General features: G+C 46.7%; 1 protein-coding gene across 1 annotated transcript; it reads right to left on the minus strand.

The window, feature by feature from the left end:
- Window positions 1-35,517: 35,517 nt before the first annotated feature.
- NDUFA12 (NADH:ubiquinone oxidoreductase subunit A12) lies at window positions 35,518-56,752 on the minus strand. Its single transcript, XM_075342444.1, has 4 exons — window positions 56,605-56,752; window positions 41,375-41,457; window positions 40,017-40,104; window positions 35,518-35,742 (listed from the first exon to the last, which is right to left on the minus strand). The coding sequence occupies exons 1-4, from the start codon at window positions 56,691-56,693 to the stop codon at window positions 35,562-35,564; spliced, it is 441 nt and encodes a 146-aa protein (XP_075198559.1). The 5' UTR covers window positions 56,694-56,752; the 3' UTR covers window positions 35,518-35,561.
- Window positions 56,753-72,089: the final 15,337 nt, after the last annotated feature.

Genomic DNA, 72,089 nt, shown 5'->3' on the forward strand with positions numbered 1-72,089 from the left:
TTCCATGTACTGTGTATACTCTATATACTATACACACTGCATACTGTATACTCTATACCTACAGATACGATATTTACACAAACCTGCCATATATACACCACATACAGATACACACAGACTTTATAGACGCCATACTTTACATATCTGCATATTCACACATCCACCTTATATTCACTGCACATATCTACAGTGGCTATATATAGATGAGTGCTACTGAATACATATGTATTTATATACAATGCACACATATTTACTCACTGTAAATACACAGTATAATCAAACACATCATATATCTAACTACATATATGCATGTTTACAGGGAATCTGTCACCAGGCTTTGGCCACCTAATCAGAGCAGCATAACATAGGGGCAGAGATCCTGATTCCAGCAATGTGTCAATTACTGGGCTGCTCAGTGTAGCTTTGATAAAATCACTGTTTAATCAGCAGAAGATTACCATTACAGGACTACTTGGCGTGCGCCAGATAGTCCAGCATATCCAGGAGCTCTGTATAACTGCTAGATCTGCAGCAGAGAAAGCAGTGATTTTATCAAAATGACAGTAAACAGCTCAGTAAGTGACACATCACTGCAATCAGGGTCTCTGTCTCTACATTATGCTGCTCTCAGTTGGGGGAGCAAAAACCTGGTCACAGATTCCTTTTAAAATACACACATTACACATACAAGCTACGATGAAAGTATATACAGTATACATACACCACACACACTATATATACATATTATATATATATATATATATATATATATATATATATATATATATATATACACACACACACACACACACACACACACACACACACACACACACACACAAATACTAACCCATGACTAAGTGATGAGCTGTTCTTGCAGAGTCTGAGATAATTAAATCCCAACCTTCATCTCTGGCATGGAGGAAATGCTGGTCTTGTTCGGCATCTAAGGGGTCACAACTGCTGGGAAGAAGACTGCGCTGCTCAAGTGATCGCCTGCAGCTGGTGCGAGTGGAGGATCCAGCTGTGTCATCAGAGAGAAGACATTGATGCCACTGGGATGTGACAGCAATATCTCCTACATTTCATTATTTTCAGTACAGTATCTTTTTTGTAAGGCTAGTTTCACGGTATCCGTTGCATTGCGTTGTGTGACGGATGCAACGGATGTGTTGCATATAGTGGCACAACGGTTGCAATGGATCGTACAAAACAACGGAATCAGCCTTTTTATTTTATTTTTTTTTTACACAGTTTCACCGGTGGCAGACTATGGTGAACGATCAGCAGATCGCTCCCAGCGCCGGGTGATCAGCTGGTCGCTCGGCCGCCGAGAATGTGTGCGGGGGGCGGAGTGCTGAGTGGGTGGAGCCGAGCGGGGCCATGGCACTGAGTACAGGTGAGTGTGTGTGTAATATATACATACACACACGTGGAGTAGAGTGCGGGAAGGGGCGGGGAAGTGTCGGGCTCCCTGCACACGTGGCCAGGGTAAATATCGGCAAAGCACTTTGCTTGGTTACCCGATATTTACCCTGGTTACGGGTGCAGGGAGCCAGAGAGAGCATGCGCAGTGAAATCTTAAGGATTCCGCTGCTCAAAAAAAGTTACATGCTGCGTTCCTCCCGCTGGGCGGAAGCAACGGAGCGTCGCCCAGCGGGAGCAATGCAGGTCCTTTTGGCACAATCCGTCATCCATACAAGTCTAAGGGAAACAGCGGAATCCGTTAACGGATTCCGCTGTTTTCCAAAAGGGCGGATTGTGACGGAAGGAAAACGCAAGTGTGAAAGTACCCTAATCTGAAATATTTATTTAGGTTTCTCTCTATAACCACCGCCCCTCCCCCCAGCTCACACAAAACAGTATTTACCCCTGAATCTCTACTATTGTGCCTATGATAAATTCCATAAATATGACCATCCTGATACAAACATGGAGCCTAATTTTGGCCAGTTTTAGCCTGAAGCCATGAACGCTCTATTTGTTGCACATATCTGCAGCACACAGGTGGAATATTCGGGGCTCTGTCATTTCTTTATACCGGGTGACTTAGCTCAGAGCTGTGAATCGTCTCTAGATGATGACACGACACTACCTGCAGCCGCCAGCAGAGGGAGCACGGGAGCTGACTGCACAAGGCCATCCACTCCATGCACCGTGTGACTGCTGCGCCCCCGCGGGCTCCTCCTTCCGGCCTCGGTCACGGCTCTATTCCTGCTCCCGGCTGTCGTCCTTCTCTAGTGCTCCGGCCGCCGGGGACAGGAGCGGAGGAGCGGTATGAGATCCTGGGACCTCCGGTTACTGCAGCAGGACCGTTGGGGACTCGCACCATGCAGAGGACGTCGCACAGCGTGATGACATCACTACGCGCGGCCCTGCGTCTACATCGCGCGACCTTGCGACCACTGTGAGACGTGATATAGAGGAGGAGATGGAGACTGCGGTGGACAGGGAGCCTGGATTATTGTGAGTGTAAGCTTTTTATATTGTTTGGCCACGGAATGGGGGGCTGTAGGGGAGACTTCATAGCTATGGGGACATTATACTGGGGGCTCCCCTTTCTGTGAGCCTCCCCCTGCAGTGATCCTCTTCCTGCTGTGACCCCACCCCCACCTGCTGTGACCCCACCCCCACCTGCTGTGACCCCACCCCCACCTGCTGTGACCCCCCCCACCTGCTGTGACCCCCCCACCTGCTGTGAGACTCCCCCACCTGCTGTTAGACCCCCTACCTGCTGTGACCCCACCCCCACCTGCTGTGAGACTCCCCCCCACCTGCTGTGAGACCCCCCCACCTGCTGTGAGACCCCCTACCTGCTGTGACCCCACCCCCACCTGCTGTGAGACTCCCCCCCACCTGCTGTGAGACTCCCCCCCCACCTGCTGTGAGACCCCCTACCTGCTGTGAGACCCCCCCACCTGCTGTGAGACCCCCCCCTCCTGCTGTGAGACCCCCCACACCTGCTGTGAGACCCCCCTACCTGCTGTGAGACACCCCCACCTGCTGTGAGACCCCCCCACCTGCTGTGAGACCCCCCCACCTGCTGTGAGACCCACCCACCGTCCATCCGTCCATCTGTCCCTCCGTCCCTCCGTCCCTCCGTCCCTCCGTCCCTCTGTCCCTCCGTCCCTCCGTCCCTCTGTCCCTCCGTCCCTCTGTCCCTCTGTCCCTCCGTCCCTCTGTCCCTCCTTCCCTCTGTCCCTCCGTCCCTCTGTCACGTCCATTGTGACCGTCACAGGAACACTAGGGGGACTACTAAAATAAAAAAAAAGTCAAAAAAAAAGTTTTAAAAAAATAAAAAAAAACAAAAAAAAACTAAAAGTTCAAATTAGCCCCCATTCGCCCCATTGAAAATTAAAGGGTTAAAAAAATAAAAAATATACACACATTTGGTATCGCCGCGTTCAGAAACGCCCGATCTATCAAAATATAAAATCAATTAACCTGATCAGTATACGGCGTAGCGGCAAAAAAATTCCAAACGCCAAAACGACGGTTTTTTGTCGCCACAACTTTTGCGCAAAATGCAATAAGAGGCGATCAAAACGTAGCATCTGCGCAAAAATGGTACCGTTAAAAACGTCAGCTCGAGACGCAAAAACTAAGCCATCACTGACCATAGATCCCGAAAAATGAGAACACCACGGGTCACGGAATATGGCGTAAAACGTGCGCCACTTTTTTCGGACAAACGTTTGATTTTTTTAACCCCTTATATAAAAGTAAACCTATACATGTTTGGTGTCTACGAACTCGCACCGACCTCAGGCATCACACCCACACATCAGTTTTACCATATAGTGAACACAGTGAATAAAATATCTCAAAAACCATAGTGCTATCGCACTTTTTTTGCAATTTTTCTGGATTTGGAATTTTTTTGCCATTTTCCAGTACACTATATGGTAACACTGATGGTTTCATTTAAAAGTACAGCTCGTTCCGCAAAAAATGAGCCCTCACATGACCATATTGACTGAAAAATAAAAAAGTTACATCTCTCAGAAAAAGAATGGCGAGAAAAAAAAACGGAAAGCGGAAAATCGGCCGGTCGTGAAGGGGTTAATTAGTTCTCTCCCAAAACACTTTACTACTAGGCTCAGGAAACTGGTTAGGTCCTCCTTAATAAAGAGGCATTCAGATCTGATAATGAGCACAAGCAGGGAGGAATGGATATCTTAGATTTTACATGGTTTTATTTATTTTACTCATTTCTATAGCGCCATCATATTCCACTTTATAGATACCCTCACCAATGTCCCCATTTGGGCTCACATTGTAAATGCTCTTACAATGTCTTTTGTGTGGGGGACCACAGAGTGAACATACAAATTCTTTGCAGAGTTGTCCTTGGTGGGATTTAAAGGGAACCTGTCAGCAGAAATTTCGCAATAAACCTAAAAGATTCCCCTCTGCAGCTCCTGTGCTGCATTCTAGAAAGGTTCCTGTTGTTATTGTGCCCCCTTTGAGACCTACATAAAGACTTTATAAAGTCTTACCTTTTTGTATGCAAATGTTTTTTTTATGTTCACAGGGGCGGGCTGTCTTGCGTCCGTTATTCACCTCCTGCCGCTTTACGCCGTCCCTCATTGCTCATTTCCATACATGAGGATGCCGCCCAGTGCTCCCGAGGTCTCCTGCATGCCCAGTGGCACTATCGCGGGACAGCACTGTGTAAAGCGTGACCGCTGGTGAGGTGATTGCTCAGGCACGAGATTATGGGCAGCGCGGTGATTGTCATTAGCAGCATCATCCAAGTACCCGCCCATAATCTCGTGCCCGCGCTTTTACCTCTGCCTCCACCGTTATGCGCAAGCGCTGGCCATATGAACCTACGTCACCTATTACCGCAGGCGCGAGATTATGGGCGGGTACTTGGATGACGCTGATGATGACAATCACAGCGCCGCCCATAATCTCGCGCCTGCAGTAATAGGTGACGTGGGTTCATATGGCCAGCGCTTGCGCATAACGGTGGAGGCAGAGGTAAAAGCGCGGGCACGAGATTATGGGCGGGTACCTGGATGACGCTGCTGATGACAATCACAGCACCGCCCATAATCTCGTGCCTGAGCAATCACCTCACCAGCGGTCACGCTTTACACAGTGCTGTCCCGCGATAGTGCCACTGGCCATGCGCGAGACCTCGGGCGCACTGGGCGGCGTCCTCATGTATGGAAATGAGCAATGGCGGACGGCGTAAAGCGGCAGGAGGCGAATAACGGATGCAAGACAGACCGCCCCTGTGACCATAAAAAAACATTTGCATACAAAAAGGTAAGACTTTTATAAAGTATTTATTTAGGTCTCAAAGGGGGCACAATAACAACAGGAACCTTTCTAGAATGCAGCCCAGGAGCTGCAGAGGGGAATCTTTTAGGTTTATTGCGATATTTCTGCCGACAAGTTCCCTTTAACCCCAGGAATCCAGTGCTGCAAGGCTACAGTGCTAATCACTGCACCACCATGCTGACCATACTGTACGTGTAAGGCTAGTTTCACACTACGTCTTTTTAACATCCGTTGAAAACGTTATTTTAGCGGAAGTACGGATCCTGCTTTTACAGCAAATAACGTATGCAAACGCATATGTTATTTTGCAGGATCCTGCACTGGATGTTTAGGGGCGGGCATTGGAGTCATGTGATCGGGAGTGAGGGGAACTAGACTGGGAGGAGGCTTCTGACAGCTGCAGACGCTGGTAACCAAGGTAAACATCGGCCTTGGATACCCGATATTTATCTTGGTTACGAGTGTCTGCAGCTGCTAGGAGCCGGGCTGCCTGCACGCGTAACCAACGTAAACATCGGGTAACTAAGATAAGTGGTTACGCGATATTTACCTTGGTTACGAGTGTCCGCAGCTCTCAGGTGGGAGAGAGAGGGAGGGGAGGAAGGGGGAAAGACAGAGATAGAGAGAGAGAGGGTGAGGGAGGGAGTAGAGAGATAGACAGATCACGCGAGACTGGTTCTGGGCATGCTCAGTACTTTCTGGGCATGCTCAGTACAAAAGCAGGATCCTGTCTATCAGCACGCCAGCGTTCACCTGCGTTTGCGTGCGTTATAGTCAGGATCCAGCAATTTGCAGTATTTGGACGGAGCTCAAAAACGCTACAAGTAGCGTTTTTGAAACATGTTAAAAAACTGCAAGTCACTGGATCCTCACTATAACGCACGCAAACGCAGGTGAACGGATGTTAACGCGAGTCCATTGCAAATGCATTGAAATGAAAACGCATTTGCACTGGATCCGTACTTCCGCTAAAATAACGTTAAGGACGGATGTTAAAAAGACGTAGTGTGAAACCAGCCTAAGCAGGTGGTTGGATGCAACGACACAGACAATGAGGAGATAGTGGTGACTGAACCAACAAAGGTTTAACTATTAGTGATGAGCGAACTCTACCATGCTCAAGTGCTAGGCATTCGTTAAGAGCAGTTGGACGCTCGGATAAGTGCGACTTGAGCACCCGAGTATAATGGAAATCAATGGGGGACTCAAGCATATTTATGGGAAATCTTCCAGAAAAAAATGCTTGAGTCCTCCATTGACTTCCATCATGCTTGGGTGCTCAAGTCGTGCCCATCCCAGCATCCACTGCTCTTAACGAGCACCAAGCACCCAAGCATGATAGTGCCCACGCATTACTATTAACTATATACAAATAAAGGATTAACACTTTAAATGTGACATATTGGTCCTATATTGCATATAGTGCAATTAAAAGTAGTAAATCAGATTATTTCACAGTGGATTAATCAGCAGCACAAGTATACGGAATGCAATCAGACTATTCTTTACACAGTACTATCACACAGCATTATTCTTACCACTAACGGTCACCATCGCCATTATCATACTCTAGAACCCTCTAGCAGGGAAACATCAGTGTCATTCTACTCACTACTGTGGGTCAGAGACATTACTCACTTGGCTGCAGGTCCAAGTTGGGGGAACTCTGCACCCACTTTACCAGATTGCCAACTTTGTGCTTTCAAGCATGTCCTCAGCCCCCACTCAATACCGAATTTCTGCGCAGAAAGCAACGGCCCACGGAAGCAGTCGTTTTCAACAGCTGGGTCGTCTCTCGGGCCTACTTTGGATTAGGTCACAGTCTTTTACTGGCGCTGATCATGGTCTTCTACTGGCACAATTAGCGGTCTTCTATTGGTGCTGGTTATGTTCTTCTACTTAGCTTTGGTCACCGATCTTCCTCTCTGCTCAGGTCATTATGGACCTTCCCTGAGCTCAGGCCTTCATTGGGTTCTGATCACTCTAGTACCCTTTTGTGGCGATGGGGCTATAATCACTCTTCACTGCCACACGACCTTCCTGGAACAGGATTCTGGCGCCAACTCCTCTTCTCTTGGCCCGGCCAAGCCTTTTTATATGTAGAAATGAAGAAAAAAAGACATCCAGCGCAGTCCTCAAATTGTAGAGTAAAAAATCCAAGGTTTATTGTAGTAATTTCATAAAAATATATATAGCGATCAGCAGATTAAATAGGTATATATTAGGACCCAATCGAAATACGCGTTTCGACACATAGTCTTAGGGATACTTTGCACACTACGACATCGCAGATGCGATGTCGGTGGGGTCAAATTGAAAGTGACGCACATCCGGCGTCACTGTCGACATCGGAGTATGTGAATCCTTTTTACTACGATTAACGAGCGCAAAAGTGTCGAAATCGTAGGATCGATGTAGCGTCGGCCATTTCTATAATTTCGAAAGGACCGTTGTTACAATGTTGTTCCTCGTTCCTGCGGCAGCACACTTCACTGTGTGTAAAGCCGCAGGAGCGAGGAACATCGCCTTACCTGCGTCCCGGCTGCAATGAGGAAGGAAGGAGGTGGGCGGGATGTTTACGTCCTGCTCATCTCTACCCCCCTGCTTCTGTTGGCTGCCTGCCGTGTGACGTCGCTGTGACGCCGCGTGATCCGCCCCCTTAGGAAGAAGGCGGCTTGCCAGCCAGAGCGACGTCGCAGGGCAGGTAAGTGCATGTGAAGCTGCCGTAGCGATAATGTTCGCTACGGCAGCTATCACAGGATATCATAGCTGCGACGGGGGCGGGCACTATCGCGCTCGGCATCGCTACCATCGGCTAGCGATGTCGCAGCGTGCAAAGTACCCCTTAGTCATGACTAACCAATCACAGCCACCGGTGGGCGGGTCTATATCGTGCAGTACAATAAATAAATAAATAATTTAAAAAAACAGCGTGCGGTCCCCCCTAATCTTGATACCAGTCAAGGTAAAGTCACACGGCTGAAGGCTGGTATTCTCAGGATGGGGAGCCCCACATTATGGGGAGCCCCCCAGCCTAACAATATCAGCCAGCAGCCGCCCGGAATTGCCGCATCCATTAGATGCGACAGTCTCGAGACTCTACTCGGCTCATCCTGAATTTCCCTGGTGCGGTGGCAATCGAGGTAATAAGGAGTTAATGGCAGCAGCCCATAGCTGCCACTAAGTCCTAGGTTAATCATGGCAGGCGTCTATGAGATACCCACAATGATTAACCTGTAAGTGAAAGTAAATAAACAAATACACCCGAAAAAATACTTTATTTGGAACAAAAGATAAAAAAAACACCCTCTTTCACCACTTTATTAATCCCAAAATACCCCTCCAGGTCCGGCGTAATCCACACGAGGTCCCGCGACGCATCCAGCTCTGCTACATGAAGCTGACCGGAGCGGCCGTAGAACACGACTGCTGTCTGTCAGCTCCAGGCAGCAACTGAAGTGAGTCGCGCTGTCAGCGGGGACGTCACTGAGGTAGTGTGTGCAGTGATGATCGGTGCGGTAGTGCCGATGTGTATGCGGTGATGAGTGCGGTAGTGCCTGCGTGTGTGCGGTGATGATGAGTGCAGTAGTGCCTGCGCGTGTGTGGTGATGATGGGGGTGGTAGTGCCTGGGTTTGTGCAGTGATGATGATGAGTGCGGTAGTGCCGGGGTGTGTGCAGTGATGATGATCAGTGCGGTAGTACCTGCGTGTGTGCTGTGATGATAAGTGCGGTAGTGCCGGGGTGTGTGCGGTGATAATGATGAGTGCGGTAGTGCCGGAGTGTGTGCAGTAATGATGATGAGTGCAGTAGTGACTCGTGTGTGCGGTGATGATGATGAGTGCGGTAGTGCCGGGGTGTGTGCAGTGATGATGATGAGTGCGGTAGTGCCTGCGTGTGTGCGGTGATGATGGGAGCGGTAGTGTCAGGGTGTGTGCGGTGATGATAATGAGTGCGGTAGTGTCGGGGTGTGTGCAGTGATGATGATGAGTTCGGTAGTGCCGTGGTGTGTGCAGTGGTGATGATGAGTGCGGTAGTGTCGGGGTGTGTGCAGTGGTGATGATGAGTTCGGTAGTGCCGGGGTGTGTGCAGTGATGATGATGGGAGCGGTAGTGTCAGGGTGTGTGCGGTGATGATAATGAGTGCGGTAGTGCCGGGGTGTGTGAGGTGATGATGATGAGTGCGGTAGTGTCGGGGTGTGTGCAGTGATGATGATGAGTTCGGTAGTGCCGTGGTGTGTGCAGTGGTGATGATGAGTGCGGTAGTGTCGGGGTGTGTGCAGTGGTGATGATGAGTTCGGTAGTGCCGGGGTGTGTGCAGTGATGATGATGGGAGCAGTAGTGCCGGGGTGTGTGCAGTGATAATGATGAGTGTGGTAGTGCCAGGGTGTGTGCAGTGATGATGATGAGTGCGGTAGTGTCGGGGTGTGTGCAGTGATGATGATGAGTGCGGTAGTTGCGGGGTGTGTGCAGTGATGATAATGAGTGCGGTAGTGCCTGCGTGTGTGCAGTGATGATGATGAGTGCGGTAGTGCCGGGGTGTGTGCAGTGATGATAATGAGTGCGGTAGTGCCGGGGTGTGTGCAGTGATGATGATGAGTGCGGTAGTGTCAGGGTGTGTGCGGTGATGATAATGAGTGCGGTAGTGCCAGGGTGTGTGAGGTGATGATGATGAGTGCGGTAGTGTCGGGGTGTGTGCAGTGATGATGATGAGTTCGGTAGTGCCGTGATGTGTGCAGTGGTGATGATGAGTGCGGTAGTGTCGGGGTGTGTGCAGTGGTGATGATGAGTGTGGTAGTGCCGGGGTGTGTGCAGTGATGATGATGGGAGCAGTAGTGCCGGGGTGTGTGCAGTGATAATGATGAGTGTGGTAGTGCCAGGGTGTGTGCAGTGATGATGATGAGTGCGGTAGTTGCGGGGTGTGTGCAGTGATGATAATGAGTGCGGTAGTGCCGGGGTGTGTGCAGTGATGATGATGAGTGCGGTAGTGCCGGGGTGTGTGCAGTGATGATGATGAGTGCGGTAGTGCCGGGGTGTGTGCAGTGATGATGGGGGCTCTCTCTCTCGGCTTAACACAATGCGTTATTTCACAGGAATCCGTTGCCTTTATATCACACTATTTACAACGCATCCGTCACATGCGTTACACAACGCATTGTGACAGATGCCGTTCAACTCAAGTGTGAAAGTACCCGAATACAGTTTACACACACAAGAACAATGGGTTATTTTGGAATACATACATTCATCTTTATCATAGAATTCTTCCTTTGGGCAAGACCACTTCACAGAGGTAAGTATACATTACATCCAGAACCCATCTGACAAGGGGATGCTAGTAGTCATTTATCCTGCAATTCTGGTAGTCAATGTTTAATTGTTGTTGGAGAGCAATTAATCTTATGGCTCGTACACATGTTAAATCGGACAAGGCTATCCATGTTTTTGAAGGATCGCACTTGTACCAATGTTATTCTATGGGGTTGTGCACATGTCTGATTTTTGCCATGGATTGAGTGGCCTAAGAAAAAAAACAGTGACTTGTACGATTTTGATCAGAGTATCATATCAAAATTGGCAATGCAAGTCTATGGATCCTGGGAAAACATCACACCACACTTATGCGGGCGTCACATGGTACGATCTATCGTGCGATCGCACAAGCGATCGTACCCGCCCCCGTCTTTTGTGCGTCACGGGCAAATCGCTGCCCGTGGCGCACAAAGTCGTTAAACCGCCGTCACACATACTTACCTGCTGTGCGACCTCACTGTGGGCGGCGAAAATCCACTTCCTGAATGGGGTGGGACGTTCAGCGTCACAGCGACGTCACACAGCGGCCAGCCAATAGAAGCAGAGGGGCGGAGATGAGCGGGACGTAAACATCCCGCCCACCTCCTTCCTTCCGCATAGCCGGCGAGAGCCGCGGGACGCAGGTAAGCTGTGTTCATCGTTCCTGGGGTGTCACACGGAGCGATGTGTGCTGCCCCGGGTACAATGAACAACCGGTGCAAAGAAAAATAAACGACTTTTTAAAAATGAACGACGTGTCAACGATACACGATTTGCGAACATTCTGCGTCGGTCGTAGGTGTCACATGGGACAACGTCGTGAACGATGCCGGATGTGAGTCACGAAAACCGTGACCCCGACGACATATCGCACGATAGATCGTCTCGTGTGACGCCCGCATTAGATGATATTTAAATGACTGAATGGAGAAAGTATAGAATTTTTTTTCCACATCTGAGAAAAAAGTATCCCGCTCTCATCGGACTGATCAAACTTTGGCATAATCGGACTGTTTTTCTTGGATGTGGAGAAAATGGCCGTGTGCACCTATCCTTGCTGTGATATGTAGTGCTCTTAAGTTTATTACGTATGCGTGGGTTTATATGTCATACTATATTTAGTAATTGAAATTACTCAGTGTACATGCAGCCAAGGTTCAGTACGGTATATTCAGTACAAATTGTTTGATAGAAAACCTTCATAAATCTCTCAATACTTACTTTTATCAACTTGTTCTCTGGCAAAGATCTCTATGTCCATGGTTATCAGATTTCTGAAAGTACAAGAAGAAACATAAGAACCCTTGCAGGGAGGCCCATAAGTAGCTATGAAGCCATTTTTACTAAACAGCTAACAGCTGTGCATGAATATTAAATGCATAATTTTAACTAAGCAGTTAACCCTTTAATGGCTATTTAGTATACATGTTGGTAATGAGTTAGCTTTATCATGATTCTGTAAGCTCAGTACTCTAAAGACACATTTACAATGCAAGATAATCATTAATAAGTGATGTTATAAACACTCATTTCAGGATAATCTTGCCATGTAAACAGGTTGCCGATCACCCAATAAATGAGAAAAACACTTGTTCGTTAGATGAAATTAACTATTGTCTAGCACAAAAGATCTTTGTTCTTGGCTTTACAAGGTCAGGTGTAAAAAGGACTCCGATTGCTATGAACGTTAGGGTAGGGCAACCTGGACAATTGTCCAAGGCTCCCAGTTCCTTGGGGGGCCCAGCATATACAGCAGGCGATACACTGATAATGTTATAATCAGTTTAGTTCCGATAGGGAGACTGCTTGGGGACCTTTTGTAACATCACGATCGAGTGACTGGTCATGTGATCATGATGTTGTGAAGACACAGCCCTGTTCAATGTCTGTCAGGGGTTAATGTTCTTAATTTGGCCAGACATGACTCCCTACGGTGTGTTAACTCGTGTTTGTTAAGTCGTTGTTTTCCGCCGGACTCATCAGAGCCGTCCATTGTCTGAGGATGTGTATTGCTAAGTTAATAAAACTTCCTTCAGCCTCTCTATCTACCTCACTCAGAGGAGAATTATACAGGAGAATTAACTATGCAGCTTGGAATGCTGCCCAATAAGAGCAAAGCCTTATTCCACCAATCCTGTGAGACCACCATACCCTGGGATGAGTGCCCGGGAGATATAAAAAGAAACTGCTTGAGTGATCAGGGTGTTCTTTTGGTACATGGCTTCAGCCTAGGGGTTTTGATCCCGATTGGACATCCTTTACCCAGCCTAGGCACTTAGGCGCTGGTTAGGGGATCAAAAACTGGATTATATTGTGCATGAGCCCTGCCAAGGATTCTAGGATTCAGCTGGAAGAAACCTAGGTTGGGACAAATCGGTTACCTTGGTGCAAACTTTGCTGTGCTCATGAAACTTCCTACGCTTGTCTCTATCCTGTTCCCGGTGGGTGCCTGCCAAAAGCAGGGTGCTGCTGGTTTGAGGTATGTGGCCCTGGAAGCTCCGAAGGCATGAATATTCTAATCCCTGGTAAGCCAGTGGAAGGGTGAGACTCTGTTGCCTGTTACTTGTGATTTGCATGGTTTTGTGTTATATGCCTTTGACTGTTGGTGATCCAATAAATTCTAATTATTGTGGTTCCCGCACCCTGTGTTGTCTGAATAGTGTTCTGCCCACGGTTAAGGATAGCAGGCGTTCAGTTGGGATGAGCCCTGGTCCATGCGGTCTTTCTAAAGGCGGTCAGGCCAGCAGACGAGAGCACCCACTGATCATCGTGTCTCCATAGATGACAGCACAGGTCCTGGACTGTGCAGAAGAGCTGAAGAGGAGATGGACTGATAGTAAGTGTGTGTGTGTCTGTGGGCTCCTTGTAGTATACATTTGTGAGGACATCAGAATGCATTGGCTCCTGGGAGGTATATTCCCTACTTCCCCAAAAATAAGCCCTAGTAGGATTTTGGAAGAAAAGAAAAAGCCTCCAGCATCCTCCGGCGCTGAGTATGACCTCACCAGTGTCATCCTCATACCCGCCCATAATCTTGCGCCTGCGCAACCACATCACCGGCGCTCGCGCGAGGGAAATTTTATGTTTAGCCCTGCGATAGGAGCACAGCGAAATGCATCTGCGCAAGACTCCAGCAGCGTGCATGAAGACGGGGATGGCATCATCCATGTAAATCATGCCTGGGGGACGGCGTATAGCGGCAGGAGGGGGAGACAGGAGACGAATTAGAGCCCGCCCATCTGGCCAACCAAACTCATTTGCATAGGAAACGGTAAGAATTTATAAAGTTCTTTTACGGGTCTGCAAGGGGGGTCAGCAACAAGGTGCACCTTCCTAGAATGCAGCCCAGGAGCTGCAGAAGGTGATATTTTTGGTTTAATAGGGAAAAAACTGATGACAGGTTCCCTTTAAAGTCATTGGTGTGACAGTACCTGCAGGTTGCGAGTAATATGGGGGAACCACCGCTGATGAGTTGGTTACCCCTAGGGCTGGTGGTAATGGCAGCTATGGTGGTAGGCCCTCCGCAGGCAGGGCCGAGCCCAGGGAGATGTATGATGGAGACTTTCGCCGTTAATAAGGGAGGCCACACAATGGGTTGTAGTTAACAGTCTCTACTCACTCTTGACCCTCAGACAGCTGGTTCAGGTCCCTTTAGTTCCAGTGCCAGTTGATGACTCGGTTGCTCTGTCCCCGGCATCCTCAGTGTGATTGGGTCCCCGTAGCATGGAGCGGTTTGGGGGTCCGACTGTCCCTTTTTGTGGCAGTCTCGTTGTCCGTACGGCGGGCAGTGTGGACCCTGTAGGGCAGGTCTGTGTCCCGAACCTTGATCCCTGCTTTACTGCTGGTGCCCCTGGATCTGTGGGTCAGTGAGGCCCGTGAAGGTCCCATCACTGTGCATGTATTTGCCAGGCCATAAAAAAACTGTCGCCTAACCTAGGGCTCTGTGCCCCGTCGGTACTCGGGTGTACCTACCCTGGCGACCACTCTCCTGCGCCCCTGGGTCACCATTACACGACCCAGCTCTAGGCGCGTCTTTCCACTTTCACTCATTAGTACTGACTTCTCTTGACTGCTCGCTGTCTCCTCCCACCAGGTTGTCTAGTCCCCTGGTCTGGCTCCGCCCTCTAGGTGGCCATCCTCTTGTGTCCGACTAGTCAATTACCCCTGGTGTGGAGTGGAAACTGGGATTTTGGTGTGTCTATGTGTTGCTGGCTCTGGTGTTCCAGGGCCCTGGGGGTAGACCCTGCATCCTAGTGAGGATGCAGTACCTAGTAGTGCCCTGAGTGGCTCAGGGGCACTACACAATAAAAGAAAATTGCACTCACCAGACCCCAAACAATTACAGTTGGCAAGTGCGGATGATAGATGGGCTCTCACACAGAGATCTCCGTCCTTGTCCTTCACAGTTCCAGCAGCATTGCACTACAGGTCATACAAACAGATCAGGTACCAGTATCACTCAGCGCAATTGATACTGCTTCCAGTTACAAGGGGGAGCCAACCGCTGTAGAATGCAGGGAGACCTGACAGCGAAGCACATTTGTATGTGAGAGTCCATTCATTTGCCGACTCTAATTGTTAAGAACAGTGTCAGTGTAAGGCTATGGCCATGTGCACACAATGCGTTTTTTATTGCGTTTTGGTTGCGTTTTAAACTGCACCATGTCAATTACAAAATGCATGCCTTGTGCTTCCCCAGCAACGTCTATGAGAAGTCACAAAATTCCATGTGCACGTTGCTTTTTTATTGGAAGCGTTTTGTTTGACAAATATTTGTCAAAATCGTTGCCTAAAAAAAGCAGCATGTCACTTCATCATTGCGTTTTGATTGCATTTTCCACCCATTGACATGAATGAGGTGTCAAAATGCAACCAAAATGTTTAGCTGTGCGTTTGCACTGCATTTTGAATGCGTTCTTGTCAACAAAATGCAGGTCTCTCTGTCTCTCTCTTTCTCTGTCGGTATCGGTCTCTCTATCTGTGTTGGTCTCTCTCTCTCTATTGGTCTCTATCTATCTCTTTCTCTCTCTCTGACGGTGTCGGTCTCTCTCTCTCTCTCTCAGTCGGTCAGTCGATCGGTCTCTCCCTTTCTCCCCCTTTTACCCTCCTTCATAATCACCGATCACTGTGTACCGCCCCGCGGCCTCAGCTGTGGCCACCGAGCCGCTCGGGTCCGGGCTCGCGTGTCGGTGGCTCGAGCGCCTCCGGACCCCGGGGGTCACGTCGCTCTGGAAGGGTGTAGTGGCGGTGCATGCAGGGGTGGTGGGGTGGTTGTGTTGTACAGTGCGTGACACCACCCACAGGTTGTGGTGATGGTGGACACCACCGCTGCGGTGAAGGTACGGGGACTCCCGGGAGCAGTGTAGTGGCGCAGCTAGGTGTTGACCCCTCCATGGGTAGGGGATGTTCGTTCGTCCTGGGGCCCGTTTGGTGCGGGGCCGGGGTGCAGGGCGCAGTGTGGTGGTGCAGCGCGGTGCGGTGCCTGAGGGCACTGGTGTACTCACTCTGATACAAGACACTGGAGGCGCTAGTAAACCAAACTGGGTGACGAACGGGGCCCGCAGCCGGCTGCAGTTTCTCCAGATTGGTTGGTAATGTCCACCTTTCTCCTGCACCTGTATGTGATCTTGGCTACCGTGCCTGGGCACTGGTAGCCCGCTCCCCGGCGTATATGTGTCGTAGGAGCCCGTTTGCCCGCAGACGCTGACCCCTTGGATCTCTGGCCTCTGGCGGTGGCTGCTATCCGGACGGGTTGGGCTGTTGCCTTCAATCGGGACTTAGGTGGGAATGAACCCCTGAGGTCCAGACCGCAATCAGTTGATTTGACTATTGTGGTGGCTTATAGCCTAGTTCGGGGTCTGAGTACCCTGCCTGGTGCTCCGGTATCCAGTTGGCTCCCCGGTTCGGTTCCGGCAGGCCACTACCCTGTCCCGGTCCCTTACGGTTCCGCCGGTCGTATTCTCGGTCTCCTGTAGGCGGTCACTACCGTCTGCCTGCCTGACTGATCTGGGGTCCTAGGCTCCAACCCAGGCCCCAAGCAGAACGGTGCTCCTCTCACTCCTCTCTCCAAACTCTCTCTCCTTCCGTTTTTCCTGCCTCAGGCCAGCAGACTCCTCTGAGGGCGTGTCTATCCGCCTGACTCCGCCCACTTGGAGTGCATGTCTGACTCTGAGGGAGGCAATCAGGTCTTTTGGTTGACTGATGGTACCTTACTGGGGTGGGGGTGTATGTGTTGTGTGTAATGACCTGTGACCCCTGGGGTGTCCAGGGCGTCACAACTGGCATGGCGCTGCGTGGCTGTCACACTGTTCCTGTGGCTTCTGCTTCTGAAAGTGCAGGCCACTCATTAGGCTCATCTCATATTCACTGCTTCTCCCGCCCACCGGCGCCTATGATTGGTTGCAGTCAGACACACCCCCACGCTGAGTGACAGCTGTCAGACTGCAACCAATTACAGCCGCCAGTGGGCGGGTCTATATGGTGCAGTAAAATAAATAAATAATTTAAAAAAAAAAAACGACGTGCAGTCCCCCCCAATTGATACTTAGCCAAAATAAAGCCACACAGCTGAGTGCTGGTATTCTCAGACTGGGGAGGCCTATCATTTTTAGGCTGCCCCCAGCCTAAAAATACCAGCCAGCAGCCAACCGGCATTGCCTCATCCATTACATGCGACAGTCCCGGGACCTTACCCGGCTCATCCCAAATGCCTTGGAGCGGTGGCAATCGGGGTAATAATAGCTGCCACTAAGTCCTAGGTTAATTATGGCAGGCGTCTATGAAACACTCCCTATGATAAATCTGTCAAGTCAAGGTAAATAAACCCATACACCCAAAAAATACTTTATTTGGAATAAAAGACAAAAAAAAAAAACCTTTCACCACTTTATTAACCTCCAAAGACCCCTCCAGGTCCGACGTAATCCACGCGAGGTCCCACGACGCTTCTAGGTCTGCTACATCGGAAGCTGACAGCAAGCGGCCATAGAGTACGACCGCTATCTTTGAGCTCAATGCAGCAACTGAATTGAGTCGCTCTATCAGCGGTGACGTCACTCAGGTTACCCGCGGCCAGAGCTGGAATCCTCTACTTGTGACACTAAGTCAAACGCAGTATTTACATTTGTCAAGAGTGTGCCAGAGGTTGCATTTTTGTTGTCAAACCAGAACGCAGCGTGTAGACATAGCCTATGTGTGCACGTGTGCTTTTTTCTTGCTTTTTGGTTGCTTTTCAAACTGCACTGTGTCAATGACAAAATGCATGTGTTTTGCTTCCCCAGCAAAATCTATGATAATTCAGAAATTCCATGCGCACGTTGCTTTTTTTTTAGGCAGCATTTTGTTTGACAAATATTTGTCAAAATCGTTGACTAAAAAAAGCAGCTTGTCACTTCTGCATTTCATTTTGGTTGCATTTTCCTCCCATTGACTTCTCAGTCTCTAAACGCACTGTTTAAAATGCAGCAAAAGCGAATCAAAAACACAGGCGTTTTAGCGCGTTTTTTTTGTCAAATGTAGTGTTTACATCTGTCAAAATGCTGCAGTTTAGTTGTCAAGCCAGAATGCAGACGTGCGCACATAGCCTAAAACAGTGACAGGTCTGATGAATTGCAATACTGAAGCATTACAGTGCATAAAACCGGAAAAGAGTTAAATCCGAACACAACCAAAAATGTTGTGTACTGCAAAATAGCAACAGTAAAAAAACCTCCAAATCATCCTACAAAAATCAAACCATCACTCAGTTCTATTGACAGAAAAAATAATGATAAGTCTCAAAAAAGGCAACAAAAACCACAATATTTAAAAAAAAAAAAATACTTATTTCACCACTAAAATGATTGAATATGTCACCAATATTCTAAATAAATATATTATTAAAGGTGCTATTAACAGGAATTTCTTACCAGATGTCGGTAACAACCCACCCAATCCATATAGGCAAAGAAATCAATCCATACATGTCCATACATTATATGTAAAAATGAGAAATAACACAGTGTAAAAGTATTGAGCACGCTTACTTAAATTTGTTTAATATGTTGTACAAAAGCCTTAGTTGGTGATGACACCGTCAAGACAATTCCTGTGTAGAGAAACTAGTCACATACATTGCTCAGGTGTGATTTTGGACCAGTTCTCCAAACAAACACTTCAAATCCTGAGGCTTCCATGGGCTCCTTCTATGAACTCTAAGGTGTAGTTCCTTTCATAAATTTATACTAGATTCATTTCAGATGATTGGCTGGGCCAATCTAGTAGCTTTATTTTCATTCTCTGAAACTAATTGAGAGTTTTCTTAGCTGTGTGTTTGGATCATTGTCTTGATGAAATGTCCACCCTGGTTTTATCTTCATCATCCTATTAGATGGCAGCAGATTTTTATGAATGTCTCTGTACATGCTCACCGCTGGTGAGGGCTGCAAGTGGGCGTGGATCCACTGTACCACAGTGGGAACGCAGGCATATCGTTTCATGGGAGTGGCTTAATTAGGCACCCACTGCAAGGCAGTAAGCCAGGTGCCACTTCCAGGGCAGTAACTGGGACTGTGCGGAGCAGGGAGACAGCAGGACAGGGGACAGCACAGGCAGAACAGGCACTGGCGGGACAAACTGGGTACAAAAGGAACACAGTCTGGAATGGAACAGGTAGGTGTAGAACTTCCAGCACTGGTCATCAGACTCAGGTCATCATGCAAAGGACATCAGGCACAGGACATCAGACACAAGTGCAGCCGGGACAGGACATCTGGAGAAACTCCGGTCATCAGGGTCCAGGTCATCTGGGTCAGAAATCCGGTTATAAGGGTCCAAGTCATCAGGCATGGATCACCAGGCATGGGACAGCCGGTGCAGCCGGGATGGCTGAGGCAGACAGAATGACAGGTGCAGGCAGGTAGAGACACAGGTGCAAGATATAGCCTGGTATAGACACAGGTGCAGTGTACAGGCTGGTACGGACACAGGTGAAGGATACAGGCTGTTACCAGAGAAAAGACAACACAGGTCCAGGGAAGCAGATAGGACAAACACAGCAGAGCAATACTGGTTGCATGCAGGACTGGTGCTGGAGGCTGGGAGACCAGACAGGCAGGCAGGCCCAACACACAGGTTACGATGAGAATCAATGGTTGCGAAGAACAATGATGATGCATTGCTTTGGCCCCTCCCATTAGTGGGGAGGGAGCCTTAAGTACTTGGTGTCTCCCAGTGATATGTTGGAGACACCTTTCCAAGGCACAGGAAGCACTTGTGCACGCCCCCTAGGCTGAAGACCAGGAAATCACAGGGTCTGGGGCCTAGGCAGGAGCTGAGGACTGACACACACATGGGCATCCACAGGGAGGACGAGCCAGGGACCACACCACACGTGGACTGCAATGAAGGGATGCCGAGGACCATGTGACACATGGGTGGCCATGGGAGAGGAGCCGAGGACCATGCAACACGAGGATTGCCATGTGGGAGTGCAGAGGACCATGCTAGATGTGGACGGCCATACAGGTAAAAGGAAAAAGGAGTAGGCAGGGACATGGCGCTAGGATGCCGTGGTGTGCCGCTGCACTCAGGGAGCCGGCACTACAATTCATGTGTCCTTTCATCCTTCCTTCAATTACATGAAATTTGTCAGTGCCGAATTCTGAAAAACAGACCCACACCATGATAGTCACACTTACATAGTTACATAGTTACTTAGGTTGAAAAAAGACCTAGGTCCATCTAGTTCAACCTTCCTCCACCAGTTCTACATTTAGTCACTAAGTCATTTATAACCAACAATGTTTTGTGTACTGAGGAAATCATCCAGCCCTTTTTTAAAAGCTGTTATAGTATCTGCCATTACTACCTCTTGTGGTAGGGAATTCCACAGTCTGACCGCTCTAACTGTAAAGAACCCTTTCCTATTTAGCTGTCGGAATCGCTTTTCTTCCACTCGCAGTGAGTGCCCCCTAGTCCTTAGTACTGTCTTTGGAAGGAATAAGTCATGTGCCAGTCCTTTATATTGACCACACATGTATTTATACATATAAATGAGATCTCCTCTGAGACGTCTTTTTTCTAAGCTAAACATATCTAACTTTTTCAACCTGTCATCATATGGGAGGCCTTCCATTCCTTGTAATAGTCTAGTTGCCCGCCTTTGAACTGACTCTAACTTCTGAATGTCCTTTTTAAAATGTGGAGCCCAAAACTGGATCCCGTATTCCAGATGTGGCCTTACAAGTGATTTATAGAGGGGTAACAATACGTTGGGATCACGGGATCTAATCTTTTTATACACCCTAAAATCTTGTTTGCTTTTGCAGCTGCTGCTTGACATTGAGTGCTGCTGCTCAGCTTATTTGTAATGAGAATACCCAAGTCCTTCTCCTGTTCTGTAGTCCCGAGTTTACTTCCATTTAATGTATACGCAGTTATAGGATTACTCCGTCTTAGGTGCATTACTTTACATTTATCAACATTAAATCTCATTTGCCAAGTATCTGCCCATTCTGACATCTTATCCAGATCTTTTTGTAATATTGTACTATCCAGGTCAGTTTTTAATATCCTACATAGTTTGGTGTCATCGGCAAAGACTGACACTGTACTATCAATCCCATCCACAAGGTCATTAATAAAGAGAGTAAAAAGAATCGGTCCAAGCACAGATCCCTGCGGCACCCCACTGCTGACTACAGCCCATTTAGAGAATGTACCATTTATAACTACTCTTTGTTTCCTATCTTTTAGCCAATTCCTTACCCAGTTGCATATTGTGTCCCCTAGTCCTTGCTTCTGGAGCTTTAGTATAAGGCTATTATGTGGTACAGTATCAAATGCCTTTGCAAAGTCCAAATAAATCACATCAGCTGCATTACCAATATCCAGGTTTGAACTTACCCCCTCATAGAACCCCAACAGGTTGGTTAGACACGACTTATCTTTCATGAATCCATGCTGTTTGTCAGTTATCATATTATTTTCTGCAATATATTTTTGCATGTCATCCCTTAAAATGCCCTCAAAAGCTTTGCATACTACTGATGTCAGGCTTACTGGACGGTAGTTGCCTGGATCTACCCTCTTACCTTTCTTAAATATCGGTACCACATCAGCAATCCTCCAATCCTGAGGCACCAACCATGTTACAAGTGAGTCTAAAAAGATGAGATACAGCGGTCTGTCGATTACGGAGCTCAATTCCCTCAATATTCGTGGATGAATGCCATCTGGCCCTGGGGATTTGTCAATGTTTAATTTACTCAGACGTAGGCGTACTTCATCTTGTGTTAAATTAATTATATCGGGTGGTGGACTTTGATTTTTCACTTGTTGAATGATCCCTGGTACAGTCAGTTCCTTGGTGAATACAGATGAGAAATGCCTATTTAATATCTCAGTCTTTTGTTTGTCCTCTATAACTAACTTGTTATTATATTTTAAGGGGCCGATACTATCCTTTGTTTTCCTTTTGGCATTAATGTATTTATAAAAGATTTTGGGATTTATTTTAATGTCATTGGCGATTTTTGTTTCAGTAGCTAATTTTGCTTGTTTGATTTCTTTTTTACATTTCCTATTGATATCTTTATACTCCTGCAATGCTATTTCTGTATTCTCAGCTTTTAAGATTTTAAATGCCCTTTGTTTTTGTTTTATTATACTTTGTACAGTCTTATTTATCCATAGTGGTTTCTTTTTATTCCTGGACATTTTATTACCACTGGGTATACGTTTTTTACAGGACTCTAGTAGTATATCCTTAAACTTACCCCATTTATGTTCGGTATCCCCAGTTACCATGACTTTGTCCCAATCTACACATTTAAGCTCTTCCCTTAATTTGTTGAAATCAGCTTTCCTAAAATTCCAGGTTTTAGCATTCCCCCTTTGAAATGTTCTATTGAATATTATGTTGAAGCTTACCATATTATGATCGCTGGTGCCCAAGTGCTCCCGGACCTGTAGATCTGAAATTGTATCCGGTCTATTTGACAGGACCAGATCTAGCAAATTATCTCCCCTCGTCGGTTCATCTACCATCTGAGAGAGGAAATGGTCTTGAATGGTAGATAAGAACTTACAGCTTTTAGCAGAACCAGAAGATTCTATGTCCCACTGTATGTCTGGATAGTTGAAATCCCCCATAATAAGAACCCGATCATTATTATTAGCTGCCTTTTCAATTTGTTCCAGCATTTCACCCTCTATTTGTTCAGGTATGTTAGGAGGCTTATAGCAAACTCCAATTAGCATTTTTCCATTATTCCCCTCCCCATGTACATTTACCCATACTGACTCTACATTGTTGCTGTTCCCCTCAATGTCCTCATACAACACAGGTTTTAGGTTAGATTTAATAAATATACACACCCCACCACCTTTTTGGCCTTTCCTGTCCTTCCTAAATGTACTATAACCCTGTATGTTTGTCACCCAGTCATGGCTTTCATCCAGCCAGGTTTCCGTAATGCCCACCACATCATAATCCATGGTTAACATAAGAGTCTCCAATTCATTCATTTTGTTTGCAAGACTTCTTGCATTTGCCACTTCCAAACTTCACTGTTGGTATGGTGTTTTATGCAGTGCATTTTGGCCTCAAAACAAGGTATGTATTATGGCATCCAAAGAGTTCAGTTTTGGTCTCATCTGACCAGACTATATTCTCCCAATATCTCACAGGCTTGGCTAAATGTTGTTGAGCAATCTTTAAATGTGGTTGAACATACTTTTTGTTCAGCAATGGAAGGTGAACGTACATACAGGCCATGGATGTTGAGTGCATTACTTATTGGATTTTTTTTTAAACAATTGTACCTGGTGATTCCAGGTCTTTCTGTAGAACTCCATAGGTTCTTGGCTCTTGGACAACACTTCTCACATTCCGGTCTGAAATCTTGCTGGGAACACCTGGTTGTGGTCAGTTTATGGTGAAATTATGGTCTTTCTACCTCTGAATTATGGCCCTAAAAGTTCTCACTGGAACCTTCAGTAGTTTAGAAATCCTTCTGTAACCTATGCCATTTGCTACAATTAGGTTGTGAAGATCTTGAAAAAGCTCACTGGTTTTACCTATCATAAGATGTTTCTTGTGTGACACTTGGAAATGAGACACCTTTTTAAAAGCCATGAATCGAACCAGCTATTATTTTTCAGTAAGTAGCAGTATTGCTTTCTAATTACTGTTGATTTTCAGCTGGTGTAATGACTTTCCACGGTTTTTGCTCTTTCTTTGTGTTCAATACTTTTTTCACTGTGCCATTTCTCATTACACATAATTTATGGGCATCTATGGTTTGATTTTCTTTGCCTGTGTGGATTGGATGGGTTGTTACTGGCATTGGGTACAAAATTCTTGTCAATAGCACCTGTAGAAAAATAATTACTTAGCAATGAATGAAATGTTTAATGCTTCTTTCATCTGCTGTATAAATCTGGTAGTGAACCCAACTGAAACCCCTGTTAAGAAATTCTGAATGGAAAAGTTGAACATCACTCACCATCCCGCATCTAGGCTCGAAAAGATGTTGCTCTTGAAAAATGGAAAAACCTGTTGCAACATGTCACCCACTTGTTCCTTACATATCTAGACAGCTTGGTGCGGTCCTTAAAATTCATGTAGGCCATACATATATTAATTAAGGTAGTTTCTGATTTGGGAGTGTATTCATTTTTGCATCAAATAATTTGGGTAAAATTGAAGATTTTGTAATGAAAGTTGCATTATTAACCTTTAATGTTATGGGTTAAAAAAAAATGTTCTATGAAACTCAGTTTCATCAAATTTTGAAAATTATTCTTGTGTTAAGTGAGATATTAGCAAAAATCTTACTTTTCAAAGAGGTGTACTTAAAAAGTACAAAAATGATTTTAAAAATATCTATTTTACAAAATTAAAAAAAAGACTATATTACGTACCGGTAATGGGATTTTCCTGAGTCGACGACAGCACCCACGAGAGAGGGATCCGCCCCCTTCAGGACAGGAAACCTACAGATAAAAAGGGGCGGTCCCCCTCCCTCATCAGTTGGTTGCAGAGACCGGGAGAGGAACCGCCAAAGAATTAGGAAATAACACAGATGAAGCCCAGGACATCCGAAGCGTGAGAAAAAACAAACAAAGAAAGGGCAGGGGTGTAAAGGGTGCTGTCGTCGACTCAGGAAAATCCCATTACCGGTACGTAATATAGTCTTTTCCTTTCGTCACGACAGCACCCACGAGAGACTTAGAGAGAAGACACACTGAGGGCGGGATAACCACGTGAAGAGCCAAGCTGCCAAATGGAAGGTCAGTGGAAGAACCAAAGGCCAGCCGGCAGAGCCCGGAAAAGTGGAAGGAGAAGACCAGGCCACAGGCTTACAAAACCGTCGAGGAGACATACGCCACAGCCACCACGGAGGAGGCCACCTCCCAGGAGAACGATCCGTCACCGAGGAGGACAGGAGAACAGGCTGCACCACAGATGCGAGGTAAACAGTAGCCCACAGCCATCGGGGCAAGAGACGGCACGACACCAGAGGAGCACAGCCAGAACCCTGAAAGACAAAAAACAAAAGACCCATCCAGCCGCCAAGGGGCCGCCGAGCGACCCAGGGGGGGGGACAGCGCCCCCCCAATCAAGGACGCGAAAGGAAGGAAGGGAGAAGAGCACACGACAGAGAGGGGCTCGAAGGGCGCAAAGGGCAGGGCGCCCAACCCTAGAGCAAGACCCCAGGGAGGAGAGCCGGTATACGGACCGGCTGGCAGCGGCCCCCAGCCAGAAGGAAGCGCACACCCCCTCAGAACCCGCAAGACGGGATTCAAACAGGGCGCCCCGGGCAGAAACAGGCACCCAGAGGGGACCGACCGAGAGACCCATAACCCTACCCGACAGGAGAACAGCAGAACAGAGGACAACGGAATACAGCAGATGAGGAGGGAGGAAGGGAGGGCAGGAAGAGCATCCACAGCCGACCACAAGGTTGGGTGCGGACTGGCTGCCTACAGCGCAGCAAGGACGGGAAGGCAGCAACGCCCCGACAAAAAACACACCGGCAAGGGGAGTTCCGCGACGTGGGGGGAAGGAAGGGACTCCGTGACAGGAGGGCTGGCCGGGACGGAAGAACCTAGGGGCGCTCGAACAAGCACGGCACCCAGGAGAGAGAACCAGGGACGGCAGGGCCAGAAGGGAGCAGCAAGGAACACCAGAAGCGAAGCATGAAGCCCGAGGCGCCAGGCCCGGCGCAAGGCCAGGGAGGCGCAAGGCGGCAGAGGCGGAAAACCAGAACACAGGCCCCCGCGGTCCAAAGGCCAAGAGGCACAGAGGCCCCACGAGGCACAGACGCACAGAGCGCCAGAGGCACAGAGGGCCAGAGGCACAGAGGGCCAGAGGCACAGAAGCCCAGAGGCACAGAAGCCCAGAGGCACAGAAGCCCAGAGGCCAAGAGGCCCAGAGGCAGGAGACACATAGGCCCAGATGCACAGAGGCCAAGAGGCACAGAGGGCAGAAGGCACAGAGGGCAGAAGGCACAGAGGGCAGAAGGCCAGGAAACACAGAGGGCAGGAGGCACAGAGGCCTGAGGCCAGGAGGTACAGAAGCAGGAGGCACAGAGGCACAGGGTCCGGAGGCCCAAGGCTGGGAGGTCCAGAGGCCAGGAAGCCACAGAGGTCAAGAAGCCACAGAGGCCACAAAGGCCAGGAGGCCCAGAGACCAGGAAGGCCGGAGGGCAGGAGGCAAGGAAGCACAGAGGCCAGGAGGCCCGGAAGCACAGAGGCCAGGGAGCACAAGACCTGGAAGCACAGAGGCCGGAGACACGAGACCAGGAGGCAACAGCGGCACGCGGCCAGGAAGCACAAGGCACAGAGGCTCGAGGCCAGGAGGCACCTATGCAGGAGGCACCAAGGCCAGGAGGGAGAGAAGCCCGAGGCCAGGAGGCAGAGAGGCCCGAGGCCAGGAGGCACAGAGGCCCGAGGCACAGAGGCCCGAGGCCAGGAGGCACAGAGGCCCGAGGCCAGGAGACACAGAGGCCCGAGGCTAGGAGGCACAGAGGCCCGAGGCTAGGAGGCACAGAGGCCCGAGGCCAGGAGGCACAGAGGCCAAGAGGCACAAAGGCCAAGAGGCACCGAGGCCAACAGGCACAGAGGCCACAGAAGCCAGGAGGCCCAGAGGCCACAGATGCCAGAGGCCACAGATGCCAGGAGGCCCAGAGGCCACAGATGCCAGGAGGCCACAGAAGCCAGGAGGCCAGAGGCCACAGAAGCCCAGAGGCCACAGAAGCCCAGAGGCCACAGAAGCCAAAAAAGGCCCAGAGACCACAGAAGCCAGGAGGCCACAGAAGCCAGGAGGCCCAGAGGCCACAGAAGCCCAGAGGCCACAGAAGCCAAAAAGGCCCAGAGACCACAGAAGCCAGGAGGCCACAGAAGCCAGGAGGCCCAGAGGCCACAGAAGCCAAGAGGCCCGGAGGCCACAGAAGCCAAGAGGCCCGGAGGTCACAGAAGCCAAGAGGCACGGAGGCCACAGAAGCCAAGAGGCCCGGAGGCCACAGAGGCCAGGAGGACACGGAGGCCAGGAGGACACGGAGGCCAGGAGGACACAGAGGCCAGGAGGACACAGGGGCCAAAAGGCACAGAGCCACAGGGGACAGAAGGACACAGAGGCCAAGAGTCCACAGGGGCCAAGAGTCCACAGGGGCCAGGAGTCCACACGGGCCAGGAGTCCACAGAGGCCCGGAGGCCACAGAGGCCCAGAGGCCACAGAAGGCCACAGAGGCCACAGGAGTCCACAGAGGCCAGGAGGCCACAGAGACCAGGAGTCCACAGAGGCCAGGAGGCCACAGGGGCCAGAAGGCCACCGAGGCCAGGAGGCCACAGGGGCCAGGAGTCCACAGAGGCCACAGGGGTCCGGAGTCCACAGAGGCCCGGAGGCCACAGAGGCCAGAAAAGGCCCCGAGGCCACCGAGGTCAGGAGACCACAGGGGACACAGGGGTCAGGAGGCCCAGCCGCCGTCCATGCGGCAGAATCCTAGCTCCAAAGGCCCGCTCCCGGCCTGAAGCAACGCACCGACCCCGGACGGGCGGCAGGGGGAAGGGCAGGCAGAGAGTCTGAGATGATCCACCGTGCACTGCCGGGCCACCGTCAAGGAGACAGAGCGCGGACGCGGCCCCGGACACATCGCACACGCCGTGCAGCCGGAAGGCGCAGCCCGCGACACAGGTAGAGGCGCCGGCCTCCGTGCACTGCCGGCGACAGACAGCAACTTACCGACCATGCCGCGTCCGGCTCAGGAAGGAGGGGTCCACGGGCTTCACTAGGAACCTTCCCGGTCCACTCCCCCGGAAGCGCTCGTGTACTTCCGGGACACGGCAGCAGAGAGCGCGCACTGACGCGGCAGGGCCCCCCCCTGCCGCGCACGAGCAGAGCAACCCAGAAGAAGCAGGCACGCGCATGTGCAGGCGTCATTTCCCTGGAGGCAAAGCCGGACCAAAGGAAAGAGGACGAGGTGCACCGGAGGACGGAGTCCACGAGGGGAGCTCCACCGACCGTGCTTCTGGATCCTGAGCTCCGCCGTTCCCTCGGAGACCGCACGGACTCAACCGGACCCAGGTACTGTAGGTTCCTCTCCATGCAGGACAGGAAACCAACTGATGAGGGAGGGGGACCGCCCCTTTTTATCTGTAGGTTTCCTGTCCTGAAGGGGGCGGATCCCTCTCTCGTGGGTGCTGTCGTGACGAAAGGAAAAAATCCAATGACATGAAAAGAAAAAAAAAAAGAATCCGTACAAGATTGGTATTACCGTAATTGTATAAACCTGGAGAATCATGATTCAGGGTAACTTTTACCACGAACTGTACGCCATAAAAACAAAACCCCCAAAACTATGGTAAAATGGCATGTTTCTCAATTTCATCATTTTGCACTTTATTTGTGCATTGAATGGGAAAACTACAACTCATCCAGCACAGAACAAACCATTATGCGGCTGGAAAAATAAAAATGTAATGATACTTGAAAGGTGGTGCAAAAAAACAAAAGTGCAAAAATGGAAATTGGCTGCAGAGGGAATTTTTTGAATGAGCATAATGAATGTTTTTTTAGATCAGTTTCATGTAGTATCAGGTATTAGAATATTCCTACTTATGTGATGCAACAATCATACAAATGTTAAAGGACAAAATTTCTCTTGGATTTGTCCACTCTCTAGAGAAATTTTTTAAAAACCTACAACCACATCATTTGTATGCCTTCTGACCACACTTATAGCACTGTCATAATTTACTAATGTATCTGCAGTAAAACAATTCTGTAAGGTTGTAGTACATCGCTGAAGCTGTGGGGTGGCCATGCAGCACTACTATATGCTGCAGCTTCCTACATCCATAGCAGAGATATTGCAAAATCGTCGCAAAACAAGGTGTTTTTGCCTCCTTATTTTGGAAAACCAAGGCACCTCTAGGGCCTCATTCAGATGTCGACGTGGCGCGTACGTGTTGTATCTGTTTTTTTCACAAATACAAAACATACTCATTATAATCTGAACAGAGGAATGTCTCTTGTTACGTTCGTATGAATGGCAAGGGCCAATTCAAGTCTGGCAGTGTGAAAACCACGTACAGTACATTGATGGCATCTGTCTACCGTATGTGTTCAACACTGAAAAGGAGAGAAGCTTTGTAATTTATTCATCCGTGAAAAACACCAATGGTAAAAACGGTCACACAGAACTCACACTGATGCAAAAAAAGAATTATGCAAAAAGGAAACAAAAGGGCTCTCTCTGTGTCATATTGCTTTCTAGCAAGGAAAACAGACCAACCAATTAGGCCCGTTTCACACATCCGGCATTTCGTCGGATGCTGGATCCGGCACGCATGCAGTACAGTACATTCATTTACAGTGGAGGCGCGACACCATGCGGACAATGCATGAAGCATACAACCGCATGGTGTCGCACCTCCACTGTAAATAAATGTACTATACTGCATGCGTGCCGGATCCGGCAAAATGCCGGATGTGCGAAACGGGCCTTATCCAGCCAAAGTAGATGATGGGGGATTTATACGGCAGTTACTCGGCAGTAAGTATAATCCAGTCATTTATTGAAACATGGTTAAAAATATCTGCAGTAAAACATAAAAAACTGACTCATATTTCTGATGCGTTCAGCCAGAAATGAGCTTATAATGACTAAGCGCCAGAAATAGGAGTCAGTTTTTCATGCATTACTGCTGATATTCTTAACCACGTTTCAATAAACAATTGGATTTTAATTACCTCCGAGTGACTGTGCCGTGTGAATCCCTCATCATCTTCTACTTTGGCTGCTCTGCACCAGCGGGAGCAAGCACTACATGACACGGATGTAATTTTCACAAGCATGGTGGTCTCCTTGTTTTTTGTTCAATCAATTGTCCACTGGTCTGGATGGATTGTATACTGCACAACTCCGTGAAAGGGTGGATGGATGGAATTCCAGTATGAGGCTGCTGCACCGGCCGTTGACCTCACACCTGGTGGGTGGAGGCTGTAGCAATTGCAGAAAATTGGGAAAGGCTGGAAACACACTTATGCGTGTAAAATCGGTCCGAGTTGCATGAAAAAAAGTCGGCCAATTTTAGTTCACGTTATGATCAGTGTGCTATGCAACTGCAATGCGATCTTGTGAATTTTATCATGATAGCAGTGCGTGTGTAATGCGTGTTTGATGCATTTTTCCAAATAAGCATTTAAAAAAAATTAAATCATTTAGACATGTGTAACGCTCATGTAAATAATCGTTACCCCACGTGGCTTAATGGAACAGTAGCTATTTTTGATCTCACAGCTAAATTGCATGGTGCTAAACATTGTTCCATTATCCTTTATTGAAACAATACATTTATCATGTCTTCACATGTGACATTAAATACAACAGAGAACGCATGTGAACGTTGTGGAGCGTGTGTGTTCCTTTATTTTACACGCTTCCATAGAGAATTACAGAGACTCGCGTGAGAAACTCTCCAAATCGCAGTATACTGCGATTTTTTTCGCAGTCTGATTTGGACTGAGAAGAAGAAGAAGAAGAAAAAAAAAAAGAAATCGCAGATGGGAGCTGCCTCATTGATTAACATGTGTCCGAGTGCAATGCGAGAATTACTCGCATTGCACTACTGCGAGAAAATCACAAGTGAGAAGCCGGCCAAAAGGTCAGTGGATCCCAGGCACTGCCACTGAAGATGTCTCCAAACCGCAAGGATAGAAATAAAAAAACAATTATTTATTGGCAATGCGTTTTGGCATAGGACTTACTCCTTCTTCAGGCATAATACAAGGAAGACACTTCCTCCCTGATATAGGGGTTTTAGGTCATTTGATCAACACATTATTAATTTAAAAAAATCTGTAGATGAAAAAAAATTATATAAATGAAAAATAAAATCTTTACCGAAACATCACAGTCCATGTAAGAAATCTTGCTCATTATATTATATTATATATATATATATATATATATATATATATATATATATATATATATATATATATACTAGAAGGTGGCCCGATTCTACGCATCGGGTATTCTATAATTTACGTATTGTGTAGTTCATGTATGATTTTTGTTATATATATATATATATATATATATATATATATATATATATTTTAGATGTTGTCGTGTGTAGTTACCAAGTGTTTGTGTAGGGCGCTGTACATGTTCTGGGTGTGGCGGGGAGTGAGAGCGGTGTTGTTTGTGTGTTGCGTTGTTTGTGGAGCGCTGTGTGTGTGTGTTGCGCGGTTTGTGTGGGTGTGGGGTGTGTGTTTTGGGGGGAGGTATGTTTTGTGCAATGTGTGTGTTGTGCGGTATGTGCGTATATTTATGTATGCCGCGGTGTTTGTGTGTTGGGTGTTTTGTGTGTGCGGCGTTGTCTGTGTGTGTGGGTGTCTGTGTATGGCGGTGTGTGTGGGTGTCTGTGTATGGCGGTGTTTGTGGTTCCCAGTGTGTGTGTGTGTGTTAGGGGGAGGTGTGCACCCCCCATCGTGCTCCATCCCCCATGCTGCGCACCCCCCATCGTGCCCCATCCCCCATGCTGCGCACCCCCCATCGTGCCCCATCCCCCATGCTGCGCACCCCCCATCGTGCTCCATCCCCTATGCTGCGCACCCCCCATCGTGCTCCATCCCCCATGCTGCGCACTCCCCATCGTGCTCCATCCCCCATGCTGCGCACCCCCCATCGTGCTCCATCCCCCATGCTGCGCACCCCCCATCGTGCTCCATCCCCCATGCTGCGCACCCCCCATCGTGCTCCATCCCCCATGCTGCGCACCCCCCATCGTGCTCCATCCCCCATGCTGCGCACCCCCCATCGTGCTCCATCCCCCATGCTGCGCACCCCCTCATCGTGCTACATCCCCCATGCTGCGCACTCCCCATCGTGCTCCATCCCCCATGCTGCGCACTCCCCATCGTGCTCCATCCCCCATGCTGCGCACTCCCCATCGTGCTCCATCCCCCATGCTGCGCACCCCCCATCGTGCTCCATCCCCCATGCTGCGCGCATCCCCCATCGTGCTCCATCCCCCATGCTGCGCACCCCCCATCGTGCTCCATCCCCCATGCTGCGCACTCCCCATCGTGCTCCATCCCCCATGCTGCGCACTCCCCATCGTGCTCCATCCCCCATGCTGCGCACCCCCCATCGTGCTCCATCCCCCATGCTGCGCACTCCCCATCGTGCTCCATCCCCCATGCTGCGCACTCCCCATCGTGCTCCATCCCCCATGCTGCGCACCCCCCATCGTGCTCCATCCCCCATGCTGCGCATCCCCCATCGTGCTCCATCCCCCATGCTGCGCGCATCCCCCATCGTGCTCCATCCCCCATGCTGCGCGCATCCCCCATCGTGCTCCATCCCCCATGCTGCGCGCATCCCCCATCGTGCTCCATCCCCCATGCTGCGCGCATCCCCCATCGTGCTCCATCCCCCATGCTGCGCGCATCCCCCATCGTGCTCCATCCCCCATGCTGCGCGCATCCCCCATCGTGCTCCATCCCCCATGCTGCGCACCCCCCATCGTGCTCCATCCCCCATGCTGCGCACCCCCATCGTGCTCCATCCCCCATGCTGCGCACCCCCATCGTGCTCCATCCCCCATGCTGCGCACCCCCCATCGTGCTCCATCCCCCATGCTGCGCACCCCCCATCGTGCTCCATCCCCCATGCTGCGCACCCCCCATCGTGCTCCATCCCCCATGCTGCGCACCCCCCATCGTGCTCCATCCCCCATGCTGCGCACCCCCCATCGTGCTCCATCCCCCATGCTGCGCACCCCCCATCGTGCTCCATCCCCCATGCTGCGCACCCCCCATCGTGCTCCATCCCCCATGCTATAATAGTTCTCCTATTATACTCAGAGAGGAGTATAATAGGAGGACTATAATAGGAGTAGTAGTCCTGGGGGGAGAGGAGTATAATGCCGGCTCCCCGGGAGCCGGTGTACGCTGGTAACTATGATACACATCGGGTAACTAAGGGACCTTAGTTACCCGATGTGTATAATGGTTACCAGCGTTCACCGGCTCCGTCACGATCCCAGCATCGCAAGGTTATGTCTGGCGCTGCTGGGATCCTGACGGAGCCGGTGTATGCTGGTAACTATGATACACATCGGGTAACCAAGGGACCTTAGTTACCCGATGTGTATAATGGTTACCAGCGTTCACCGGCTCCGTCACGATCCCAGCAGCGCCAGACATAACCTTGCGATGCTGGGATCTTGACGGAGCCGGTGAACGCTGGTAACCATTATACACATCGGGTAACTAAGGTCCCTTGGTTACCCGATGTGTATCATAGTTACCAGCATACATCGGCTCCGTCACAATCCCAGCAGCGCAAGGTTATGTCTGGCGATGCGTGCGGAGGGCGGGGCCAGGCTGAGCGACCAATCCGTGGGGGGCGGAGCCGAGGTGAGCGGCCAATCCGTGCGGGGGGCGGGGCCATGGCGAGCCCAGCGGCCAATCAGCTTTGTGCCACCGTAAGGACACAATTTTGGAGCAAGACAGACAGACAGACAGAATAAGGCAATTATATATATAGTGTATATGTATGTGTCATCTCCATCCCTCTATCTCTATCCATCCCTCCATCATCTATATATACACACCGTAAAATTCTTGATTCATTTGGAATATGGTCAGGAATTTGTTGTAATATAGTTTAATGCAAATTTGTAGATTTATTGTATTTGTGCTCTAATAAAAAGTGTAATAAACTATGATTGAGGAGAGCATTATTGAGGTTATGCCTATGATTATTGCTTCTACACCTGATAGTTTGAACTACATACTGAAGATTGCAGTCATATTAAAGTAAATAAACAAAGGATGTGCTGTGATTAGAAAAAAATTGGTGAATGTGAAAAATCTTTCATAACCTTAGGACTGAAAAGTCAAGCAATATTTGACAATAAAGCAACATTCAGGCTATGTGCGCACGTTGCGTTTTTTCATGCGTTTCCACAGCGTTTTGAGAAGCAGCGTTTCAATGCCAAAATGCATGCAAAATTCGTCCGCACAATGCTTTTTTAAATGCAGCGTTTTCAGTGACAAAATTTTGCCAAAATCTCTGCATTTAGAAAAGCAGCATGTCAATTCTTTTTTGCGTTTTGGCAGCGTTTAGCTAACATTGAAGTCAATGACCGTTTTGAAAACGCATCCAAAATCAAAATCCAAGCGTTTTATATGCTTTTTTGATGCTAAACGCATGCTTTTTTTTATCAAAATTAAAGCATGTGTTTTTGGCATTATAGTGAGGTCAAGAGGTTTCCATTTGCCCTCACATCCAGCCCGACAAAAAAAAAAAGAAGAGTCAAACAATGTTACATTTATTTTTAACATAAATATTAAATCTCAATTATCATTTTTGGAAAATTATCATAATGTATGATTTAATGCATTTTTTTTTTTTCTACTTTTTTCCTAGTGTTTGAATGTTCAGAATGTATTTAGTAGTGTATTTGTATTGAAAATGTACCCCATTTTAAGCACTGGAAATGCATGTAAAACGCGGCAAAAACGCAAGAAAAACGCATGCGTATTTCCTGCGTTTATGTGGTCAAAACCAAATTTGACAATGACAAATTCTGCCAGAGGATGTGTTAATTTCTGCAAGGTACAGAACGCAACGTGCGCACATGGCCTAACATTTATAATTGCCACAGTGGTAACAGCCCCTACAATTTGTGGGGGTGGGTGGAGTAGGCTTGTTTATTCCGTTTATTTTATTTTTTTTTCTCCAAGCCTTCTTTTCCCAATTTTCTATGCAAAACAATAATTGACACCAGCACCATTTTTTCATGTTTGTGATTAGGCAAGTGTGAATGAGGCCTAATACAAATTTAGAAAACAAAGGAGCTGAAGCCCTCAGTGGAACGCTGCACTTCTCCAACATGGAACATAGGCTCAGTGCAAAATCTATGAGCGGATTTCAGTCTGTGAAGACAGCAGTGTGTGTGTTTCAGGGCTTCTGTCAACTGTTTGTGGGATTGGTGGGGGTCTCAGCACCCAGACTCCCACCGATGAGGACTTCTTACATGCCAATGAAAGTTTTGTGAAAGTGCAGTTATTCTTTATTTAGTTCTATGAGATCTCACTGTTTGGGACAAAATTGACCATAAATTAGTGACAGCCCACTCCAATTAGCTAGAAGGTAAGACAAAGAGGTATTAGGCCGGAGTCACACTTGCGAGTGCCTCGCGTGTAACTCGCGCGAGTCTCTCATTGCATCACCCGGCTTGGCCGCACACTCTCCTGACAGGAGCGGGTCAGTTGCATGTATCTCTATGCAGCTGAGACGCTCCTGTCCGGAGAGTGTGCGGCCGTTACGGGTGATGCAATGAGAGACTCGCAAGTGTGACTCCGGACTTAAACGTAGTATAGACCATCTGATCCAAAAATACATTTTCATAACTAAAAAGAATTACTCCAAGTTGAAAGTGAATTTTTATTAAATACTCTATGTCACAATATATTGTTAATTCTTAGATGGTGCAGGAGGAACCCATTCCTCAATCTTCTTGCGAGTGGTAGAATATGGCACGTACTGTCCGGGAGTGGCACTCAGGTTGAATTGGTGATTCTCCCATGCATATTTCTGAACAGTAGGAGGATGAGTCGATGGTGGATCCTCCGTCATGCAATGCAGCCAGCGATGCCTAGTGTGAGATGGGAAAAAAAAAAGGAAATATTTGCTTAATATGCGATTTTCTGATGACTGATTCTTTTTAATCCATTCCTCATGGGGCCAATGGTGTTTTTGGTTATTGCTATCCCTTCCCTTTCTAAAGACCATAATGGTATGTTCACATGTGGCGTTTTCGTTGAGCCAAAACCTCCACTCCTGGCAGTAAAAATGTTTTTTCAGGCAAATTCTAAATACATTTGTCATATTGTATATTGTTCCAGTTTCTCATCAGTTTTAATGAGAAAACCGTTGCAAAACACTAAAAAAAAATATGATGCAGATTTATTTTAAAAAAGTTGCTGGGGAAGAAAAAAAAAAAAAAAAAAAAAAAGCACCCAAAAAGCCACATGTGACAATTTAATCACATACTATAATAATATTGCAATCTATAGGGAAGTTGACAGTCTATTAAGAAGCCCAGCCACAGGCTGGTCTTCATAGGATTACAAAGATGGTGGCTTCAGGTCCTTTAGTAAGCTGCCATAGTAGCCCATCTGCACTTCATGATCACAATGCAAGCGGGGCGATAGGCACCCAAACAGATGCTGATCACAACTATTTAAATGTTGCTCTCAGGAATGACAGCAGCATCTAAATGGCTGAACGTCAGCAAACTGAGCTATCTTCCGTCACTAGTTTCAGGCCGGTGTTAGCTGTACAAAGTGCCTGGCAGCGGCCAGATATGAAGTATGCTCCGCTCCTGAGTCCACTGCATATACGAGGTACAAGGACCTTAAATCAGTACGTTTAAAGGTCTGCTCAGTATTGGCTTAGAGGTCCAGTGGGTGGTCCTATTAGTGATTGGCAGCTCTCTGCACATACACCTATACAGTATATGTCACCAATACAATCGCTCACTGAAATCCAAAGCACAAAATCAGAGATTTCAATGAATAAATTAGAAGATATACTGCATTTTATCCCACAAAACTATGCATCAATCTAATTAGCCTCTGCTCTACATATCTGCAGAACAGGCTGTATTTAACAGTGACAGGGTCCCTCATGGCAGATTATGTTAAGACATTGTCATTATTGTCAAAGTAATAGATCAGTTCCCAGTGGACGTTTGCGGTGTCTCGTGTTAGATAATGTGCATTTAGGTGTAGAATTATCAATATAAAACTTAAGAACACTTAATGAAGAATACACTTTAACGTACAAAGTGAATCTTGAATTTCGTCCAAGTTTTTTGGGGTTTTTTTTTTTATATAACAGTTGAATTTTTTGTGGCTTTGCTACAGTGTTTCCCCGAAAATAAGACAGGGTCTTATTTTTTGCTCTGAAAAATGAGTTAAGGCATAATAATAATAATAATAATCGTTATTTCTATAGCGCCAACATATTCCGCAGCGCTTTACAATTCAGGAGGATCATATACAAACAAGTAACAGTTATAGAAAATACAATATTTAGAAGGAAAAAAGACAACCCTGCTCGTGAGAGCTTACAATCTGCAATGAGATGGGGGGGGACAAGGTACAATGCTTATTTACAATGACAATCCAGCCATCTCAAGGAAATGGGGGATAATGGCTTCCTGGACCAATTGGTTAGAGCCTTGAGATGCATTTGGGTGCCATGGAGTTTGATGTGGGGTTATGTTGTGAGAAGTTGTAGAGGGACTATGTGAATTGGATTTGATTAGGGAGTGTGATAGGCCGCCCTAAAAAGATGCGTTTTTAGGCTGTGTCTGAAGATGTGTAAGTTGTGATTTGTCCTAACTTCTTGGGGTAGAGCGTTCCAGAGGATTGGTGCAGCTCGGAAGAAGTCTTGGATCCGGGAGTGGGAGGTTCGAATTAGTGTGGATGTTAGTCAAATGTCATTTGCAGAGCTTAGGGAACGGGTAGGGTGATAGAGTAGACAGAGATGAGGGTGGAGATGTAGGGGGGTGCTGCACTGTGGAGAGCTTTGTGGGTGAGAACAAGCAGTTTGAATTGGATCATGTGATATATGGGCAGCCAGTGCAATGACTGGCACAGAGCAGAGGCATCCGAGTAGTGGTTAACCAGATAGGTGACCCTGGAAGCTGCATTAAGGATGGACTGTAGAGGAGAGAGTCTAGACAGGGGGAGACCAATTAATAGAGAGTTACAGTAGTCAGGGTGGGAGTGGATAAGGGAAGTTTTTTTTAATAATGGAGTAATGATAGAGTGTTTGAGGGAGGAAGGGAAGATACCAGAAGAGAGAGAGAGATTGAAGATTTTAGTTAGGTGAGTGGTGACAACCGGAGAGAGGGACTGGAGTAGGTGTGAGGGAAAAGGGATCAGTAGGGTAAGTGGTAGGACGAGAAGAGGAGAGGAGCCTGGAGACTTCCTCCTCTGTGACTGGGTCAAATGTGGAAAGTGAGCTGGGTGGGATTCACGCTTGGTGGCTGGGAGCTGATCTCTCATTTTCAGGGGATGTCGTATATTTTCCCATGGACAACGATCCACATTTATGCTTGAGCAAAAAGAAAAAAAAAAAATCAACATTCTGGAATATCAACATTTTTTGTTACTCCTATTACTGGTTCAGATGCAATTTTCTTATCTGATCTGCTATTCTCATGATGCAGACAGTCCCATAATGGTGGGTACATACCATATTTACAAAAGGTTTAAATTACCTGTTTACATTTATTATTCTCTATGTACTGCTAAGTTTACCCCCAAAAGAAAGCATTTGGTCTTTAATTCAGTGCCCCTGCAAATAGATGGTGTGGGATTATGCAATGTAGCAGGAGCAGTTCAGGTCTTCAATTGTTATGTTAAGCTGGGTTTACACACTGCAACATCGCAAAGGACATCGCTGTAACGTCACCGGTTTTGTGACGTAACAGCGACCTCCCTAAGTCTCTGCTAAGTCTCTGGTGAGCTGTCAAACCGGCAAACCTGGCCAACAACTCAACAGCGATCCGGACCTGCAGAGCGACCTAGCTGGTTGTTGGGGACGTTGATAAGCAGCCTTTTGAAAGGGAAGTTGCTAACAAAGTCGCTGAAAAGGATTCACACACTGAAACTTCATGCTGCACAGCGGGAAACAAAGGACCTAGGAATGGTCCTGAACGACTTGTAGCGATCAGCAACTTCCAGCAACTTCACAGCAGGGGCCAGGTCGCTGATAGGTTTCACACACTGCAACATCGCAAACAACATCGCTATTGCGTCACAAAACCGGTGACATTACAGCGATGTCGTTTGAGATCTTGCAGTGTGTAAACCCAGCTTTAGACACAGCCAGGGGACCTTGCAGAAAAGACAGAAGTTTTTTGTTTGTTTTTTTAAATTACCCCTGCTGTCTACTTGCCGACTGTCGTTCCTTCTTTACGCTGGCCACAAAGACCTCTTGGAGCGCTATATACTTAATATAAGCACTGGCAACGTTAATGTTTCTATAGGACCTAGTGATCACGATTGCAGGCAGGTGACTGCCAACATAGCAGAACTACTGGCTCCTATCAGATGCAGATCAGTTTTGGCAGTGACATTGTAGTGTGCAGTTTTCCTTTGTTATTGGGGCTCAAATGGATGCCCTACTTATAGTAGAAATTGCACAATAAAAACGGGAGAAAAAAAAATGATCCCCACAGATCTTTTACGATTTCCTAGGCACAAATTAAAAAAAACAAAAAGAAAAAACCCACTCTAAATCATTAGCGAAAATAAAACGTCTACACATACAAAATAATACAAAACACTATACCTGGTTAAATGCAAGGTGGAAAAACTAAATTAAATTATAGTATACACAACCACAGACAGGCCAGGTCATTTCAGGCCAGCTCATTAAGCAATTGATTCACATGCCTCTTATTTTCTTGCAAGTTCCACTCTAATTAAAAAAATATTGAATGCTTTATGCTCAACAAAATATTTGAGTCATTTGATGGAACAATGGGGACTACGAATCCTTCTCAGTACACAGCGTCTTTGCAGGTAAATTGAAATACTTAGTTGGTTTTCATGGGACTCCCTCTGCTGTCAAACTGAGCAAGTAATGATCTTTAAAAGGATTTTACCGCACATTTTTCACTAATTTGGAGACTTAATTAGCAGGAAACAGATAATTGGCCTTCCTAGGATTGTATGTAGAAATCCAAAACAAATCAATGTTATCATTTATGCCTTGACAAGTGCAAGTTATCAGGATTGAAACTCCCGAGGAATTTATATCCTAATTGTTATCTGCTACATTCTGTGTATGAATACTGTATAAATCATTAATATCCGCTGCTCATTAGCTTTATGAAGAGTTATCACTCACCATTCAGGGGGCACCATACTTCCATCTACATTCCAGTAGGTATATTTCCCATTCATCTCCATTGTATATTCTACCCATCGGTGACGTCCTGCAGGAAATAATAAGACATGCAAGACATTAAGAGTTAGAGACAAACCGAATTTCTTATTCTCCAAATAGCTAATCCTATCTACAGGAGATATAAATACTGCAGCACCGCGACTGGGTCATATCTGACCTTCATTGAGTACCATACTGTGTTTCACTAAAAATGAGCTCAACCCTGAAAAGTCCTAGCAGGAGTTTTCAGCCTTTACAAACACAGTAAGGCTTAAATATAAGCCCTACCCCGAAAATAAGCCCTATGTGTGGTTCAATATTGAAGTGTCCATTCAGCTAAAATAGTTAAAGAATACAGCAAGACACTTCATTATAGAAAGCAGACACCCCCAAAAGAGAGAAGACAGACCCCGCAATCACTCACAAGCCCACCATCTAGACGCTGTGGAACGCATCGAGGACCTGTGGTGGAACACGCATGCACAAAGTGATACTGTACTGATCCAGGGACCTGGGACACAGTGGAACGCATCGATACGTTCCATTGCAGGTCCTCTCTGTGTTCAACTGCAGGTCCTCACATACCACAGCGCTGCCGGCCAGAAGCAGTACGGTATCAGTGTGTGTGTGTGTGTGTGTGTGTGTGTGTGTGTGTGTGTGTGTTATGTTTCTGCGATCTGGTGTGTGTGTGTGTTGGCCAGAAGCAGGGGAAGACCGCTGTTGAGCACAAAAAGACTTGCTGGGAGCACTCTGTAGGATACAGGAGGATGGCAGATGTCCAAGGTCTGTTAAGTATCATTCTTATGGGGTTGCCTGCCTTTTTTTGGGGGTAGGCGTACCCGCAACCAAAAATAAAAGTTTCCCAAAAATAAGCATTACTTAAGCAATATTAATATTAAGACTGTTGTCTTATTTTCAGGGAAACACGGTATTTAGATTATTCATATAAACAAATCTAATAGAAAAAAAGGACATTTTTGGCATTAATGATTCTAAAACGTCCTAAATGGAAAACCACCATATTTGCCAACATCACATAACAAAAACCACAATTTATTTTTTTTTTTTACATTTTTTTTTTCTATTGCAATTCCTCAATTATAGGAAGGGTGTTGAAACTGAAAAATATTTTTTTTTTAGTAGTAATAATAGTAATACTACAAGACTACAGTATATAGCCAAAAAGGGACGAAGAGAAGTGTGATTTGCTTGCACTACAACTTTAAACAGGGCATCTTGCTTTTATACAGGTCCATAATTAATATTTGCCATTGATTTTAGAAGGGATGGCCATTGGGAATATTAAAGAGAAATCTTACCAAAAAAATAACGCTTGTCTTCAAAATATTTGTTGCCATATTTGTCAATTCCAACAAGTGCGCCAGTTTTCAGGTCAGTGGATCTACAAGGAGAGAGGGGAAAATAAGTTTATAGATTAATTTACCTGAATCGTAAACAATAGGATAAAGAGTTGCACACCAGTCACAATGTATAGGGAAATAATGAAAAGCAGAACTGCTATGGGAATACTAGACTGAAAAATACAATGGACTATCTGAAAAAAGTTAAACAAAAATGGTATGTGCATAACTGCTATGAATAATAGGAATGAGAGATGTTTAGCCATTGTATTGTATTGATCAATGCAAAGGAGCCCCAAAACCAAACGCCAAGGTAATCTCTATTTTTGGGGTCCCTTAACTTATGTGTAACCTCACCTGCAGTTAAAAAACTTGCTCTGCATAGGAAGCAAAGGACCAAGCTATATATGTGAAATAAGACACATGGCTATGGGTGGGGAAGGGTTCTCAGACAGAAAATGCATACTAATTAAAGAATGTACGTCTGGAACTCCATGGTGTGAATGTGCAAACTGCTAGGATTCCCCTCAATTTCTAGCGTGATTAGACAGTCACAAAACTTCAAGTATGTGATTTGCATACTTACGGGCACATGCCAACTCAATTTTCAATTATTTAAACAAGTGGATGAGAATCTAATTAGCAATGCGTGTTGTCACATGATTTCTCACTCCTGCTGAAATTAACAGGGCTGTGTAGTCGGTAAGCCAAACCTTTGACTCAGACTCCTCAATTTCCCTTGCACCGACTCCGACATATATTGCTTATATTTAAGTGAAAAATTTATTGTAGTGTAATGTGAACAGACATTTAATCATTGTTATGATACAATAATCAACATATTTAGATAGAACATAAAATATATTTATTGGAATACAACTTTAGAACACAAACTGTAATAAATTGTAAATATGTAATACACTATGTAATATAGATTACATATACTGTATATCTTGTGTGTATGTGTATGTGTATATGTATATACATATACACACATACATACATACATACACAAAGCAGGAAGGCCTACGGAGACACCATCACATGTTTCTCAACGCTGGCAGGAAACTAGCCAGGTCTTTCACCGGGAAGGAACAACCACGGGAAGGGCAGTATCCAGTCAAGGAGACCACCTATGGTATCCATCCACAGACAGCTATTTCGGGGTATTTGCCCCTCATCAGTGTGGAGTAGGAATCTGGCTAGTGGGAGCATTGCCTAGTAAAAGACTATGTGAGCAAGGATGGTTGACCTTAGTGGTGGATTTTGATCTCCCTGCGGAGACACTATCATGTGTTTCTCAACGCAGTGATTCTAGAGCAATGCCCCCTGGGAAATATTCAAAGCAATTGGAGACTGCCCTTCCCGTGGTTGTTCCTTCCCGGTGAAAGACCTGGCTAGTTTCCTGCCATCGTTGAGAAACATGTGATGGTGTCTCCGCAGGCCTTCTTGCTTTGAATATTTCCCAGGGGGCATTGCTCTAGAATCACTGCATTGAGAAACACGTGATGGTGTCTCCGCAGTGGTGGATGTTGATCTCTCTAAGGTCAACCATCCTTGCTCACATAGTCTTTTACTAGGCAATGCTCCCACTAGCAAGATTCCTACTCCACAAAACTAGAACACAAAAAAATAAATTGTAATATGTAATATACAGTGTGTGTGTGTGTATATATATATATATATATATATATATATATATATATATATATATATATATATATATATATATATATATATATATATATATATATATATTACACACACACACACGGCTAGAGAACAACCTCTCTACAGTAACTTAAGTTGGGGGCAAAGTTGTAACCACATAGGCAACATCTCTAACAATTTCCGGGTATAAAGGAATTGCCTCATGCACAGTCAGTTTTGATGAACGGTTGAATTTTTCTATTTCTTTGAGAGCAAGTAAAAAATTTTGCTGAAATCTGGTCAATCTGCTGCTATAGGAGATGGAATGAAATCTTTTTCCTTGCGGCAACGCTTTGCCTGCTCCATGTCATCCAAATATTTGTCAAAGTTAAACTCCTCATCTGATGAGGATGAAGATATGGCAGCAGTAGCACTGTCAGGACCCAAGTCCTCTTGCGCCTGGCAGTCCTGTAGCCGCTTATCCTAACTGCTACCTCAGTCAGAGCTTCTTTTCCTTTAGTATGCTGTTGATCATCAAGCAGTATACGATAACTTGGGTCCACATAAACAGCTGCCAGAAGAATTTTGTTTTCCAATAGCTGTATCTTTCTCCGTTTCATTGAAGCAGAAATGACATCTGCGATTAATCCTCCTCTTTGGGACAGGCAAAATAGCAAGTTCTTCCACTTCCTTATGAAAATGCCAGGAGTTAAATCCTCAGCTTGTAATTTTTTAGTCACGGTAAATGGGTGATTAAGCAATTCCTTCAATTCAGCCACCTGTGTCCATTGACCTTTATTTAGGGTTACCTGATGGTTCACCATATCTATAAGGCCCCTTTCACACGTCAGTGATTCTGGTACGTTTGTGCTTTTTTTTAAAACGTACCAGAATCACTGAGATACGCAGACCCATTATAATCAATGGGTCTGCTCACACATCAGTGATTTTCCACTGAACGCGTCTCCGTGCAGCGTGCACGTGTGGCCGTGATTCTGCACGGAGACATGTCAGTTTTTGTCTGGCATCACTGATGACCCACGGACCACACTGGTGTGATCCGTGTGTGATCAGTGAAACATGTGCCAGAAAATCACGGACATATTAAATATTCAAAATTTTCAACTTACCTTGCCTGCGATTCGCTGTGCCTGCTCCGCTCTCGGCAACTCCTGCCTGGCTCATGAATGTTCATGAGAGCAGGAAATGCTGACCAGGAAGTTAGTGCTGAGAGCGGTGAGCGGACGCTGGAGAGCCGAGGAGATCAGCACCATGGACAGCAGCAGTGAAGGCAGGTGAGTAACGTCCATATGCAATCACGGATTGCACATGGACAACCCACGTGTGCTGTGAATCACGGAACACGGAGGGACATGTGCGTGTTTTACATGTCAGTGAAGAACGTCAGTGTTTTTCACTGACGTGTGAAACGGGCCTAAGAAACGATTTTAGTTCAAGGAATCGCTCAATCATTAAATAAGTACTGCCCCACCGAGTGGCTTGATCAACAATTGCCCCTTTCCCAGCACGTTTCTTCAAGATGGAATCAATTTTAGGGGTTCTGGTGGCAATAACCAATTTCCTCACTTTTCCAATCAGATTTCCAGCATGTCCCTCTTGCAGACTATCTCTTATTGCCAGCTGCAGCATGTGCACAACACAGCACATGTGATAAATATGAAAGTGTTTTGAAGCAGCTTCAACAAGATCTAATCCTAAAGTATCATTTTGCTGTTCTTCTGTTGTAATATCTGTTTGTTCCTCAGTTACATGAACAGCACTGTGGCCTTCCATCTCTAACATACTGAATCCTAAATTTTCTTCTAGCTGTTCATTACTCTCATTCATCAGTTTAATTGTACTTCTGTTTGAAGCATTGTCCGTTACAATAGCAAGAATCTGTTCTTTTTTGAATTTGTAATCTTGCAGAACTTTTTCCACTAAGGCCTGGAGAAACTGGCTGGTGTGATGAGCTTTAGTATCTTTTACTGTCAGTGTCTTGCTAACAATTTCTTTGTTGTCACAAATATATCGAACATTGATGGCAAAATAATTCAGTGAAATGCAGTGACTCTGGGCATCCCAGCAAAGGAAATGGGTTTCAAGATATGACATTCAGGCACAGCGTTTTGTGAGGATCTGTTTTTGGGCTCAAAAAAAGATCCTCACAAAGGATGAGCATGTCAGTTTGTGTGGTGTTTTTCTAATCTGCTTTTGCTATTGAAAACATTATCTATGAGCTCAAAAACCTTTCAGGAGATGAAGTTTTTTAAAAACCTGATCTGCTTTTGCAGCTGAAAAATGTATCCTCAAAAAAACGCAGCAAAAAGCTGTGTGTGAATGCAGCCTTAGGCCCTGTGCGCACTTACCGGTTTTTCCCACGGATTTCCTGCGGTTTTGCTGCATGTTTCACTGCAGAAAATGTTCATAACATCTCTGCAGTGAATCACCAGCAAAACCAATGGAAAAAAAAAATGCTGTGCGCACTATGTGGAATTTGACAGCTGCATGTTTTGCTGCGGGATTCCTGCAGCAAAAACAATTGCATGTCACTTCTTTTCCGCACGTCGCTGCGGGATTTCACTCCATTAATAATAATAATAATAATAATAATTGTATTCATTTATATAGCGCTATTAATTCCACAGCACTTTACATACATTGGCAACACTGTCCCCATTGGGGCTCACAATCTAGAGTCCCTATCAGTAGGTCTTTCAAGTGTGGGAGGAAACAGGAGTACCCGGAGGAAACCCACGCAAACACGGGGAGAACATACAAACTCCTTGCAGATGTTGTGCTTGGTGGGATTTGAACCCAGGACCCCAGCGCTGCAAGACTGCAGTGCTAACCACTGAGCCACCGTGCCGCCCACGCAATGTAATCGTGAAATCCCGCAGGGAATAACGCAGGCAGCAAATTCTGTGCGGTTCATTGCGTTTTCCTGCGTTATTCCCTCCGGTATTTAGCGGTTTACCTGCGGTAATGTACATCGCTTGCCTGCGGTTTGCAGGGAAGTGATGTCATTATGACAGGAAGAGGAAGCGGAGCAGAGAGTAAACACACACATCACAGACATAGAACACAGACATATAGAATACACATAGAAAGCAAACGGAAATATAGAAAAAGAAAAAAAAAAAAACACGTGGGCTCCGCCGTATTTTTACCTTCCAGCCGAGGTAAGCACACAGCGGCGGCTCGGTATTCTCAGGCTGGGGAGGGCGAGGGGCAGGGTTAATGTCCCCCGCCTCCCGCAGCCGAGAATATCAGCCGCAGCTGCCCCGGGACTGTCGCATCCATTATGCGGCAGTACCGGAGTGTCCCCAGCTCTTCCTGCTGCTGTGATGCAGTGGCAGACAGGGTAATAAGGAGTTAATGTCGGCGGATCGCCACCACTAAGTCCAGGCTTGATCATGGCAGCGTCTATGAGACAGCTGACATGATCAACCCGTAAGTAAAGTGAAAAAAACACACACACCGAAAAATCCTTTATTTTAAATAAAACACAAAAAAGCTCCTGGTTCACCCGTTTATTAATCCCCCCCCCGAAACACACAGCTCCGGCGTAATCCACGTCCTGCGATGCTTGCATCCAGACGCGACTGACACACAGTGCTGAATGAATGCAGCCTCGCAGGGAGCCTGCAGAGGTAATTACAGGGCATTTCCCACGGCCGGCAATGTGAACTCACTACCGACCGTGAGAAATGCAGCGTGTGCTCACAGGGATTCTCTGTCTATCTATCCCTCTATCTCTCTATTTATCTATCTGCTATCTAGGAAGGAAATAACTTTTTTTTCCAATGTGCTTTATTGCATTGAATGCATTAAAGCACATGTACCAATCTGCAGGCGGCAAAACTGCGGCAATACCGCGAACAATACCGCGGTAAAACCGCAGCAAAACGCGGCAAACCGCATGCGGTTTTCGGGTGCGGTTTGACGCGTTTTTTTACCGCGAGTGCGGTAATCTTTCAGTGCCTGTGGAATGTTCTTGAGAAAATTCCGTTTTCCAGTGCGTACAGGGCCTTAGATCAGGAATAGAAAATCCATTTATAGGACATTTCATAACTTTCCCAAATTCCTATGAAAAAATGTTCAGCACATTCTGCATTGAACTGCTGTACCCAATTTATTATATATTTTAGGAGTCGGAGTCGGTCTATTTTATACTGACTTCGACTCCACCAAAATCAGCACCGACCCCGACTCCACAGCCCTGGAAATTAGCGGTGAATTCGGTCAACGCTGCACACTGTAATGATTCAGCAGTCTGAGGTAACCTGAGGTGACTGCAGACATTTCTCTTGAGCCTGGAAAACTCCTTTAATGACCAGGCCTAATTTAGCATTAACGCACACATTGCAGCATTACAGGAAATATATTATATATACAGTGTATACACATGAGGGCTGCTGATAAGTCTTGGGCTTTGTGATCTTTTTTTCTTTCTATGGTAACGAATGTTACATCACAGGAAAGCCTTATGTGTCTAATCTATGTTTTCAAAATGTTGTGTTTGTTTCTTATGGCAACAGTGTTCTACGCACGCGGAAAAACATTATGGCAGAGTCTAACGCGATATTTCCCCCAACTGAGAGCAGAGGAGTGATAAAATTCTTGTTTCTGCAAGGAAAGTCCACAGAGGATATTCATGGTGATATGTCGCAGACATTGGGGGATTAGTGCCCTTCATAGTCCACAGTTAAGAACTGGATTTCCAAATTTAAACCGGGCCACTTCAGCACCAATAATGAGGAACGTCCTGGACGACCGAGAGTGGTTGTTGTTCTGGAGATCGTCCATACTGTGCACAATCTCATACTGAAGAATCAACGCAATAACAGATATCATGGGGATTTCCCATGAACGAGTTTGTGTCATTATCCATGAACATTTGGACGAAGCTATCTGCAAAGTGGGTCCTCCAATGTTTGACAACAGATCAGAGAAGCATGGGAGTGAGAACTTCCTGATCCATTTGTCAGCGTTTCCGGACTGATAAGAACTTCCTGGATCGACTGGTCACTATGGATAAGACCTAGATTTATTTGTATGACCCTGAAAACAAGGAGCAGTCAAAAGAGTGGAGGCACAGTGGTTCTCCTCATCCAAAGAAGTTCAGGGTGCAAAAATCAGCCACTCAGGCAATGGCGTCTGTTTTCTGGGATAAGGAGGGTGTGCTGCTAGTGGACTACCTTCAAAAGGGTTCCACAATCAATGTAAAGTATTACATTAAAGTTTTGGACCAATTGAAGGCAGCTCTGAAGGCCAAAAGGCGCGGTAAGCTGTCCATAGGAATCTTGTTCCTGCAAGACAACGCCTCCGTTCATACTGCACAAGCAACCACAGCAAAACTGGCTGAGCTGGGCTTCCAACTGGTTGACCACCCACCTTATTCATCAGATCTAGCTCCCTCCGACTATTATCTGTTTCCAAACTTTAAGAGACACCTCAAGGGTGGAAATTTCACACCATTTCTAATGCCATGGCTGCTACAGATGCCTTGTTTGAGCCACAACAGAAATTCTTCTTTTTGCTAGCCTTACAGAACTTGGAATACCGATGTAAGAAGTGTGCTGACATCAGTGGAGAATATGTGGAATAAATGTAAAGTAGTACTACTACTACTATTATCATCATCATCATCATCATCATCATCATCATCATCAAATACCTCCACTTAGAAATGTAGTATAGTTCTCTTGATATAGAAATGTTTCTTACCTCATGTGCAGGACATTTTAGCTTGGGTATCCATGGTTACGTCCATTCATAGTGACAGTTAGTTGCTCATGGTTGATACGTAAGCTGCAATGCCCTGCACTTGAAGTATGAGACACAGCGAATCAGAAGAACTATACCATATTTCTAATTGGAGGTATTTGCTAACATTGTTATTATGACACCTACTACATATTGGGATAGGTTCTTGGAGATGGAAATACCATTTGGCAACATATCTCAGACGACACGCACCTATATAAGTCTACATGAAGCTTTATTACATTAGTAAAATAACAAAAAAAGTGGGGTTTCTTTGAGTTGCCAAACTCAGAGCCATTAGTTAAACATTCTATATATCGAGCTACAGTGCCTACAAGTAGTATCCAACCCCCTGCAGATTTAGCAGGTTTACACATTCGGAATTAACTTGGCATTGTGACATTTGGACTGTAGATCAGCCTGGAAGTGTGAAATGCACTGCAGCAAAAAAGAATGTTATTTTTTTTTTTTTTTTTTTAAATTGTGAAAAGTTTATTCAGAGGGTCATTTATTATTCAACCCCTCAAACCACAAGAATTCTGTTTGATTCCCCTAAAGTATTAAGAAGTATTTCAGGCACAAAGAACAATGAGCTTCACATGTTTGGATTAATTATCTCTTTTTCCAGCCTTTTCTGACTAATTAAGACCCTCCCCAAACTTGTGAACAGCACTCATACTTGGTCAACATGGGAAAGACAAAGGAGCATTCCAAGGCCATCTGAGACAAGATCGTGGAGGGTCACAAGGCTGGCAAGGGGTACAAAACCCTTTCCAAGGAGTTGGGCCTACCTGTCTCCACTGTTGGGAGCATCATCCGGAAGTGGAAGTCTTATGGAACTACTGTTAGCCTTCCACGGCCTGGACAGCCTTTGAAAGTTTCCACCCGTGCCGAGGCCAGGCTTGTCCAAAGAGTCAAGGCTAACACAAGGACAACAAGGAAGGAGCTCCGGGAAGATCTCATGGCAGTGGGGACATTGGTTTCAGTCAATACCATAAGTAACGTACTCCACCGCAATGGTCTCCGTTCCAGACGAGCCCGTAAGGTACCTTTACTTTCAAAGCGTCATGTCAAGGCTCGTCTACAGTTTGCTCATGATCACTTGGAGGACTCTGAGACAGACTGGTTCAAGGTTCTCTGGTCTGATGAGACCAAGATCGAGATCTTTGGTGCCAACCACACACGTGACGTTTGGAGACTGGATGGCACTGCATACGACCCCAAGAATACCATCCCTACAGTCAAGCATGGTGGTGGCAGCATCATGCTGTGGGGCTGTTTCTCAGCCAAGGGGCCTGGCCATCTGGTCCGCATCCATGGGAAGATGGATAGCACGGCCTACCTGGAGATTTTGGCCAAGAACCTCTGCTCCTCCATCAAGGATCTTAAGATGGGTCGTCATTTCATCTTCCAACAAGACAACGACCCAAAGCACACAGCCAAGAATACCAAGGCCTGGTTCAAGAGGGAACAAATCAAGGTGTTGCAGTGGCCTAGTCAGTCTCCTGACCTTAACCCAATTGAAAACTTGTGGAAGGAGCTCAAGATTAAAGTCCACATGAGACACCCAAAGAACCTAGATAACTTGGAGAAGATCTGCATGGAGGAGTGGGCCAAGATAACTCCAGAGACCTGTGCCGGCCTGATCAGGTCTTATAAAAGACGATTATTAGCTGTAATTGCAGACAAGGGTTATTCCACAAAATATTAAACCTAGGGGTTGAATAATAATTCACCCACACTTTTATGTTGAAAATGTATTAAAATTTAACTGAGCAACATAACTTTTTGGTTTGTAAGATTTATGCATCTGTTAATAAATCCTGCTCTTGTTTGAAGTTTGCAGGCTCTAACTTATTTGCATCTTATCAAACCTGCTAAATCTGCAGGGGGTTGAATACTACTTGTAGGCACTGTATATGAGGGCTTAATTTTTAACATGAGAAGATGTAGTTTTCATTTCATTCATCACTTTTAGGAGGTAGAATGAACAAAGAAAAACATTGCTCATTATGGTTGGAAAAAATAATTCAGAATTATATCTCTTCTTCCAGAGACAACACTATGTGAGAGCTTACTTTTCACTTATACCAATTTTGGGTACATAGGACTGTTTGGTCACTTTTAATCCATTTTTTTGGGGATGTCAGATATACAAAAACATTTATTTTTTATTTTTCCGCCACTATAAAGGTCAAATAATAATAAAGTTTAATAATACTGGTTGATATGACTACAGTATTTTACACATGTTTTTGAACAGCCCACGTGCTTTAAAGGGAACCTGTCATCAGGAATTTGGCTTTCAACCTAAACGTTTCCCCCTCTGCAGCTCCTGGGCTGCATTCTAGGAAGGTTTTTGTACTTTTTGTGCCCCTTTTTAAACCAAAATAAACACTTTATAAACTTTTACCTTTCTGTTTGAAAATCTTGTTAATTTTCCATGGGGGCGGGCCGTGTGGCGTCCGTTGCTGTAGCTTACGCCGTCCCCCATGCTCCAAATCATGCCTCATAACGCCGCCCACTGCGCCGAGGTCCCGTGCACGCCGGGACACCTAGTGACGTGGTCGCATGCACGAGAGTATGGGCGGCGCTGTGATTGCATCGCAAGTGCGCGCCCATACTCTCGTGTGCGCGCTCTCCCCTCTGTACGTCGCTCAGATCCTCTGCTTCTCCTGTGCTCCGCTCCTCCCATCTATTTCCTGCTGCAGGGTACGATGGGAAGGAGGTGACGTCGGGCCGGCGCAGAACGCTGGAGGCAGTGGGGGAAAGGGCGGGCACGAGAGTATGGGCGGGCACTTGCGATGCAATCACAGCGCCGCCCATACTCTCGTGCATGCGACCACGTCACTAGGTGTCCCGGCGTGCACGGGACCTCGGGCGCAGTGGGCGGCGTTATGAGGCATGATTTGGAGCATGGGGGACGGCGTAAGCTACAGCAACGGACGCCACACGGCCCGCCCCCATGGAAAATTAACAAGATTTTCAAACAGAAAGGTAAAAGTTTATAAAGTGTTTATTTTGGTTTAAAAAGGGGCACAAAAAGTACAAAAACCTTCCTAGAATGCAGCCCACGAGCTGCAGAGGGGGAAACGTTTAGGTTGAAAGCCAAATTCCTGATGACAGGTTCCCTTTAAACTTTTCAAGCACATATAATTAATGCTTTGGAATATTGATTGCAGTGAAAATCAGTACATAACCATTAGGTTTTATTACTTTTGGAGAAAAATAAATATATCACATTTTGGTCCCCTTGCAGTAATGCTGCCCTGTGTCCCTTCCAATGATAATGTCCCCCATCCTGTGCCCCTTCCTGGCACAACGTCCCCCATCCTGTGCCCCTTCCTGGCACAACGTCCCCCATCCTGTGCCCCTTCCTGGCACAACGTCCCCCATCCAGTGCCCCTTCCTGGCACAACGTCCCCCATCCAGTGCCCCTTCCTGGCACAATGTCCCCCATCCAGTGGCCCTTCCTGGCACAATGTCCCCCATCCAGTGGCCCTTCCTGGCACAATGTCCCCCATCCAGTGGCCCTTCCTGGCACAATGTCCCCCTTCCTGGCACAATGTCCCCCTTCCTGGCACAATGTCCCCCTTCCTGGCACAATGTCCCCCTTCCTGGCACAATGTCCCCCTTCCTGGCACAATGTCCCCCACACTGGACACCTTCCGGGTGTAATGTCCCCATAACGTTATAATGCCCCCCTCCAGAGCCCATCCTGTAATAATGTTCCCCATTCTGTTGTTTTTCTGTAACACATTAAAAAAGTAAATAATTATTCTCACCTTACCCCACACCCACCATGACCTCTTCTATACTCGGTGCAGAGGCTGGCAGCTGATGTCTTCTGCATTCTGGCAATGCATGACATCACTACTATGCACTACCAATGACTGGCATGCTGAAGTCAGCTGCCAGCCTCTGACTAGCCAGCTGAGTTTATTGCAGTGCATGAACCCAGTGGGTCTCTGTTCCACAATACATTTCAGAGGAGTGTGAGACCACAGACGTACACTTAGATGAAATAGGTGTAGGGACTGGCTTCAAAGCACTCCCCCGCATGAGCCTGATCGCAGTCATACCATGTGCAATCGTTATGCCCCTGCTTGGGGCTAATTGTATTAAAGGGAACCTGTCACCAGAATTTTCGCTATTAAACTAAAAGAATCCTCTTCTGCATTATTATTATTTACATAGATGAGGCCGCCGCCCACATCTTCCACAGTGGTCCTGAAGTCTCGCGCATGTGCAGTGACACTAACGCGGGACTGAGCAGTTATCAAATCGTGAGCGCTGGTGAGGTTATTGCGCAGGGGCGAGATTATGGGCGGCGCTGTGAAGGTCATCACCAGCGTCATCAAAGTACCTGCCCATAAACTCACGCCTGCGCAATAACATTACCGGCGCTCGCGATTTGAAAACTGCTCAGTCCCGCGATAGTGTCACTGCACATGCGCGAGACTCCTGGAGCACTGCGGAAGATGAGGGCGGTGGCCTCATCTATGTAAATGGACACTGGGGGACACCAAACAGCGGCAGGAGGGGGGATAACAGACAAAATACAGCCCGCCCACGGGGCCAGCAAACCTCATTACCATAGCAAAAGGTAATATTTTATAAAGTTATGTAGGTCTGAAAGGGGGGCCAGTAGCAAGATGAACCTCTCTAGAATGCAGCCCAGGAGCTGCAGAAGGGGATTCTTTTAGTTTAATTGCGAACATTTTGGTGACAGGTTCCCTTTAAACATCCATCTGATGTCCATATGCAAAATGGGTGAGAACACTTACAAGCAAGGCAATGTGCTAGTTCATATGAACATTTTTACACATAGTTGATCTGCATGTAAAAACTGCAACACACACTGTTCTGATCTGAATCCCTGATCAGACTTGTTCATTAAAGTCAATGGGTGCACAAAAAATTGGATCAAACAAGGGATTACATGTAATTAAGAAATGAGCGGCAGCAGCAGCAGCTCTCCCTTTCAGTTGATTATTTATATGTCCGATAGCAGGGAGAGAAGCTGCAGGGGCTCGCGTGATGTAATAACCACACGTGAGCCCCGACACTGCAGGAACGGCGCCAGCACAGGAGGGGAGTATAAGCTTTTATTATTTTAATGGGGAATGAGAAGGGGTTGCATGAGTAGTGGAAGACTCCTATCAAGTATACCTATACTTTGAGGTGACATGTCATAATAAGCTGTTGGGTATATATGAGGAATAACTATTTCGACCATTATATCACCTATATCCTGTAGTTTAGTCGTTTTCCCCTTTTACACTAGAGGCATCAGCATTTTCTATGTGCGATCTCCTCCCCCCACGCATAGACTTATATAGGCCAAGGCCCTGTGCGCACTAAAAACTGACTTTAAGGAAAAAGCAGACCCTCTGAAAGAATCCCGCACCTACAGTAAAAAAAAAAGCACCAAAGCCGCAACTAAATCGCCATGCAGTTTTGCTGCGAATTGGTGTGGTTTTGGTGAGGATTTAACACTGGTGTGCCGCAGTTTTTCCACAGGTTAGTCCCTGCGGGTTTTTACTATTATCTATGGCAAAAACCGCAGGTACCTGCAGAAAAGAAGCGACATGCACATTAATTTCGCAGCGGAAATTCCACGGGTAAATCCGTGGGTATAAAGAAACCACGCAGTGTGCGTACAGCATTTTTTTATGCCTATAGGTTTTGCTGGGGAATGACTGCAGAAATGTTTAGACACATTTTCTGCGGTAAAGCTGCAGCGTGCGCACAGGGCCTAAAGGTGTATTTTGTTCCCTCGGTGTAGAAAGATTTGAACAGTTTTCAGAGTGAACGATCAGTGCAGGGAGACAAAAAGTCAGGTAACCAAAGAATATTGTGTTACTACTATAGGGGCAGAGATGGATACACACGAGTTAGAGCAAGGAGGGGTCATTTTATATTTAGTATTGAAACCATCTATGCCTCTTGTAAATTTAGAGGCTGAACAATCCCAGTTAAAGGCTTGTCCTCAATGTCAAAAGTGGTTTAAAAAAAATTTAAAAAAAATGTAAAATTGTGAAGTAACGCCATTGAAATCTCATTGTTCTCTCTTCATTATTTAAAGTGGACCCCTGTCACCAGGTCAAAAGTGACCAGTTTTTGAGTCCACAACATGGTTTCAGTGACCAGGGCCTTTTAAGTTAATGTTAATTTTGATGGATTGTACTACTGGCGTTTCTCACAGGGTAATAATGCAGAGCAGCCTAAAGACTCACACCCCCCCCCCCCCCCTAGGTAACACTATAAATGTTAGCACTAAAAATAAAAGGCCTGTATGTCTGGGACTGTATAAAGAAATATGAAAAAAAAAAAGCAAAACCACATACTCAGGGAAGCATGAACTGGCCACTTTAGACAGGGGACACTTATCTGATCTGTCTGATTCTTTAGGCAAGTCCTTGGCAGTCATGTCCAGCACATTTGTGTGTATTGAAGAGAATCTGTCACCTGGTTTTTGCTACCTAATCAAAGAGCAGCGCAATGTATAGACAGAGAAATACAAAAGTACATACAGCTCACCAGGTAACTGAATGTGAGTGCGGTGCTCGGAAGCCTGGACTAACATGAAACCAAAGGATAGCGCAAATCCAGCATCCGCTTGGTTAAAAATAGGATGTAATGAAAAATAATTAAAAATCCATAGAAAACATGATGACAGCCAGTGAGGACACATGTGAGGATACATGTCCTCACTGGCTGTCATGTTTTCTATGGATTTTTAATTGATTTTCATTAAAGCCTATTTTTAACCAAGCGGATGCTGGATTTGCTCTCTCCTTTAGTGGAGACAGAGACCCTGATTTCAGTTATGCGTTACATAATGGGTTGTTTGTTATAGTTTGCATAATTCACTGTTTCACCAGCTTAGATCACTAGTATACCTGCTGCCACGTAGTCCTCCATATTCATGAGCTTTATATCACCCCATTCACACCATGATTAGCAGATTTCTCCCCATGCAGTGTAGCCAGAAAGCTGACAATCAGTGGTGTGAATGGGGTTATACAGAGATCAGCATTGAGAGAACTGGTAGATCTGCAGCAGATAAAACTGGGATTTTATTAAAACTGCCTCAATCTGGAATCAAACGTTTCTCTGTGACACTACAGTATGAGGTAGCAAAAACAATGTGACAAATTCCCTTTTAGCACTGAATTCTTGGCCTGACAGCAAGTCTACAGATCTGCAGTATGAGCACAAGTGTATTCAGGCACTCCAATATGATATAGAGCAAAAATGGATTTAAAATAGTAAATCCAGTATATGCAGATTATAGAGACCCACAGTGACATCTGCATGGATCATTATGCAGCTACATCAGCAGGTGGGCAGGAAGCAAATAATCGCCACCATAATATGAATATAAAACTTTCCTTAAGCCCTGTTCTCACTAAAGCTCAGGCCACAAAACAAAAAAATAAATTATCCCCCTTCCCCACCGCCAAGGTATTCCATAAAATACTGTGGTAGACTTTTCTGCTGTAAGTCAATGGGGTCTTCCAAGCCTTAAGAGACCTGACTGACAGCAGAGCAGTATTACAAGATGGCACAGCACATTAATGAATGTCATAAAGCAGTCAGTGTCCACCGTCCCAGTGTGTACAGTGCTGTGGGGAGGGAGGCTGGAGCGGAGCAGCGTACAGCCGCACACAGCACTGCAAGGTGACAGCCAAGGTGGAAGGGACAGGAATGCCTGCTGCACAGGACGTAACCCGCCGGAGCCTACACGAATCCGCACACACTACCTCAGAATTTGCCAGAAAGACCCGGTAAGTCCGCCGTGCCCCCGGATCTGTTGCAGTGCCCTCCGAACTAATTGTATGTACTCCGCCATCTTGCGCCCGGCTGTGGCAGCACGGTGCACCTCACAAAGTGCTCCGGCCGGAAACTGGCGCTACGGAGATGCAGTTCCACTGAGCAGACGCTGGCACCTGGTGACGTCACCTGTGCTCTCCATTAGTGCAGCCTGCCCACACAGCCCCCTGATCCCACTGGGAACATTACAACGGCTTGATGACAATCCAGTCCTCCTTACTAAAGGCTTCACACATACACGAAGTCTGCAGCATGTACAAGAGAAAATCTGCCCCATTATGTGACTTAGCTTTCAATTTTGTTAAGCATATCATCACACATTATCAGTAAAAGTACCCGTAAAATATTGTGGTTAAGGGGTAATTTTATATATATATATATATATATATATGTACTAGAAGGTGGCCCGATTCTACGCATCGGGTATTCTAGAATTTAAGTATTGTGTAGTTCATGTATGATTTTTGTTATAGATTTTATATATATATATATATATATATATATATATATATATATATATATATATATATATATGTTGTTGTGTGTAGTTACCAAGTGTTTGTGTAGGGGCTGTACATGTTCTGGGTGTTGTCTGGGTGTGGCGGGGGGTGAGAGCGGTGTTGTATGTGTGTTGCGTTGTTTGTGGAGCGCTGTGTGTCTGTCGCGCTGTGTGTGTGTGTGTGTGTGTGTTGCGCGGTTTGTGTGTGTGTGGTGTGTTTTGGGGGAGGTATGTTTTGTGCAATGTGTGTGTTGTGCGGTATGTGCGTATATTTATGTATGCCGCGGTGTTTGTGTGTTGGGTGTTGTGTGTGTGCAGCGTTGTCTGTGTGTGTGGGTGTCTGTGTATGGCGGTGTTTGTGGTTCCCTGTGTGTGTGTGTGTGTGTGTTGGGGGGAGGTGTGCACCTCCCATCGTGCTCCATCCCCCATGCTGCGCACCTCCCATCGTGCTCCAACCCCCATGCTGCGCACCCCCCATCGTGCCCCATCCCCTATGCTGCGCACTCCCCATCGTGCTCCATCCCCCATGCTGCGCACCCCCCATCGTGCTCCATCCCCCATGCTGCGCACTCCCCATCGTGCTCCATCCTCCATGCTGCGCACTCCCCATCGTGCTCCATCCTCCATGCTGCGCACTCCCCATCGTGCTCCATCCCCAATGCTGCGCAACCCCCATCGTGCTACATCCCCCATGCTGCGCACCCCCCATCGTGCTACATCCCCCATGCTGCGCACTCCCCATCGTGCTACATCCCCCATGCTGCGCACTCCCCATCGTGCTACATCCCCCATGCTGCGCACCCCCCATCGTGCTACATCCCCCATCGTGCTACATCCCCCATCGTGCTACATCCCCCATGCTGCGCACTCCCCATCGTGCTACATCCCCCATGCTGCGCACCCACCATCGTGCTCCATCCGCCATGCTGCGCACTCCCCATCGTGCTACATCCGCCATGCTGCGCACTCCCCATCGTGCTACATCCCCCATGCTGCGCACTCCCCATCGTGCTACATCCCCCATGCTGCGCACTCCCCATCGTGCTACATCCCCCATGCTGCGCACCCCCCATCGTGCTACATCCCCCATCGTGCTACATCCCCCATGCTGCGCACTCCCCATCGTGCTACATCCCCCATGCTGCGCACCCATCGTGCTCCATCCGCCATGCTGCGCACTCCCCATCGTGCTCCATCCCCCATGCTGCGCACTCCCCATCGTGCTACATCCCCCATGCTGCGCACCTCCCCATCGTGCTACATCCCCCATGCTGCGCACTCCCCATCGTGCTACATCCCCCATGCTGCGCACTCCCCATCGTGCTACATCCCCCATGCTGCGCACTCCCCATCGTGCTACATCCCCCATGCTGCGCACTCCCCATCGTGCTACATCCCCCATGCTGCGCACTCCCCATCTTGCTACATCCCCCATGCTGCGCACTCCCCATCTTGCTACATCCCCCATGCTGCGCACCCCCCCATCGTGCTCCATCCCCCATGCTGCGCACCCCCCATCGTGCTCCATCCCCCATGCTGCGCACCCCCCATCGTGCTCCATCCCCCATGCTGCGCACTCCCCATCGTGCTACATCCCCCATGCTGCGCACTCCCCATCGTGCTACATGCCCCATGCTGCGCACCCCATCGTGCTACATCCCCCATGCTGCGCACCCCCCATCGTGCTACATCCCCCATGCTGCGCACCCCATCGTGCTACATCCCCCATGCTGCGCACCCCATCATGCTACATCCCCCATGCTGCGCACCCCCCATCGTGCTACATCCCCCATGCTATAATAGTTCTCTTATTATACTCAGAGAGGAGTATAATAGGAGGACTGTAATAGGAGGAGTAGTCCTGGGGGGAGAGGAGTATAATGCCGGCTCCCTGCACATGTGTACCGGGAGCCGGTGTACACTGGTAACTATGATACACATCGGGTAACTAAGGGACCTTAGTTACCCAATGTGTATAATGGTTACCAGCGTTCACGGGCTCCGTCAAGATCCCAGCATCGCAAGGTTATGTGTGGCGCTGCTGGGATCGTGACGGAGCCGGTGTACACTGGTAACTATGATACACATCGGGTAACCAAGGGACCTTAGTTACCCGATGTGTATAATGGTTACCAGCGTTCACGGGCTCCGTCAAGATCCCAGCATCGCAAGGTTATGTCTGGCGCTGCTGGGATCCTGACGGAGCCGGTGTAGAAGCAAGCGATATCCCAGGATGTTGTGAGTGTGTGGATGTGATGTGTGAGGTGTGTGTGAGAGTGAGTGTGATCTGATGTGTGTGTGTGTACTCACCTGGGAGTCGGAGCTCCGTGTCAGTTGGGCCAGAGCGAGCGTGCATTGCGTGAGGGGGGCGGGGCCTGCAGAGAGCCGGGGCGAGAGGCCAATCCGTGTGGGGGGGCGGGGCCATGGCGAGCCCAGCGGCCAATCAGCTTTGTGTCACCGTAAGGACACAATTTTGGAGCATGACAGACAGACAGACAGAATAAGGCAATTATATATATAGATATACTGTATATATACATACATATACAGTACAGACCAAACGTTTGGACACACATCCTCATTCAAAGAGTTTTCTTTATTTCCATGACTCTGAAAATTGTAGATTCACATTGAAGGCATCAATTTATGAATTAAAGAATGTGGAATGAAATACTTAAAAAAGTGTGACACAACTGAAAATATGTCTTATATTCTAGGTTCTTCAAAGTAGCCACCTTTTGCTTTGATTACTGCTTTGCACACTCTTGGCATTCTCTTGATGAGCTTCAAGAGGTAGTCACTGGAAATGGTCTTCCAACAGTCTTGAAGGAGTTCCCAGAGATTCTTAGCACTTGTTGGCCCTTTTGCCTTCACTCTGCGGTCCAGCTCACCCCAAACCATCTTGATTGGGTTGTCCAGTTGAAAAGTAAATGATGGTCCACCTAAACGCAAACCGGATGGAATAGCGCGCCGCTGCAAGATGCTGTGGTAGCCATGCTGGTTCTGTATGCCTTCAATTTGGAATAAATATTCAACAGTGTCAGCAGCAAAGCACCCCCACACCATCACACCTCCTCCTCCATGCTTCACGGTGGGAACCAGGCATGTAGAGTCCATCCGTTCACCTTTTCTACAAAGACACGGTGGTTGGATCCAAAGATCTCTAATTTGGACTCATCAGACCAAAGCACAGATTTCCACTGGTCTAATGTCCATTCCTTGTGTTCTTTAGCCCAAACAAGTCTCTTCTGCTTGTTGCCTGTCCATAGCAGTGGTTTCCTAGAAGCTATTTTAGCATGAAGGCCTGCTGCACAAAGTCTCCTCTTAATAGTTGTTCTAGAGATGAGATGGTGTACTGTGTGGATGTGGGTATATATATATATATATATATATATATATATATATGCCTCGGACGCGTCCCGCCCCAGCAGCGGTCGAACCGCTCGGGTGTCACTACTCGTGGTCTCCGGACCCGGTGGCTCGGGGTCACGCCGAAACGTGAATAAGGGGGCTATTTACAGGGGGATAGATATAGTTTGTGACGCCACTTGTGGTGTACGGTAACAGGGAGTACCGCCGCTGCCGTTGGGAATACCCAGGGTCATGGAGTGGGGCAGCCAGATGACGTGACCCTCCACTGGTAGGGAAAGGCCCCAGGACTCTGGATGGAGTGATGGGGTGCAGGGGGAGCACAGGCTCGCTGGTAGCAGGAGCTAATCAAGTACTCACTCAGCAAGAAAGCAGACGCTGACATCAGGGTAAACCAAGTCTCTGGGTGCCACTGCCCTCTTGGGGAGCTTGTCCGGGTCCCGCCCCCTGCAACACTCCCTGGTGGTCTGTAGCCTGTCTCCGGGCACAGTATTTTAGAGTGTCCAAGTGGCCCATAAGCTTGGAGTTTACCGGGCTCCGCTCCCCACTGTGGCTAGTAGAAGAGTTTGCTATCAGGAGCGCACGCTTGGGATTTCAGTGGGCTGCTTTGTTTGGAAAGCCCTATCCCCCTCGTTGCGCTAGTGCCCCCGATCTCTGAGCTTCGTGGGAACAGTCCATATAGGCCCTGTCCTCCGTAAATTAATTGCCAGGTTGCTTGAAGCCTCTCCCCGACCTAGGGTCCATGTACCCCAACGTGCCTTCGTTCCCGGACCGGTGATTAGGCCCAGGCTGCTGACCATCCTCCAAGACAGTTCCCACGCACCTAGGCTCAATTCCCTGTGACCGTGGGTCCGACTCCTCTAGGTCCAGACTACTGTCTGCAACTTAGTCTGCTTCTCCCCTGGGAGCTACAACTCCCAGCTTCCTCAGAGCTCCTCACAACTCGAGGGCTACCACTGTTCTGCCTGTTAGCTCTGCTCTGTTCTACATTTCCTCCCTTGCTGACTTCCCCCCTCTCACCAATCTGTCTGATCCCTAGGTGGACTGCCCTATTCCAGCTTAGCAGCCCACTGGTGTGCCTGACAGGTGTGGTGCAAGGTGTGACTAGGATTTTTAGATGCTGGTGGAGGCAGTACTGCAGGATGGAAACCCATAACCATGGGGGGTTGAATCTTACACTGGGAGTAAAGAGCGTGCAGTACTAGTCCAGGGGTGTCACATATATATATATACAGTACAGACCAAAAGTTTGGCACAAGTGTGTGCGGTATTTTCTCGTACAGCAAAGCTTTCTCGTAAACCGAGTTACAAATTTACAGAAAGCTTTGCTTGTTAAGCGAAATTCTCGTTAACTGGTTTACTCGTGTGTATATTATATATATACATATATACATATACATACACACACACAGATCTCGCAAAAATTAGGAGACCACTGTAAAATTTTCAATTTTTCAGATTTTTCTCTTTGTATGTACATTTTTGAGTAAAATGTAAATTGTTCTTTTCTTCTATAAACAACTGACGTCTCCGGATTTCCAAGCAACAAATTTTGTATTTATTTTCTGAAAATAACAAATGGTCATAATAACAAAAAAATGCATTGCTTTCAGCCCTCAAATAATGCAAAGAAAATAAGTTCATAATCATTTAGAAACAATACTAAATGTTTTAACTTGGGAAAAGTTAAGAAATCAATATTTTGTGGAATAATCATGATTTCATTTTTAATCCACAGCTTTCATGCGTCTTGGCATCCTTTCCACCAATCTATCACAATGCTTTTGGGGGACCTTATGCCACTTCTGGTGCAAAAATGTAAGCAGTTCGTCTTTGTTTGATGGCTTGTGACTATCCATCTTCCTCTTGATTACATTCCACAGGTTTTGCATGAGGTTCAGGTCTGGAGATTGGGCTGGCCATGACAGTGACCTACAAAAGGAATGGCAAATGGCAGCTGGGGTGAAGTGCAGTTCGTAACAGGCTCCTAGAGGCAGGGCTCAAGTAAAGTAAGATAGAAAAAAGCCTTTCATCAATGAGAAGCAAAGGAGAGCCAGGCTGAAGTTTGCCAAAGACCATAAGGATTAGACCATAGAGGACTGGAGTAAGGTAATCTTCTCTGAGGAGTCTAATTTGTAGCTTTGCCCAACACCTGATTGTCTAATGGTTAGCTGGAGATCTGGAGAGCCAGGCTGAAGTTTGCTAAAGACCATAAGGATTGGACCATAGAGGACTCTTCCTCAATTAAAACATTAGTATTGTTGCTTCTAAATGATTATGAACTTGTTTTCTTTGCGTTATTTGAGGTGTCTGAAAGCAATGCATTATTTTGTTATTTTGACCATTTCTCATTTTCAGAAAATAAATACAACATTTATTGCTTGGAAATTCGGAGCCATGTTCTCAGTAGTTTATAGAATAAGAGAACAATTTATATTTTACTCAAAAATGTACCTACAAAGAGAAAAATCTGAAAAATTGAAAATTTTGCAGTGGTCTCTTAATTTTTGCGAGATCTGTATATATCTCTCCAAACCAAAATGGTGACTGACAATGCAGAGAGTTAGCGGCACAATGGCCGTCCCCAGATCAGTATTGTTCTCAAGGTAAAGGGCTAATGAGAAGCGAAGCCTACATGTGACTGGAGCATCTGCACTGACAGGAGAGCTGAAGACCACCCAACACTGCGCTCCGCTATCAGCAGCCCCATTACAACAGAGCGCGAGCCCACATCATCCCCTACCACTCCATCAACATGGCGCTCTCCAGTGTCCTACTCTCAGGAATCTCATGGATCGGGAAGAACTTCTAATCTTGGTACAACCATTTTAAAGGGAAGGGCCAAGATTAGAAAAACATGGTTTCTTTGGGTCTGTTTTTGACTTTGCAGAAGCTGTATTTACCTGTCCATGAACTGTATTGTATAGTATCTCATCTCCATTCACGTAAAGGTATTGTCCACCATTTATCTTTCCCACCCTATAGAGTACTACAAAAGTAACAATTATTACTCAGTGGATAATGAACAGGGACAATGAGTATACAACAGGCTAAATTGACGTTGGGCATAAACAAGCAGGAGAAAAAAAATGACAAATTGCCTTGTCAAGTAGAAAAGAATTATTTTTGACACAAAGGGATAAAATGTAAATATAATGAGATCAACATTGGTGACTCCGCAACAGAAGAGATCAGGGCAGATAATACACACGTGCTACAAACCCACTGATATACACAGAGTAAACGTGATAGACAATATATAATACTGCATACAACAATTAAAAAGTACTTGGAAGTGTACTATGTTGAAAAAAATATAAAGTCACAAAAAATGTCTGAAAATATACCACAAGGTGGCACTGTGGTTCTACTATCATATATGCTATTTAGAGGCAATGTGCTGATAGAAAATTGCCACTATAAATATAAAAGATGAAATAGGGGAGGTAGTGAAAGTGCAGATACAACTGCATCTCAATAAATTAGAATATCATCAAAATGTTAATTTCAGTAATTCAATACAAAAAGGAAACATATATTATATAGAGTCATTACACACAGAGTGATCTATTTCTAGTGTTTATTTCTGTTAATGTTGATGATTATGGCTTACAGCCAATGAAAGCCCAAAAGTCATTATCTGAGAAAATTAGAATATTATATAAGACCAATTGAAAAAAATATTTTAAACTAAGAAATGTTGGCGCCCACTGAAAAGTCTGTACAGTAAATGCCTCAATCCTTGGTCGAGGCTTCTTTTGCATGAATTACTGCATCAATGCGGCATGGCATGGAGACGATCAGCCTGTGGCACTGCTGAGATGTCAACTATATATACCGTGATGTCATTGCAGGTCCTGGACTTTTCAGAAGAGCTTAAGAGGAGATCGACTGGTGTCAAGTTTGTGTCTATAATGTATGGACTCCTGGTAGGTATAGATTAGTGAGGACATCAGCATGTATAAGCTACTGCTGAGTATATATTAGTGAGCACATCAGAATGTATGACCTCCCGGTGGGTATATATTAGTGAGCACATCAGCATGTTTGCCTATGATGGTGAAATATGTGAACATTTAGGACCCACTTTAAACTTTTCCACAGGGCCCCACTTTCTCTAAAACTGTCCGTAACTGTAGCAATTCTAAGGACTCGGTGGTGGCATTTTTTTTTTTAATGTAGTCAAATGAACTTTATAAATGAACAAACATGTTAATGGGTTAATACCTACCGTACATTTTACTAGCATTGAATTCTAGGTACCCATAGTTGACTTAGGGGTTAACTGCAGCTCATGACAGTCTTCAATGCAGATTCAGAGGGAGAATTAGTCTAGCATTTAGTGAGACATCAACTGTGACAAAAGATAAATGGTACATCACTTCTGCATACTGACTGGTCTTAAACTCACCTGACTATAAAGAAAGACTATAACGTGACTGCTGAAAACTGATGCAGGGGCATCATAAGCATATGCAACTCTGGGCACTCAAAATTATCTAGGGCTTCCTAACAATGTTGTTGTCAAACTTCCAGTTTTAAAGCTCCAGTCAAAACAGAAGATATTCTACAGTACTGATTATAAAGGCTTTTCATGTTGACTGTATCCAGCAGGACGTTTCATGGTGCAGTCTCCTCTTCCGACTGTATCCTGCATGAAGACTCACTGTGCAGTCTCCTACTCATCCGACTGTATCCAGCAGGAAGCCTCACTGTGCGGTCTCCTTCTTATCCGACTGTATCCAGCAGGAAGCCTCACTGTGCAGTCTCCTACTCATCCGACTGTATCCAGCAGGAAGCCTCACTGTGCAGTCTCCTACTCATCCGACTGTATCCAGCAGGAAGCCTCACTGTGCGGTCTCCTTCTTATCCGACTGTATCCAGCAGGAAGCCTCACTGTGCAGTCTCCTCCTCATCCGACTGTCTCCAGCAGGACGCCTCACTGTGCGGTCTCCTTCTTATCCGACTGTATCCAGCAGGAAGCCTCACTGTGCGGTCTCCTTCTCATCCGACTGTATCCAGCAGGAAGCCTCACTGTGCAGTCTCCTACTCATCCGACTATATCCAGCAGGAAGCCTCACTGTGCGGTCTCCTTCTCATCCGACTGTATCCAGCAGGAAGCCTCACTGTGCAGTCTCCTACTCATCCGACTATATCCAGCAGGAAGCCTCACTGTGCAGTCTCCTACTCATCCGACTATATCCAGCAGGAAGCTTCACTGTGCAGTCTCTTACTCATCCGACTATATCCAGCAGGAAGCCTCACTGTGTGGTCTCCTCATCCGACTGTATCCAGCAGGAAGACTCACTGTGCGGTCTCCTACTCATCCGACTATATCCAGCAGGAAGCCTCACTGTGTGGTCTCCTTCTCATCCGACTGTATCCAGCAGGAACACTCACTGTGCGGTCTCCTACTCATCCGACTATATCCAGCAGGAAGCCTCACTGTGTGGTCTCCTTCTCATCCGACTGTATCCAGCAGGAAGCCTCACTGTGTGGTCTCCTACTCATCCGACTGTATCCAGCAGGAAGCCTCACTGTGTGGTCTCCTTCTCATCCGACTGTATCCAGCAGGAAGCCTCACTGTGCGGTCTCCTTCTCATCCGACTGTATCCAGCAGGAAGCCTCACTGTGCGGTCTCCTGTTCATCCGACTGTATCCAGCAGGAAGCCTCACTGTGCGGTCTCCTCATCCGACTGTATCCAGCAGGAAGCCTCACTGTGCAGTCTCCTACTCATCCGACTATATCCAGCAGGAAGCCTCACTGTGTGGTCTCCTTCTCATCTGACTGTATCCAGCAGGAAGCCTCACTGTGCGGTCTCCTCATCCGACTGTATCCAGCAGGAAGACTCACTGTGCGGTCTCCTTCTCATCCGACTGTATCCAGCAGGAAGCCTCACTGTGCGGTCTCCTTCTCATCCGACTGTATCCAGCAGCAAGCCTCACTGTGCGGTCTCCTTCTCATCCGACTGTATCCAGCAGGAAGCCTCACTGTGCGGTCTCCTTCTCATCCGACTGTATCCAGAAGGAAGCCTCACTGTGCGGTCTCCTTCTCATCCGACTGTATCCAGCAGGAAGCCTCACTGAGCGGTCTCCTTCTCATCCGACTGTATCCAGCAGGAAGCCTCACTGTGTGGTCTCCTTCTCACCCGACTATATCCAGCAGGAAGCCTCACTGTGTGGTCTCCTTCTCATCCGACTGTATCCAGCAGGAAGCCTCACTGTGCGGTCTCCTACTCATATGTTTGTAGCAAGCAGTAAGTCTCACAGTAAATACACTGCAGCAATCCTATAGTATGTATTTACATTCAGACCTGGAGGTAAAATTTAAAATAAGCCTAAGCAAAACTAGTAAGCAACTGGGAAGCAGTGTATTTAGTGCAATGATCCCATCAGATCTCAGAAATAGATTCACTATGACAAGTGGGCATTCCCACCTCATGTCTATGAATGTACATCCAGAGAATGCTATCATTCCCCAAGCAAGACCACACCCTAGGCTCACACCAAGAAGGAAGTTGAAGAAGTTCTCCAAGAATTGTTAGAAAACAAATAATATACATTTCAAAGGGAACCTGTCAGGTGCAATATGCACCCAGAAGCACGAGTAGTTCTGGGTGCATATTACTAATTCCTGCCTAACTGTCGTTATATCTAGTAGCATAGATATACTTTTTCTAAAGATCTCTTTAAAGATCCTTTATTATATGCTAAGGAAGCCAGCAACTAGTCGCAAGGGCGTTACTTCCCTTGGCTAGTTGGCCCCCTTAGCATTTAAGCACGTCCCTGTGGGCGTGCTAACATGCTAATGAATGCGCAGCATCAGAGGTATGGTCGATCTCACCGCTCCCTGTTGCCACCGACCCCGACGCAGGATTTCGGCTAAGTGCGCATAATCAGAAGTCCTGGACTTCCAGTCATGCGTACGCGTCCCAGCTTCAAACTGGTGTAGTGCTCATGACCGGAATTCTGGGGACGTTCTGATCGTGTGCAGTAAGCCAAAAACCAGCAGTGGCTGCAGAGGTGAACCCGACCGTGCCTCGGACACTGCGCATTCATTAGCATGTTAGCACGGCCCTATGAGCGTGCTAACATGTGAAGGGGGCCGACTAGCCAAGAGAACTAACGCCCTAGTCCCTGGCCTCATTAGCCTATTATAAAAGATTTTTAGAAATACTTTTTCTAAAGATCTCTTTATCTATGCTACTAAATACATGGACAGTTAGGCAGGGATTAGCAATATGCACCCAGAACTGCTTGTGGTTTGGGATGCACATTGCACCCGACAGGTTCCCTTTAAATATGACATTTTTTTTCTAAATACCTTTAATTAGGAAAAAGGTATGCTTTATTTAATGCACTCTGTCAGGATTTTAAAGATGGCAACTGCTGTCTATATCAGTGCATAGCTCATCCTAGATTGCAGAGGTCACGGAGTAGGACTGGCTGCGTAAAGAACATCTTCTAGAGATAGACAGACATACAGGTAAAATATATCTTTGTACCGTGTTAGCCAGTAGAGATAAAAAATTGTTTAAAAGAACTGAAGTACTCAGTGGTTGATACCTTTTAATGGCCAACTGAAAAGATGGTAATAATAGCAAGCTTTCGAGACTACTCAGGTCTCTTCTTCAGGCTCAATAGTCTCGAAAGCTTGCTATTATTACCATCTTTTCAGTTGGCCATTAAAAGGTATCAACCACAGAGGACTTCAGTTCTTTTAGACAATTTTTTAGAGATAGACATGTCACAGCAGCGTCCCGTCAGGCATCCTTAACTCACATTCCTCTGTTCAGTCAGCCAGACAGGACAGTGAGTGACACACCTTTGTTTAGCTGACTGTGAATGAACATTTTAGCGCAGTATTGCTCTTCATACAGCTAGTCTTAATGCGTGTCCTCTGAAATCAAGGATGGGTTGCTCTGATACAAGGCAGGTACCATCTTTAAAATCTTGACAGAGTGCAGTAGATAAATCATAACTTTTTGCTATATAAAGGATTTTCAAAAAAATGTTTAAAAGAAAATTTACAAAACCATTTTTTCTGGGGATGGCATCACATTTGAAGTGACTTTGAGGGGCATATATGACACAAAATACCCAAAGGTCACACCATTTTAAAAACTGCACTCCTCAAAGTGCTCAAAAGAACATTCAATAAGTTTATTGACCGTTTAGATGCTTCACAGGAATCAAAACAAGGTAGAAGGAATAAATCAAAATTTTACTTTTTCCCCACAAAAATGTAGCGTTTGCCTTATTTTTTTTTATTTTGACAAAGGTAATAGGAGAAACAAATTGTAAAGGGTACTTTCTCCAGAGTATGCAAATACCCCATACGTGGTGGAAAACTACTGTTTGGGCGAACGGAAGAGAAGGAGCACCATTTGTCTTTTGGAATGCAAAATCTGCTGGAATAGATAGTGGACGACATGTCACGTTTTGCAGAGGCCCTGATGTCTTTAAACAGTGAACACTTCCAAAATCCTTTTAAACCTTATTTGAGAACCTCCTCCTCAGGGAATATATCTAGAGGTGTGTGAGCATCTTGAACCCACAGGGTTTATACCATTGCCCCGTGAAATAAAAAAAAAAAACATTTTGCACAAAAACGTTGCGTTAGTCTTAAATTGTTAATTTCCAGAAGGGCAACACTAGAAAATGGACCATAAAATTTGTTGTGCAATTTCTCCAGAGTACAGCAATACCACATATGTGGTGGAAAAACGGGAATTACACCTACCAGTAATGATATTTCTAGGAGTCCATCATGACAGCACTACCGGAGATTGCTCCTCGTATCTTCTATTGCAGGGGTGGGGAACCTCCGGCCCGAAGGGCCATATACGACCCGCAATGACCTTTTCTCCGGTCCCCGGGAATCTGCTGGCAGCCGCGTCTTGCCTGCTGCCAGCCCTTAGGATTCCCATGTGCGCTGCGAGGACGTGCATTTAGCGTTCAATACTGAAAGCTGGTCAGTGCTTGTGTGCAGAGGACTTACTTTGTGGGTGGGGTTAGCATTCTGCGCCTCGTTCCACAGAAGACCAACAGCAGTTTCATGGCTTCCAGCATTGTGTGCCAACTCCGGCTGTGCTGTGTGCCCGCTTCCCCTGTGCGTGCTCCTACTGTGCTGTGTGCCCGTTCCCCCTGTGCGCGCTCCCTCTGTGTGTGCTCCCACTGTGCTGTGTGCCCGCTCCCCGTGCCCGCCCCACCAAGGTTGTGTGCCCTCCCTCATCAGGGCAATGTCCCCCCCCCAATGCTGTGCACCACCCCCAATGCTGTGCCCCCCCATGTCCATGCTATCTGTGCTCCACAAGTATTTTCAGTTTTCCCCAGTTCCCTCTAGTGCTGTCTGTGCCCCCCCCAGTGCTGTCTGTGCCCCAAAGCCATATCTATGCCTCCTAGTAATGTATATGCTCTCAGCCCCTCCTGCGATGTATATGCCCCAGCAGCTCCTGTGATGTATATGCCCCCAGCGTCTCCTGTGATGTATATACCACAGGTGGGGCTGGAGCATACACATCACAGGAGATGCTGGGGCATAAACATCACATGAGGGGCTGGGGCATATACATAATGTTGGAGATGCTGGGGTCATATACATAATAGGAGGGGATGGGGGCAAATACATCACATTGGAGACGTTTGGGGCATACACATCAGAGGAGAGGCTGGGGCATATACATCACAGGAGGGGCTGGGTCATACAAATCAAAGGAGGGGCTCAGGCATCTCCTGTAATGTATATAAAGCAGTCCCTGCGTCTCCTATGTAATGTATACAGTGTGTCCACCCATATCCTGTCCACCGCCATTAACTTGAGAACGGTGGCAGCTATAGGAATAGAAGTGATGTCTAGGTATAGTAAAAGTAGCCATGCGCTACGCAATGAAACCACCTATAGCGCCACCTGGTGGAAAACAACGGAGTTAGCATTTTTATCTCGAAAACTGAACGTGATAGAGAAAAAAAGTGAAATAAAAAAATTGTAGGGCATCATCAATTCAATACGAATCGACACCTAGCATACAGGAAATGCTAGGATACGAAACCCATGACCCCCCCCCAAAACATTGAATGCTGGTCACGTATATGGCGCGCATTTAACTTTGATGCTCAAAGTGGCCACCGTCAGCTACAATGCACATCTGGACTCTGGAGCATACTGTATCTTGCTGCACGTTGAGCAATATGGTAGGCGACACGTTTGCACAAGCATCTGTGATACATCATCGTAGGTTCTGCAATGTTGGTGGAGGGGTCGCATACACCTGCTGTTTGATGTGACCTCACAGAAAGAAGTCCAATGGGGTCAGGTCAGGTCAGGTGAGCGTGGAGACCACTCCACGCAGCCACCATACCCAATGACTTATAGGAAGGTCTCCATGAGGTATCGCTTCACGTCCGCAGCCTTGTGAGTTTTACACATTCTAATCATAGCATTTCTGTATGCAAGGTGTCGATTCGTATTGAATTGATGATGCCCTACAATTTTTTAATTCACTTTTTTTCTTTCTCGTTCTGTTTGAGATAAAAATGCTAACTCCGTTGTTTTCCACCAGGTGGCGCTATAGGTGGTTTTCATTGCATAGTGCATGGATACTTTACTATTAACTTTTAGTGTCTGCAGAAAGTATGCAGACCTGACCAGGTAGCTGAACTACAGATCTGTTTAATGATGCCCCGACCCTTTCTGCCCAGGATGTGGATTCTGCTCTTGTAGAGTGCGCTTTAATAAGGACTGGAGGAGGGGGGGTCTACTACTCAAGGAATATGCTGAGTAGGCTGAGGCTAACTCATCTAGCTAGCATTGATTTTGAGGCTCCCTTTCCTCTATTTTTACCCCAAAACTGTATAAAGAGGTTCAAATCCACCCTCCAGTTCCAGGTAGCGTCCAGATACGCCAGAACCAAATGCCTAACATCCAAAGAGTTGAGACAGGTTTCCTTTTGGTTCTTCGGATCCTGGCAAAATTCCGGCAGGATAATCTCTTAATTCAGGTTTACTGTGGAAACTACCTTAGACCTGAATAACAGGTCCAGTCTTCACACTAGGCAATATTGCATGATCTTCATAAAGAGATCCTTGATGGAAAGCGCTTGAATTTCCCATATCCTCTTAGCTCTTGTAATGGCTATTAGAAACACAACCTTGCTTGAGATCTTTCAGATCTCGATTTGGTCCAGTGGTTCATAGGAGGCTTCACAAAGGCGTTCAGGACTAAATTCAAATCTAAAGGGGGAATTCTACTGTGTAGAGTGGGTCTTATTCTATGTACTGCTTTGATGAACCCAATGATCCAGGCGTGAGAGGCTAGATGTGACTTGAAGGTTGATAGTGCCGAGACCTGCACCTTTAGGGTATTCGGGCTGAGGCCCTTATAGAAGCCCGTCTGAAGGAAGTCTAGGATCTTTGAGATGTCCGGATAGGAAGTTTCAATTGCGCCGTCCTCCGTGAGTGCGCAGAATCTCTTCCATACCTTGTTATATATTGCCTGTGTGACAGGTTTCCTGCTTGCCTGAAGGGTGGAGATCACCCTACCCGACA

Source organism: Anomaloglossus baeobatrachus, chromosome 4 (genome assembly GCF_048569485.1).
Source record: "Anomaloglossus baeobatrachus isolate aAnoBae1 chromosome 4, aAnoBae1.hap1, whole genome shotgun sequence".
NCBI classification, from domain to species: Eukaryota; Metazoa; Chordata; class Amphibia; order Anura; family Aromobatidae; genus Anomaloglossus; species Anomaloglossus baeobatrachus.

Bases quoted from the DNA above. Each gene is read 5' to 3' on its own strand.
- NDUFA12 (XM_075342444.1), bottom strand. From the start codon at position 56,693: ATGGCGGAGTACATACAATTAGTTCGGAGGGCACTGCAACAGATCCGG. The intron at 41,458-56,604 runs GTAGTGTGTGCG...CTCTCCTTGTAG, and splicing joins TCTTTCTGGCAAATTCTGAG to ATCCACTGACCTGAAAACTG. The intron at 40,105-41,374 runs GTAAGATTTCTC...TATTTCCTGCAG, and splicing joins AGACAAGCGTTATTTTTTTG to GACGTCACCGATGGGTAGAA.